Below are 72089 nucleotides of genomic sequence, written 5' to 3' on the forward strand. Positions count from 1 at the left end.
CTTCGGAAACAGACAAATTATGAGTCAAAGCAAGAAAATGAGACATGCGCTGCAAGAAGAGTAAGATGCATTAGGCCTCCTACGTAAAATACTTCCGTCATGCACGCCAACAAGATGATTGTTTACTGTCCCTTTGATAGTGGTAGTTTTAACACACCAAGAAGAAATAGCAAAAGTTCTGTCTCAAATAATACATAAAAATCTTATCCTTCAGAACGAAGAAACAGAATTATTAACTATGATTTTGTCTCTATTATCGTCCTTACAAATGCTTTGTGACAGTATGTCAGCAGAAACATCTGTTGCAGCGTCGGACGTATGGCCATCATATGAACAAATTTCAAAAAATTTTCAAGTCGAAGAATCTCAACAGATAGACGATATATCAGAACAAGATGAAGCAAGTACGCAGGAAACATTTTTCACTGTATGACTCTTTGACTGAAGAGGGATATAGTGAACAGATCTTAGAAGCAGCACTCAAAGAACATGAAAGAAACATGAAAATGGAAATTTTATCTCCTCTGAAATCGCGATTCGAGAAGGATGAAAGAAGCAGAATGCTTTTGAAAATTTGTGCTTTCGTAGATCTCAGGTTTAAAGAAGATAATTTGGGTAAAAATATTGAGATAACAAAAGGTAGAGTACAGTATAAGTTGAGACTTATTCCAGCAGGAAATCCTAAAAAGATCGAGGGAATGTTGGTACTAAAAGATTAGGCAGTTGCCTAAAACGAAGGACATTTGGTGACAGGATAAAGAAGGCAGTCAAATAGAATAATTGAACCTGTACCTAAGCCCTAGCGATGCAGATTTGGAGGAAGAGCCACTACTTTGGGAAATTAACAAAATTTGGAAGATTAACAAAATTAGCGAGAAAATATACTGAGCATGCTGGACATTTAATATTTCTGTCTATGAATAAAGCTATTGAAAAAAAACACTTTAAAACACTATTGAATATAAGCTAAATTTTCTCATTGTTTCACATCGCTGGCTTAGTATAACAGGGTATTCATAAATCAACACTAAGTACACAGTCCGGCATAATTATTCTAACATAAACATGTTTACTAGGTTTATCATTTCTATAGGTACGCAAAGAAAGTAGACAAAAATACAACTGCTACAAAATAAAGTTGAGTCTTCTACGAAATATATAAACTCATGAAAAGCATCGGATACTTATTTCCTCTACCAGAAAGGATGAAAATAGTTTGTTTACATCTGGATATCAACATTCAACAGAGAACAGCTAGTAATTAGTTATGTTCCCCTTTCTATGGATTACTACGATAATTTTTTTGAAGATGACTGTACTTTTTTGTGGTGACTGCAGAGTTCATATTTCTCCACTCTGAAGAAGTTCTTTCAGATGGTCCTTACTTCTAATGTGATGTTTCCGAACACGATCCTTCAGCTCGTTCCACATGTTCTCTATAGGATTTAAATCTGGTGATTGGGTCGATATCTTCAAAGTGTGAGGAGTGTTATACACCATCCAAAGCCTCATAATTTCCGCAGTATACTTTGGATCATTGTCCTGATGGAAGTAATAATCATTTCCCAATTCTAGCTTCTGTGCACCCCTCTTAAGATTGTTTTCAAGAATCCTCTTGTATTCAAACTTGTCCATGATTCCATCTATGAGCACCAGTTCCCAACGCCTGATGAAGCCATACAGCCCCATACCATCATACTGTTGCCTCCATGTTTCACTGTAGCTATCATGTTTTTAGCTGTATTTGATAGCCTCCACACTATAACACATCCATCACCCTTGTATAAGCAGAATTTGTTTTTATCCGACCAGAGAATATGATCACAGAATTCTGTTGGCTTCCCCTATACAAGTTAACAAATTGAAGACCGTTTTTCTGATTCACACAATTGACATATGGTTCCCTCCTAGGAATACTGGCATTGTAACCAGCAATGTGTAAAACCCGTCCAACTGTTCTTGTGTGCATCACAATGCCAGAATATTGTTCAAGGTTTCCTCTAATCTCAGATGCTGCTTGTTTGACTCCTGTCTCTAGTAGTAAGTTTAGAAGGAGCGGCATATCTCGGCTTATTCACAAGACTATTGGTCTGTTTGAAGCGCTGAATGATGGAGAACACAGTGATTTTGCTTCTGTTGAATGCACTATCAATTTCGGAGAGGAGTTTGTGTTGTTTGTACAAATTAATTACATTTCTCTCTTCGACTGTTTTCTCCTTACCTTTACACCCTATGTCACTTGTGAATGCTTAACTCTACACCACAATTGCGATCTGCCGTTGCGAGGCACAGTATGAATACAACGACTGTGTGGTGGGGGCATAAAACATGCATCCAGTCATGTATCTACTCGTTTGGAGACGTTATGTCGTCCTATAAGTGAGACCGCAGGATAAATACAGTAGACTCTACAGATTGTGCTCATGGGCTTTCTCGGGGTTCTCCCGTTTCCTCCCACTTTCTTCATTCCACCATTTTCACTCATCTCTCATCATCACCGTCTCCTTTAGCCTAACCAGCATAACCATGGGACGTAAAACTTAAAGATTTCATTTTCATTTTTCTATAGATTGTGTGCTAAATACATTGATTATGATATTTTAAATATAGTTTCGGAGACACAGAATGGTAACGTTTATATGTTTACAAATTCAACACTACTAAGTAAATATGATTTGTGTTGTTTATAATACATACAATGTAAATAAAGTATTAATTATATTATTCCAATACTGCTGACGGTCTCTGTATCTGCTTTTTCTTATTTTCAAAGGTATGGTAAATTTAAGCTATTGAGAAGGGTATAGTTATCAGTGTCATTATCAGTGCATAGATAGATCTGTATATTATTCATAACATTTCCTTAGATTTCATAATGTTAATGCATTATTTTAATATAATATTTCAATTAATATATTTCTTGTTTCATAATATTTCGTACTTTAATTTTTGTTTGTACAGTATAACATTTCCTTAGTTTTCTAGTGTTACGTATTAAACAGGCGTAATATATATTGTTACTATGTTATTTGTATAACATTTCCTTATGTTTCATCATAAGTACTTTTCAATTTGTAGTTAATGTACATTTCCATTCTGCCTTTTTATATATCATAGTAAAACTAACCAGACTGAAAACGCTATGAAAGGATAAAAGAATTTTCAAAAGTTAAATTTTGTAGTAGAAATAATTTACACATACAATCAGGTTTGATGGCATCCATCAAATATATAGGATATTATTTCTAATTTTTAAAACATTTATTCTTTTGAAAATTGTCGCGAACGTAACTATCCACTCACGAGTCGGGATCGAAGAACTGATTTTATACATCAGAGTCCAACGATATAAAGGTTGTTCACCGATATCGATATATCACCGAGTACCGTGTTAAGAAAAGTATTAAAATGTTGTACAATGATAATATTGGATTTGAGGTAATGTGTATATTTTTTAGTTTTGTAAATTAATTATAATAATGTATATTCTAATCTATGAAAATTTATGCGAAATTTATATTGCATTAACCAACATCTTTAAACACAATAAGGTATTTTTTGTTTGTTTATTTTATTGATCTTATCAACAGGTAGCCTAAGTTATAAGAGTAAGAATCCGCTATTATATAAAGCTCTGATAGAAAAAAAATACGGTAGAAACTAAAATTATAGGTTTCCTTTAAATTAAAGAAATATGAGAGGATTAACATTCCATTGATATGGCATTTCATTATTACTTTATGTTGAAATCTAGATTGATTGTATATTTTTCCACTGTTTTTACAAATATTAAATACAGTTATTATAAATATATTACATTGTATTTCCAATTTTCCGCAGTTCAGATCTATCATATTTTTATTTCTTCTTTATATTAACGCAAAATACATCTGACATTAAGGAAAGTTTTCATTTTGTGTATTAAAAAAGGTATCATGGTATAATTGAATTAATTTTTGAGTCATGCTATCTACAAAAATTACATAATTATGGTACAGCATTATGCAAAACCTACTTTATAAAAAACTATTTGCTGGGACCGACTACGTTATGTAAGCTCCGAACCACATGTTTTCGTTGAAAAGTTGTTTTCCTAATACAAGAAATTAAAAACTAAGAAAATTATGAGGGAGAAGAGCTAGATGCTTTGTCTTATAAAAATGGATGTATGTTTGTTCCAGCATAATTCTGGAACACCTGAAGCAATTTCAACCAAACTTGGTACACATATGACTACAACTTGGAAACAAATTGAGACTGTAAGACCCCCTAGCTCCACAAGGAGGTAGATTGAAAGAGGATGACATGTAAAAATAGTTAGAAACGAGTGATATTAATTCGGAATTCATAGTTTTTTCGGCCGCTGAGATGAACAATGACACTCTCGATTCCATTTAAGTTGAAGTTTAGCTCTCAAGACCCCCTAGCAACTATGGTTGGAGTGGGAAGAGGTGGCATGTAACAATAATTGGAACCTATCGATATTAGTGTCGAATCCTTAGTTTTCGAGATAAACCGTGAAATCAATCGTTGAAATGCGTATCTTAAGGGGAGTTGGGGCTTCAAATATTTTTGATAAACTTAATCTCTTCGTGCGCAGAACGAGCATTTCAGCTACGTGTCCAGAACCCGACTTCTAAACATTAAGGAAGGGTGATATAATAGCAGAGGAATATCGGCTGAAGTGTGCAAGTAAATATATAGGTAATGAAAACGAAGCTCGCAATCTATAGCTTCGCCCTGTTTCTAAGTTTTTCATTTTCTATATGTCATTTTGAAGCCACGCAGGGAAGAAACTGGTCGATAATCTATCCGTATTGCACTAGTGACCCAGCTAGCAACGATGTATAAACATGTTAGAGCCTGCCCTTGGGTAGAACATTAGAACAAGACAAGAACCAGTAAATGAACTCTTTACACTTTGTTCAATGAGTCCTTCTGCTCAGCACTTTTCATTCTGCAGAAAGACGGAGTATTGCCGCCACTAACAATGAGTAAAAGGGAGTAAGTTTCATCATTACATTGTCTGAGTGTTGATGTCTATCTCATAATCATGTTACTTGAAGATTTCAGATTCTGACATTTCAGCATTCCGAAATTCCGATATGCTGGATCGACGTACCGTTATTGGGAATTTCCAATTTCAAAGATTCAGAAGTGCTGAACCGAAGTCCTCATATTCTGGAATTCGGAAATTTCTAGCTGAAGTTTCGAGATTCCGGAGTTTCGGGTTTTCGAAATTCCGAAATTTTTAACTGAAGTTCCGAGATTCCGGAATTCCGAGTTTCAGACATTCCGAAATTTCTGACTGAAGTTCCGGAATTCCGAGATTCCTGAATTCCGATATTTCGAGGTGAACTTTCGGAATTCCGAAATTCCGGAATTTAGAGATTTCGAAATTACGGAATTCCGAGATTCTGAAATTACGGAATTCCGAAATTACGAAATTCCGAGATTCCGAAATTACGGAATTCCGAGATTCCGAAATTACGGAATTCCGATATTTCGGAATTCCGGAATAACTACATTTTTAATTCCGATTCCGGAATTAAGATTTTCATTCCGAAGTATTCCGGAATCCGGAACACCCCTAGAAACGGATATAACCACTAGACCAGCATATATATATATATATGGAACTTGGGACTCTGCAAAATGTTTCCAATTGGGCCCCGCACCTGTTAAGGCCGGCCCTGGACCTGGCATACAGAATATCTCGAGCACTACGTATCGAATATCGAATATCCGAACGAATACGTTTGTGATATTGATAATCCAAACTACGGTTACGGTGTAAATTTTGCGTTGAGTTGACCCATCCGATATGGAATGAGGTTTTCTGTGCATATCTACTAGACATTTGTTGGTAACGTCATGTCAACATGTCACTTGAAACAAAGTAGAAACAATTCGAAAGCGTCCCGCGTACAGATGCAGTGATCGTCTGGTAAGGAAATTGACCTTATTTTGGTAATTACTCTGTTATATAGATTTCTTGAAACATGAGCGTCCTTCTTCTTCGGGAACTGATGCAGCTTCATGTATACTATATCCCAAGAAATTATGAATAATTGTATAAAATGGCACAATTTGTACTGTGACATTTCTCAGTGTACGATTTTTAGAGTTTTTAATACCGATAAAGAACGTGGGGGCCATTTCATAAAATGCTTTTACATCCCTTTTCTTGATTCAGATAACACCATATTACATTCTAGACTACATGTTTTGGCATTACTGCTGTATCGCCGGACCATACGAAAATCGAAAAGAAAATTAATTTTATTTAGTTCCCTAAAATACTAGGTTGTGACCATGGCACACTTGGTAGTGATTATTGATCAAAAAACAGTGTGAATGTATAACATAACAAGTGTACAGAACACGAACCAACTTGCTCTAGGTGGCAACTGAAAAGCACGAATGCTATCTAACAGAGTCAGGGCAGTGGGGACCGAGCGGAAGCAAGGGGGTGCGTGTTGAAACCAGGCGCGCCTGCGGCGATGGGTATGCCCATAAACGAGGATAGTGGAAAAACGCTTTATATGTCAAAATACATGGCTTATGTGTTGCAGTTTTTCGGGTTAGAGTACACTTGATGCCGAACATGTGATTTTGTTATAATGTTAACATGACGCAGGTAGGAAAATGTACGGTTGGGTTGCGTTAGCTTACGGTTAGGGAAATTTGGACCGATTTTAAAATTAATAGAGTGTGTAATTGCTCGTATTGCTATTTATTGTCTCGGTTCCTATGAATGATCTGCACAAAGTGCGAACTAGCGCGGGGAAAGTATTAAAGGATATCCAAAAATGTACCAAAGTGTACTAAATTAGGTTTGGTTAGATATTCTTCGCTTCGGTAGTTTCAATTCGTTTGTAAACTTACAACAGACTGTTCCCCTGTTTAGAAGACTATTTCTATCACAGTTTCAACAACTGAGACTCTGTTTTTGTGTAACTCGATAAAACTCACACTATATGTAACAATCTTGTTATTTACGCACCATTTCCACACTGCCTTTCCCATAAATCATAACAAGTGTATCTCTCCGCCGAGCCTCTTCCACCTCTACATATAGTGCCGCTTACAACATCAAAAAACGAACAAGTATTTTCTTAATTTCAACTATTACCTTCTCCTGACTTTCACTCACTCTATCTCAAACCAAAGTAAACTCTCCATTTTGATCTGGTAAATTTTCTAAAATTGGTCCGGCGATACAACAGTTATCCCAGTGTTTTGGATGAACTATACAATAGGCACTCCAGCTGGTATCTTTACCCAGACACGAGAAATTGCACTCGATTAATTTTAACAAATTGGGCCCAATCTTCCCTAATCCTACCCTACTCTACTTTACCCTTTTATTGCGGTCCCACTTATCAATGCGCAGCTAAAGCGTGTAGCATAAAATTTGCCCGGGATTCTGAATCTTTTTCATCGGAGTACCACCGTAAGTTAGTCGTAACTCGTAAGCAGTGGCTCGCATACTACATTTGAGAAGCCACTTTCTAGAATGTTATCATCTTGGCGAATGTCCAGATAATTGCGTCCATACTAGGTAATACGCCGACAGACTGGTATGATACAAAAACTATTATTATGGAATAATAAGACACACCAATCTGTTTTTGGTGGTTACTTCGGCATTTATTCAGTTAACCCCCACGACCTTTTTATCATGACCACAATGACATAAATAGTTAGGTTAGGTTTCGTTCACTTACTTAGTACATAGGTTTGGCGCAGCAGAGCTTGTGAGAACTTACCTTTTTACTAGAAGCAAGATTTCCATGTATTTCTCTTCAGGCCTAGGTAAGACTCAGAGGAAGTGTCCATTAGCAGCAGGCGCGTTAGCGAGGATAAGTATGCGCGTAAACGGTGCTATTCTACTGTAGCAATGCATAGATTTATAAAACTTGCAGAATAAAAGTTTAATTTCACAATACCAATGTATAAATAAAGAAAATATACAAGGATCTTACCATTAAGACGTATAATAAGGTAGAAACACGTGATGCAAATTCTGTGACATTCTCTGTCCCACGTAGTAGTCCGTATCGAAGCCATAATGAACTTAAAGCATTGAGCAAAGTGATGATCACATAAAAGTGTCGCGAAATTGTGACAGACGCAACGCAAATCTTTATTTTATTTATTTATTTGGTAATAGTTTAGAGATAGATGGGGGACCAAAACTAGCCTAACCTAACCTAATTTAATTCCCGGCGGGAGCTCATGTGGTTCGGATTCCACGTTAATCAGTAGGTCCACGTCTCATATAGCCTCGCTGCTGAAAGGGACGCTAAACTAAAATCAACTCAACTCAACTAACCTAATTTAACGTATGGAACCATGAAAAGACCGAATCTGACTAGAATATCGCAATAAAGAAGGTGAGAAAGCTGTCCCTCCCGTCGCTAGTCAAAGGTCATTTATTTATTTATTTTGCGATATCTATCTATCTATATATATAAAAGAGAACGTACAAAATCCTTTGTCCGCTCATCACGCTAATACGGCTGAACCAATTTCTTTCATTTTTGGGGGGTTATTAGGATTTGGACCCTAGATGGTTTTTATCATATCACTTTAATTTTTAATTACCAGTGTCTTGAGATAATTGACCATTCAAGTGTCCATAACGTACAAATCCTTTGTTATTAGTTCATCATAGGTAAAAATAAACGTATTTATATGCAACCCGCATGACCGTGTCACTCGGCGGGTTAACATAAATGACAGGCGATATACAGCGGAAAATAGCTTGAATCTTCTGTTTAAAATTTTTTAATTGATTTGCTTATTTTTACAGACACTTTTACAATATGCCAGCACCGGGATGACCGCAGCGAAGCGGGGCGGGTTAACATAAATGACAGGCGATATAATGTTAAGATTTACTGCAATCTTCTATGGTTTTTATCATATCACTTGAAAGCGAAAAAGTAAAAATTATCTAAGTAACAAAGTTTATTGCGTTCCGGGGTGACCGCAGCGAAGCGGGGTGAACGCTGCTAGTATATATATATATATATATATATATATATAATTTTTTTTTTTGCACTATCCTTGTTTATGCGATACGCATCATTATTGATACACCTGCTTCCTACAGATACGCGCCCGCGTGATCCCTCAGCTGCTCTCCTGCTCTGACTCAGTTAGTTAGCATTTATGTTTTTGGGGCCACCATGCACATTTGTTTTCGTGTTTTTCACACTGTCGTTTTTACTGCATTTCGTCATGAAGATCACGAAAGGGCGTGACTCAAAATTATATGTTTGAAGTAAACATAGAGTAAACACATCGTCATAGCTTATTCTTATTAATGTGAGAGTTATTTAAAAAAAATAAAGATACATAACAACAAACGGACATATTTAAGGAAGCAAACAGTCGTAAATAAAGTAACGCCTATCTGTGAAATTGAAAACTGTATCTCATAAGGGTGAAAATTCATACCTTTCACTTCTAAATACAATAAAACCCCTGCGTAATATAAAATGTATTGTCCTTTTTTAAATTGTCATCAAACAGAGTTCAAAATTTACGTAGCGATAACAGGACAAAGACCAAATTATGTTCTGGATGCTGGCGCGTTTCAAGTGATGCCTCTTTTAATTACGTATTGCGCGAAAGAACTGTTTTAAGACTATCGCCCTTCTTTTATTGCTATTGACTTAGTATCTTTCCTTCATTGAAGTATTGAGATCTAGATATCGTAATATAGTCTAACAACGGATCGCATAACGTAGATCATTTATCAGAACTACGTTGTAGGTAAAAGGAGGTATAATTTTACTATCGGTTTGTCAGTGAAAATGTGCTAAGACATGGTATTTTGTACGTGTGATACCCACAGGTGTGAGACAATTTCTTCGTGACAAATTTCTGAATCAGCTTACGAAGATTTGTTTAACTCATGGACTGCTTCAGACGACCTTTCATTGTCTCAGAACAAAACAATGCATTGTAGTGATGATGTGACTTGTTTCACCAGTGACGAGCAGAAAGAAATATCACGAACATTCTATGATTTCTGAAATCAGCAACATTACAGAGAATAATACATTGCTGGGCACATTACTTCTAATCCGACCAGCAAAAAGTGAAACAACACGGGCGATGAGAAAGCAACCGCTTAATGCTTTTCCTCAATAGCAAGAAAGTGCAAGTATGTAAAATTTTCTTCCTCCATTCACTGTAAATGAGCGAAAAAATAATGATGTCAGCCATTGAAAAGATAGCATTGTAACCGCTTTCCGGATCTGCCCCCCTACTGTCCCACCAATGGGTATTTTCAGGAGACTGAACTTACCTAGTTAAGACACCAAAGAACATTTCCAAAAAGGGGTTACAGAACTTTTCCCGGATCGCCCTTCGGTCTCAATAGTGAGTGAGCATTAAGCTCCGAGAGGTTCGGATGTCCCGTCTGGAAATCCTCACGGACGTTCAGACGGTCGCTCAGACCTCTGCACGCACAAATACTATTCATACATGTAACAAAAACACATTAAATAAAATGCCACTTGTAACGTTATTTATGATTTTTTTTTGTTACATGTATTGCCTACAATTCGAATCACTAGATAAGTCAACACGATTCAGTACCTTAATTTTTACACTTAATTGCAAAAACTAACAATTGCATACCTTGGAAATTAAGCTCGTCAAATATATAGAACAACTAACTTTTATTCTCAAAACTCCATGAATAATAATCTTTTTGTTGTCATAGCAACACGAAACAAACAATTATCTCTAGTTATAGCCACTGCCATTACATGAATATCAATCTATCTCAACTTATATTCTACATTTTTCTTCTTCTTCATAACATATTGTGCACTTTTAAGCACCGTTGCCCAAAATAGCTACAATTAGAAATGAAAGTAATACACAGATGTCAGATATACAATATCGTTGTATATATGGCCCCGATGAGGACTTCTTAAATTGATTACAATTGAAGAAAGAATCCTGGACCGTTACATATCTTACATACATGGTTACCTTACTTTCCGAATAGCCCTCACATATATAAAATATAATACATACATATATTAATTTCATTTTGTGTCAACAATAATCTTACAGTCATTTAATAATCAATTCCATTTTAATTGTATTAAATTTTCGACGAAGAGCACTTATTCAAAATACTATCCTTTTGCTGATTGTTTAGGTCCTAAAATAGATTCTTTAATTCAATATCATCGGAGCTCATAGACAAATTAAATTAAAGGATATTGAAATGTTACATAACGTATTTCTTCCATTTGGGCATAATTAAGATAATTATAAAAGATTTTGAAAACACAATATTCATAAATGAAGCGAATTACAAAGAAATCATAACAATACTCAAAATGAAACAAAACAAGACTTGATTAATATAACGGAATAATGCAAATAAAGAAATTATTATATTAAGAACTAGCAAAGTTTATGTGGGTTAGAATACAATATAACATGTTTTATTTATTAAGGCATAGTTAGCATAACTTTGATAGGCAATATTCGTATTCATTTATATTAAGAACATTATTTATATTATCAGTATAGAATTCAAACAAAGTACGAATGCCAAATGAAATCATTACGATATTTAAAGTGAAAGAAAACAAAAATCAGTTGAATATGTTTTCTCGGACGCCACAACATTAACTTAAGTTACATTACCAAATAATTCGGTTAAGTTACATTGAGTATTGAAATCTTGAGTATCGTTCTGTATATTATGGATTCCTCCAGATATTTGGTTTCTATTTTGAGAATTTCTGCCACCTATGAAATTGTTACGAAATCGAGAATTTCGAGAAAAATTGGATGTACTGTTTAACTGATTTCTAAATGTTGTACGATTACTATTTCTATTTCTCCTGAAATTGGGTTCTGTTCTATTACCGGTATAATTGAATCTATCATTACTTCTTACATTAGGACTACATTCTTCATGCACATTTATATTTCGGATTGGAATATGATTGGCTTGGCTTCGGTTGTTATTAGTTTGGTTTCGATTAGTGTTACTTTGCACCATTGATTGATTTTCAAAATTTTGTACTATCATAATTAGATGATTGAAATTAATGCATTGTAGAGACACGATTTTGTGGTAAATAAAAATTCGCAATTTCGTTATAAAAAATACGCGTAAAGTGAGATAAAATCGTGAATAAAAATTCAATGTAAGAACACTATTTTCCTTGGCAATTACAATTAGTTACCTTTTATTTCACCTTAATTTCCACTCATCAATCACCATGGTATGAGCTTATGCATGATCAAACAATATTTAAGTTTTTAAAAAATAACACTAAGCATCCTTACGAAATAAAAGTATCATTTAAAGAAAAAAACACACAAAGAGAACATTAATAGAAAAAAATAACTTTAGTGTTCACAGTTTACTTATGCAAATAACACTTAAGCTTTGTTTCAATTTTTTCTGGTGTTAAATTTGTTCTTTTGTCGGTAAGTATGTCATTGTAAAAAGAGAGAGCCCTCTCCACATCAACATTCCAAACTGATATGTGCACTTATGTCCAAAATGGTTGTCGCATATCTATAACTGTCTTCTTGTAAGACATAATTTGATAATACTTTTGTAGGATACTTTTAATACTGATACTATGTGTAAAATCATGCTCAAAATTGGAAAGCAGTGCGTTCTTAAAATCTAAATAATTGCGTAAACTCCCCCTAATCGCTTTGAGAATGAGAGCACGGTGGTAGCAGAACGTGTGGTAAAATCTTAAGAAATTTGGATCTGTCTACCTGAATTAAATCTCATTCTTCTTCGAACTTTTCCAAAAATACTCTTACAGGCATGTCTTCTGACCTTCCACTAAATTTCGTTAAAGATCTTATTTCACTAAATCTGAAATGATGATGATTATGAGACTGTTTCAAATGTCTAGACTTTACGTATCTGGTTTTCCGGCAATGTGATGAATACGGTCTTTTTTCTTCTTTCCCGGTGCTAGAAGCACTATCATCCCTCTCAGTACAGCTTTCCGGTATATCACTTTCTTCCAAAGCTAATCTTGGTTCATTCGGCCTATCGTCGCTATTGGTGACCTCATCAGGATTATCATTTATGGTAATGATCCTTTCCTTGATAATGTTTACTTCTTCCTGTATTACTTTAATTTGGTTGCTATGCTCATTAACTTGGGTTTCAACCACTTCCACCTAACTTTGTACAATTGTAAATCTGTTCAAAATTTGTTCCATCCTACAGTCTGTTCGTTCTAGTTTAGTGTTCATTTGCTGCGTATCATTCTAGTTTAGTGTTCATTTGCTGCGTAATTTGTTCAAATTTGCTATCCATTTTTTGATACCCATCTGTTGTGTTTACTGTGTCAGTTGTTCAAATTTAGTATTCATTTGCTGGGTAATTTGTTCAAATTCGCTATCCATTTGATGAAACCTAGTATCCATCTGTTGTGTTTGCTGTGTCAGTTGCTCGCATTTAGTATTTATTTGCTGTGACAAGGATTGACCTAGCTTTTTTTTTTTTTATAAGGTCAGCCACATTCGTTGATGTATCCGATCCTGGTGTTTCAACATCATCAACTTAATCATTATTACTTTCGACTCTGGGTAAATCCATTTTAATATTCCTATAAATTTTCCTTTTACTTCTTAATAAAGTGTACTCCGTGTTGACGGTTATTTATGAGATTGCTTACTTTACTTCACACAAATCTCAAGGTTCCCGGGCGGAAAAACACCATCTAAAAATATGTAACGTTATTTATGATTTTTTTTTTTTTTTGTTACATATATTGCCCACAATTCGAATCACTAGATAAGTTAACACGATTCAGTACCTTAATTTTTACACTTAATTCCAAAAACTAACAATTGCATACCTTGGAAATTAGGCTCGTCAAATATATAGAACAACTAACTTTTATTCTCAAAACTCCATGAATAATAATCTTTTTGTTGTCATAGCAACACGAAACAAACAATTATCTCTAGTTATAGCCACTGCCATTACATGAATATCAATCTATCTCAACTTATATTCTACATTTTTCTTCTTCTTCATAACATATTGTGCACTTTTAAGCACCGTTGCCCAAAATAGCTACAATTAGAAATGAAAGTAATTCACAGATATCAGATGTACAATATCGTTATACACTATGCTTATTTATTAAAACACTAACCGGGCATTTATCTAATAAGACTTAGGGAAACCCTGAAAAACATCAGTCAGGACAGTTGGCCGCGAGGCATGAACCGACGGCGACCTCCTGAATGCCAATCTAACGCGCTCTCAAGTGCGCCACACACGTTACTGTTCGAGAGTCAAATCAATTAGTTACGTTTTACAGTAACAAAAAGAAATATGTAGGAGAAAAGATAATCAGAACATTTATCACTGAACATATAACTATTTTCACTAATAAAATTACACTTCACTTTTTCATTATATTATAGCCCTTTGTATCATGTATATACAAATATGAAAGATTATGATTGAGGCTTCATTATAAATACTTTTCTCACACCACGAATGCACAAGGGGTATTAGCACTGTGGGGTAACACTGGAGTAATCCCACGAAGTAGTTGTGTAGCTGCTGTACAAATCCACAGAAGTTAACTCTGGTTTCCAATAAATAAATGCAGACAGACACTAAATAAGATTCAAGTATTGGAGGGCCCGATTACAACTGATACGCACTGGGTTTGCGAACCCGGGACTTCACTAATGAGCGGCTAGCCGTCGTATGAGTCCTTCACCGGCTAATAGCGTATGCCCCTTAACATAATGTTATGCCCAATCCAACGAACGTGGTGGTTGATTGAAGGTAAAACTCCTTGAGTTGAAACGCTCGAGGTTCGAGCCGGATTGACCGACTGGTCAATGTTGGCAGTTCATTCTGCCGACTCACTCACGAAGGACTCGTGATAAAAATACGTTGACTGATCTTTACATATTTGTTAATATAATCGTCAAGAGTCATTAGAACATAAGGACGAAAAGATAAACAATTGCACAAATGGAACCATTATACAGAATTACATATGGACAATTTCAAAGTACTACAGAGTACAGAAGAACTAATTTTGTCCAAGTCAGTTCACTACAACTTTTATTAGTCCAAGTTAACGAAATACAACGATTTAATTTACATATCAGTAAGAAAAGTGAATAAAGGTACGAATTATTTGAGTTCACTTTGGCTCTGACCCATTTATACATAAATAGATACCAAAGATACTTCTGATTTCAATAAATGCCTCTCTGGGGTTTGTATGAGCCCCCATCCCCATAAAAGTACGGCATTTCGAGGTATTTTATCAATAGTAAACATTGTTAAAACGAAACAATATTTAGAATTTTTATTGCAATTACATAACAATAACAAACTATAAAAAAATCACAAAAAAATTCATTAACTTATATAAAAAAGTTGCTTTTGGAGTGTAATCTCTTTTGAGTACTGAATGGGAAATTTAGGTATGAATATAATACGAATAATATACGGGAGTAAAACGTGATAACCCATAAATGTGTGCTCATCAAGATTTTACAAACACTTACACTTTTACAAACAGTTTTCGTTTTTTGGTTTAAACCAGTTGTTTTTTTGAAAAAACCAGCCAACCCTGACTACAGTACAATATAACGGGCTGTTCCCTTGAGATTACCCTAAAGACATTCAAGGACTATGTTTAAGAATACCAGTACTCTATCAAAATCATTTCCATATTGCAACAGCTTTTGGTCCAATGGTATAAATAGCATTACAATATTTCTTAGTAGCTAATAAATAATACAATGAAAATGTCTTAATAATTTTCTTTTTGTTTTGTCAATAGAATTTAAGGCGTAAAGGTAACTGAAGAATAAATTAAGTAATAATGTCATCGAGTGAGGAGGAAGACGATGTTTTGGAAGACTTGAAGGAAATTGAAAAGATACGCGATACGCAAACACCTCCGCTGGGATCTGTAAGTGCATGGGATGATGATACTGAAGGAATAGAAGAAGAGAAGAATCCACATGGTATGTTATTGGCAAGTTTTCTTATAAAACCTTCTTAAGTTTCTCTGTTTCTTACGAGGGAAGTTCGGGAGAAAGCACTCGTCTGCAAAGAAACTAAGCATGCCATTAGAAAGACCAATCCATGCTAATTACAAGCTAATAAAATTCCTGTATGGTTGAGAACTTTTCGAGATATTCAACGTTAAATGCACGCTTGCGCTTCCTCGCGACCTACTGTCATTATGCAGCCTGATGGTTTGAAAGACAAATTATCCATTGCAAGTTGGATGACGGATGGCAAAAATGTAATGATTGAGAATATATCAAAGAACTGCTCACGGTTTGTAGAACAGTTTGATGTGTTTGGATTCCGACCAATCAAAGATTATGGCAGATTTGTACATTGTATGAAACTTCTTCATCCGGACATTATGATGTACCAACGAAACAATCAAATAAAGTTTGTGTCCATGCTAATGGATCAATTCCGATCACCGCGATACATTGGATTGTTTCAGTTTGCGTTCCACAAGGCAGGTTACCGAACAAATTATATACCGTTTGAATCACCTGTCAAATGGCTTTTCGCTTTGGTTATGCGAACTGTTCCCTTGACGGATGCAACGCAATTGCACATATAAGTATTTTGCCTGTGTCATTTCTTCATAGAACAGAAGAACAACAGTGATCAATTTTCATCTCTAATCTATCATTATTGTGAACGGTATAATAACTAATTTTAACTAACAAATTCTTTAGTTATTGCAAAACAGTTTTTTCTGTTACCTCCGATCGATTTCAATTCGTATGTCAATATTCATACTAACAGTAATAACGTTGTACTTAACGCGTTTAAATGCGCATATACTCATTTTTTCATATAAACTTCCAAGTAGAATCTCTCGAAAAGTACTCAACTGTACAGGAATTTTATTAGCTTGTTCTAATGAGCATGAAGTGGTCTTTCAAATGGCATGCTTAGTTTCTCTACAGGCAAGTGCTTTCTCCCGAACTTCCCTTGTTAACTCAACAAAGATGTCATAATTCAAAAGTCAACTCCAGTTGTTTGTACGACAATAATTATTTAAGAATATGAGTTGAGCCATGTTTATAGTATTTTTTAAGCATACTATTCAACTTAGTGCGTCTAATGTTCAATGCACTATTAAGTGTACTGTTTCGGTGTTTCCTGACATCTTCCTCAGCTGACTTTGGCAACAGCAGCTTCACAAAAATCTTCTGTAAAAATTTTTCACAGCAATAAGACTTTCACAATAAGAGGGTTTCAGTGCAATGAATTTTCTTTAAATAGTGCAGAGCATACTTCTAAAAGTGAGATGAGTTACACTTGAGTTTCTCATATCGGCTGAGCAAGGTGTCAGGGAGCACCGAGACAGTTCGGTTAATAAAACATTATATCTAGGGCTGAGAAGTAATCTAGTATAAGTAGAGATGCAAGGCCTTGGAAAAAAAAAAAAACGGCTTTTTTTGTAAAAAAAAAAAAAAAAACGGTTTTTTCTGCTTTGCTTTTTTGCTTGGGAAATTTTGGTCTTTTTTCAAAATTCTGCTTTAAATTGATAAAGCTGACTTTGTTTCGCTTCTCTATAACACAAAAAGTCATTTAATTAGTGGTTGATGCCGATAATAATATAAAACCTCGAAAATAAACCATGAATTTCGAAAAGATATTTCAAACAATTTTACTTCAACATTTTTACATTATGAATTCCAAAGGATTAACCAATGTATATAATAAAATTTTTTTTAACCTCCTATATACAAAAGTAAGCAGAGTTGGCAAGAACCATGGTTGTTTCTGAAAGAACCAAAAACCCGTTTTTGGCGGGGAGTTTGAACCAGGTTTTTTGGGGTTTAAACCAGGTTTTTTGATTTAGATATTTTACTTTATGTATTTATATTACATATTGACAGAAATAAGTTTGTTTCGCCTTGGTGTTATTATGCAAAAACGGGGTTATGCTAGAAGAGGTCCCATAAGCTTAAAGAAGTCCAGTCAGTAAATTTCTTAAATTGAGAAACTCCCGCCTTAGCCATCGGGAAAATCCCGTCATTATTTTAAATGTAAAATAATAACGGGAAAATCCTGTTATTGCTTTCCATGTAAAATTAAAAGGTCAACGTATCATAATCAGTACGCTAAAACTGAGGTATTAAATTACAAATTTAGTATGTAAATATCATTGAAAGTCCAATCGAAGCTAGTGTTGGAAGCTACGTAGGCAATCGATAAATTTTGCCAATTCCTATCAATATATTTAAGCAACCTTGGCTTCTTTATAAAACAACAGGTATTCAGGCATGCAGAAATATATAATTTGGTTTCGTTTCGTATGTTTAGGCTTAACATCCTTACGTAATACCGAGGTTATCAAGGAGAAGACTTTCGCCTAAAATGACATCCGAACCGCTACTTGGTTTACACATGAAAGAAGGGTTGTGGTTCGACCGAGAATTGAACATGGGACACCTTGATTAAAAGGTGAAAAGGAAATAAGACTAATGCAGATGGTTTGACATGTGGAAACGTCACCATGAAGTTCACACGATTCGCATTTTTGTTCTTTTTATTTTTTTGATTTAAACCAGTTATTAAAAAAAAAAAAAAAAAAAAAAAACAGCTGGTGTAAACGAGCCAACCCTAAAAGTAAAAACTTCTTTTAAAAAAATATACAAATAACTAGCAAAATTGTATGTAGTATTTTTACTTCAAAATATTCCATACACTCTTTTTGAAACAAAATAAAATTAAAATAAAACATAAGAGAAATACTTAGATTTATATGATACACTTAAAGGCTGCACATCTAGAGCTTTTGGTTCTGTATATTCTTGAAATTCTACAGTTAAGTTTTATATAACCACCAGTCCTCAAGTTTACCCAATCCTCAAGTTTTCTGAATTTTTAACAAGAGGAATTCAACATATCATTACGGAACTCTCCCCCCCCCCCTACCAAAAAAAAAAAAAAAAAAAAAAAGAGAGACTACGAAATATATTTAAACTAAATACAACTGCATAACAAACATGACTGAGTGGTTAGCTTTTGCGCTTCTATCGGGAAGTCCGGGATTCAACCCAGCATTCGACCATTCTGACAAAGCTTTTCTTCATTCCATCTGTGAATGTAGAAATAGTGCGTGTACTGGCCGACTAGGAGTGTAGGAGTTGGCCGATTTCCTTTCTTATTGTTTTTAAATCGTTATTATTACTAATTACCAGCAGTGACGGTTTTGCGAAAGTTAGGGAGGTCGGTCTTTCGGACTGAAGTCTGTTCCCCAAAGTTGCGGAATGTCTAAAACGAACGAAATATCTATTAGTTATGTCTTTACTCATAAACTTTAAGCTCCCGTCAAATAAAAATTACGAATGTTTAGAAAAACTAAACAGTAAGAAAAACCCCTCCCAAAATACTTTTCTAAATTCGCCACTGATTCTCAGTATAAAATGATCTTCAAGGTTGTATCCGGAAGATTATTGCTAAACATATAAACGAAACGAAATATTAGTTATGCCTGTACTCATAAACTTCAAGCACCTCCCAAATAAAATTAGGACTTTTTTTTAGAAAACGAAACAATCAGAGAAGCCCCTTCCAAAGTACTTTTCTAAATCCGCTACTGATTATTTGTATAAATTGGTATTCAAGGTTGTATCCGGAAAATCATTGCTAAATCATTGCATAACTACAGTATAACAGAAATGTGGAAATACGGTTTGACGGACATTTTGAAAAACGTATGCTTTGACGGATATATAGAGAAACGTAAGTTTAACTTTTGTGCTAGAAGCTAGAGTACCAAGCTCTTAGAAATGAAACACGGATGACAAACTAAAATTATCTAGAGAAGAAAAAAAATGTCGATAACTCAAAAGTTAAAATAAATTTAAATAGCCTTTAAAATTGCCCTCAAATACTACATTCTTCATGTTAGCTTTAATTCGTAAAACATGTGCTCCATCCATCTTGATGGTGAATTACAGAGCTAAATATGGCATTTAGGTCATGGAATTCTTATCTAACTATAGAATATACTATAAGAAAGCTATTTAGATAGAAAAATCATGAAAATAAAAAAAAAAACCAAAATTTCCAAAATTCTCGTTTTTTCCCCAAAAAAGCCGGCTTTTTTATGTGAAAAAAACCATCGATTCAAAAAAGCCGGCTTTTTTGCATCTCTAAGTATAAGTCATAAAATATTAACTTCACAGGAGAAGCGAAAAAGTGTTTGCAAGACAATATTTTGTTGAATTTCGTCAATTGTCGATAAGATTATTCACTTCCTGCGTTCCAGTTATCCACATCTCAAAATGTTCCTCTGTGTGTTTGTGTTTGTTCATATTTATTTGTGTAGAGGTGTGTGTGTGTGTGTGTTTGTGTTTGTTTTTTGCTGGTAAAACGTTTAAAATTATACACCCCTGCTTTATTTTGGAAGAAAATAGTTCGTATAAGATCGAGCAGAGATATATTTCCTTTGAGCAGAGATATTTCTCAAATGATTCAATACGACATAGGTATTTGTTATTATTTCTTTTCGGAGTGACCTGTAAGAAGAGAAGTTGCTTTCAACAAGAAGTTAATTAACAGTAATTTAGGAACATAACATTTTTATCTATAATTGAGGATACGAATACAAATATGTAGTTCTACCAGCAACATTTTTATACTAAAATATAGGCATGAATAAGATGATAAATGTTCATAACAAGTGTAAAGATAGGCTGTCCGAACTAACGATTTCCTGAAGAAAATGCCCAGTTATAATTGACTTATTTCTATAAACTTGTGTTTTATAACCATCACTGAAGATTTAAATGTTGCATTGTACAGAGAGTTCGGAAACTTCGTCAAGAAGCTTTGGAAGATGAATCCTCATACGAGTGCAGTGGGTCCAGAATTATGTTTCTGGGGGAAAACCGTTGAAATTAGAACGCATTACGATGATTTGGATTCCACCTTAAACTTAGGTCAGCGCCTCGGTGCTGAAAAGGGACACTAACTTTCAATAAACAACAACAATCCTCACATGAAAAACGAAGAACGAACGTGGGTTCACAAGTGCATCATTGAGAGATTCAGTCCGCCGACAATTGGTTGGTACGATATAATAAAGAGTCATAACTTGAGGACGAAATTCGGATCAAGGACGGACATAAAACGTAGTGCTTATTTCAAGCATATATTCCATTAGTACTAATGGATGTAGAGGACGGGCGGTGATAGAGTTAACTTCGACGCATAGAATTTTAATTTGCTTATACTTCCACATAGGATTCGAATCAAGTTTTCTAGAATAAAGGAAACTTTTCCAGATATATATCAAAACCTTTCTTTACACAGTTGACCATCCGGGAAAGTTACTTGGCGCAAGGGGAAAATCTTTAAGATTACCGTTGCCTATGCCAAGAGCTCCTGAAAGAGTCTTCCAACTTTGTTCCCCGTTTTGTTTTCGTCTGCGTCCTCTACATCTCGGAAATCTCTCATAACGTAGACATGTAATGTTTCCACCCAAACAGATCCCGTTGTAGAGATGCGTCCTGAAGCGATCATCTAGTCTTCGCGTCATCAAGTGATTTTCCAAAAACCCAATGAATTTCAGCTAGTAAGAGTCTTCGCTGCTCGCCTTATATCGCTGGCCTAAAACTTAGCCAACATATTCGACGATTGTATGAACTTTTCCTCTCTCCGAGGAAATCGAAATCTTTCTGTTCGTAAATCACCTGCAGTTTTAATGACATCTGATATGTTGGAAGACAAACTCGTGAAGCATTTGTGGACGATAGTTCGCAGCGCGGTAAGGTTCGTCTTAAAGGTTAATTTTATATCACTTCTTCAATGGAACCTAAACGGCGTCAATAGTATTTTTGAGGAATTGAGACAACTGGTATTGGACACACATCAGTACTTGTCTGTTTGCAGTAAACTCATTTAAAGTCTACGCAGTCATCTCTGTTTTCTGGTTATACGGTCTACAGATGTAATAACTACAGTGACGGTCGCGCTGCTGGCGTCGTTGCGACAGGTGTCTCCGATTTCTTTCATTTTCTGCATATTCACATCGTTTTCTGGTTCCAAGTAGTTGCAGTGCGAGTTTCTTCCCTTGCCTGCTTACCATTTGTTCCGTATTCCTCACTCAGAAGCCTTTTCGGTAACGGACTTCTTAGACGAAAGTGGGCTGCTCGTCCTCAACGATGGCAATCTTACTCACTTCTCCACTGCCCACTGTACCTATTCCTGTTTAGATCTCTCCATGTGCAGTGCTGCCCTCTCAGCCTCATTGACATGGAGAACGCGTCATAATCTTTGTGGCAGTGATCACTTTCCGATGTTCATCGAAAGTCTCCCTGTTGCTCCTCAGCTTCCTCGCCCGTGCTTCAACTCGAAGCGTATTGATTAGGATAGATTCCGAGAATTCAGTGCGTTTCATTGCCCTGATGTTGCTGTTGCATACATTTCCTCGTGGTTTCATTCCAGAATGTCGTAGCACCACTCCCTGTTGATAATTTCCATGGTGGAGTTCGCAATTCCGTGAGACTATCTTGACTCGTCGGCGAGCCCTGGCTGCTTTAAAGTTATCCAACTTATTTGCATCTGGAGCAGTTTCGTATTTTCCGAGCTCGTACTAGGCGTTTGCTTAACCTTTCGAAGCTGGAAGAATTATGTTTTACCCCTCAATAGTCACACACCTTTGACTGTGTGTGTCGTCGGGTTTGCTCCATTACTGGCTATACTTCTGCTCTCGGTGTGCCTGCTTTATCTGCTGGTAGTGTCTTATAAGTAGATCTGACCACTTCACCGGTGCGTTAGCAAAATGAAACAACTATTGGAATAAATATAATATATTGACGTAAATCTTGACGCAACTGCTGATGAGCACTAAAAGTATGGGAAAAGCAAATGCAGTCGTGACTGCGGAAAAGCGATGTATAGTGTGATCCAATAGTTTCAGCACCTATTTTCTCCGAAACGAATGTGAAAACAGGAGTTCTAACGTCAGCTGTGTAAACTGAGTTACTGTCCACTGTGTAGCCTGTGTGTGTGTCACTTCCGGATCATGACCACCATCATAAAATTCGCCATATTGGATCAAGGTCAACTTTTTTTGTATATCGAAAGGGGTCATATGAGGTATCAAATAAGGACGGGGTTTTCCGAGCAATGTAATACACTAATTAGTTATTCATGTCAGGAACGGCTTACAACTTACAGTACTTCGAAATTTGACAAATTTGCTGTTTGTAACATATATCAGATGACTACACTGACAATGAATATAACTCCATAGATGTCATTCTTACCGGGCAAAATTACGATAAATGCAAGAATTGAAAGTCATCAGCATTCAGAAAATGGCCAAAATAGAATTTTCTAGTGCACTATGAGTATCTAACATAGAATAAAGCGTCAGAAATGTCACAAAACTAAATACCAGACATGTTAATGAGGCACCTCTGCGGTCAATCGGATCATCAATGTTACATGATTTACAAAATATATTCAAAGCATTCTTATGGAGCGAAGAGACTGATCCTGATTGTACAGAAACAAATGCAAAGTGACAATGATATGTCATGCAGTTTTGATGGAAATTATCGTCCTGCATTGCGTAATCATATATTTGGTGTGGTCATCAAAATAATACATCCAAAGTTGAATTATGCCTGTAGCTCTTTTATATATATATATATATATATATATATATATATATAGACATAAGTCGGAACTGCTGTGTGTTGCACATCTAAGTTATTATATCATGTCCAGATGTCCACCACAAGTAAATTCCTGCTACTTTCATTTGGCCAATAGCCATTCACATACCATTCTCTTAGTTCAGGTAATCCTATTTTACCGCATGTTAATACTGTCACACATAGATTTCCAAGTAGCTACACTAATTTATTAAATCCAGTCTGCAATATTACGGCTATTATTCCGTTCTTTTTGTGGAGAACGATGAGCAGTCTCGCTTTAAATTAGTTAGAGCCTAATTATGTAGGATTGCGTCATAACATTTATGTTCATTGCAATAGCCTCAATTTTCTTTTTTCCATTTCATAACCAGAGTTCTTGGGCGATACATTTCAAATTGGAAGCCACTTAGTCAGCATTTCAGACATATTTGAAACCAAAATTAGCTAACACCAATTCGATGTTGTAAACATGGTCTTTAGCAGTTTGCACTACTTGCGGCTGGCACTCATAACAAAGTGTTTTAAAAGTTGTCATTTTCCTTAGTCTGATATTGTAAATATCGTTTAAAGTTAACTAGCCGGGCCTTTTAGACTTTAAACTTTTTTACCAATATCACGAGCAATATGACATGTCATTCGTTGCAGATTACTATCAGATACCACTTGCAAAAGTACTTCACATGTATGTATAAACTGACTGTATAATGCTATTCGTGAAATCCTGGCTTCGCGTGATAGTCCTTGATTCTTTTTTTTCAACAACACGTTAATTGGTTCATTCATTAATATGAAACCGATTACATATCGTCTTTTTCCCGTGGTTTGTATATTTTGTCGTATAGTCAATAATTTGATTCGTTTTGTCAACCGAGAGTAAAGTGCCTATCTTACGTTTTGCTGGTGATATAACTGATGCGTCTAACGTACACTCTTGGGCTGTTCGTCTTTTGTTAGGATTACTGAAATCTGTTTTGTGCTTTCCCCTTCGCTTCTACTCGCTTCATTGTTAATTATTTCATGATGCGCCTCCTCTGGAACATTCAGTGTGTTCTATATCGAATGCCAGTTTTTATCTGCTAGAAAACCAATTATGTCGTCTACGATTTTTTCCTGTCGTGCCATATTCGTTGGAGTTTGCTTGAACCGTAACGTCTGCAGCTATTGCAAGATGTACGTACATTACAATGTTTGCCGTATTTGACTCCATTTCGCGTTTTTTTTTTTTTTTTTGTGTATATGTATATATATATTCGTTGCCTGCGCATACGTACGCACAGTATAGAAGTACAAACACACTAAGCACAATATATATTTCTCACGAATGATATTGAAAGACTTTCAGCTTTTGTGTTTAAGATTTTGTCTCTCTGAAACTGTACACGCTTCGCGTCAGGTTCCAAACTGGCACCATCACTGATACGACCAGAAATACTATTAGCAGCCAGCATTTCTGTTATCATATCACATCATGGTGCCTCCTACTACCTACGTTCGAGTTTCAGTGTGTAAAAGCATCAGTGAAGTAGCGAGATCACGACCATTTTATGAACGCTGATGACTAGTACTTCCCTCATTGCCCAAATTTTGTTCCGTAAAAACGCTATCTATGGAGCTATGTTTATTGTCAGTGTCGTCTGTTACCTGCTACAAACAGCGAATTTGTCAACTTTCCAAGCACTGTAAGTTCTAAACCGTTCTAGTCATGAACAAATTAATTAATGTATTACATTGCTCGGAAAATTCTGTTGCTGCTTGGTACCCCACATAATCCCCTTTCCATTAAAAAACTTGACGTTGATCCGATATGGTGAATTTCAAAATGGCGGTCATGATCCGGAAGTGACATAAACACAGGGCTCCTGATCCAAATTACATTATTGATGTCAGAACATGATGGGTCATGAAGTTAGTGCATCACCCTACATCGCTTTCCCACATTCATGATTCCATTTGCTTTTCCCGTATTTTTAGTGTTAATTAGCAGCTAAAGTTTGCGTTAATATATTCTATTCATCCGTACTATAATCAGTAGTTGTTTTATTTTACTAACGCATTGGTGAAGTCGTAAGAACTACTTGTTAAAGACTAACCCTTCCTAGATAGCTAACGTTTTGGGCCACTATTTTGAGTCTGTCTCTGAGTCTGCATACTACCCCTCAGCGTTTGCTCGTCTTCCCACTCTCGTCTAGAATAGAACCCATTAAATTCCCGTAGTGCCAACAGTGAGCGTCATAATGGTCCTTTCACGCTTTTTGAGTTCGACTTTGCTCTCCATGAATCGTCCAATACTGCTCCAGGGATTGATCGTATCTCTTATTCATTCCAAACATAAAAAGAGATACGTGATGTCTTCTATCAACAAAAAGTGATAGATTAGGAACTGAAAACTGATATATATCCCATATCCACAGGCTCACTAATGGAATCTAGCTGCAAATTAGTTCCTTTGTTCTTTTAGCCGACCTTCATCCGACATTTCGCTCTCGAGTGATGACACTTTTTATGACGTTTCGATCAATTTTCTTGAGTCTATAATTCCGAAATTATGCAGTTATGCACCCACGTTGGTCTATAAGTATTTTCATGTTTCCATGTGCGAATTATGTTCCCAAAGTTTTTTAGTGTTTCCGAATACCCTGCATATTAACCCTTGTGTACTACCATGGGGTCTTTTGGGACCCCAAAGGCTATATACTATATTATTACTCTATGCCCAGAGGTGTTTATCATGATATATCTTTTAAACAAGTGAGATTACAATTCAGTCTCTTCTTGTATTCTATCTCGAGTCTATGCTAAAGATGCCTACTAAAAATTTCAGTTGTCTGTTTGATGGTTCTGCGTAAAGAACTTGATGTAGATGGGGTCCTTGAAGACCCATGGCAATTCCTGTATAACAATTTTCTTGGTAGTACACAAGGGTTAAATAATTATAAAAACGAGTTGCTTCGTGGTCAAATAATTATGGGCTTTCTTTTCTGGCGCGAAAGACTCGGACATATGTTCAGTGGAAATACAAGTGGTATGGGACCCAGGTTGAGCTTTTAATTTTTCTCTCATAATAGCTAGGTGCTAAAAAGATACTTGAAACAAACAAAATATTGCAATAACATCTATATTAAGTTTTAAATCTCATTTTCGAAATTTCAGAGGATCCAGGAAAGGAGATTTTGTGGGCAGCTGAAAATGGGGAGTTGGATATTGTTCGCAGATTGGTTAAGGAAAACCCAGCACTTTTGAAAGTAAGAGATAAAGACGGTTACACTCCATTACATCGTGCGTGCTACAATGATAACGTGGAAGTCGTTAATGTAAGTACCTGAAGGTAATAAATATTTGCTTCACGATATATAACTTTATTTGACAGCAACCAGCAGGAGTTAAGTGGATAAATGTTTATGTATATATAAAATACAGTAAAGCCGCCATTTTGCGGACTGACTGGGGCGAAAGGGTGTCTGTAATATCGCGAGTTGTATTTTGAACAAGATTTAAATAGGATACTGTATTCAAAACTTTGCTGTATAATGTAAGTGTAAATGTAAGTAGAAGGGCGAATAAAAAGTCTCAAGCTTTAATTGCTTTCCTGTTGAAGTTGTTTGTTTGTTTGTTAATGATCAAAAATCTAAACTGCCTGAAATGTTCATAGTAAGGCAATTCATTTGGAATTCATTTGCTACGTTAGTCAAATTTTGTCCTTTAAATCCGAAGTCTGCTAAATCACGGGTTTCACTAGTTGAACTAAGATGATTCCCCTGTTATCATGCTTTTTATCATCTTGAAATGCCATCCGCTGCTTAGTAAAATAAAATGCATTCTGAAATTTGAAATTGATAGCATGGATCATATTTAAGAATTCAACAGTTATATATATATATATATATATATATATATATATATATATATATATATATATATATATATATATATATATAACTGCTCAAAAGTAAAACCTTATATTTCTCTTTTCGTTGGAGGTGGTACCCAACTTCAAGGACAGCTGTACAATGCGTCAGAATTTCGCCTCTGCATGACAAGAGAACAATCCCATATTCTGAAGGTCAAGCAATAAATAGGGCCATGAAATTCGTTGCTCCAAAGTGTTTGGCACAATCTATTGGTTGATCTGGAAAATCCTGGATTATTCTGTTGACATGCAGAGTTGAAATTCTGACACTTTGTACAGCTAACCGTGAAGTGTGGTAGAGGCTGTCTTTCTCGTCTGTGCCCTCCGAAAATATGCAAAGAATACTTCAGCCCCACCCCCGCCACCCTCTGACCTAGGAAATCCTCCCTTTGCTTACGAAAAAGAAGTGAATAACCTCCGCTGTATTGCCAATTTGTCATTCAATCGTTTGGTCCTGACGAGTGTAGGTCGTATAGGCTACTTAGAATGGCTAACAAGACAGAGGATAGCGAAGTCCTTGAAATAATTCATTCTGGCAACACTCTCGCATCTAACAATTGAAAGATCTCGCTTGCATCAACTTGTCCCTCCTCTCTCGAGGGAGATACGGGAAAACACACATCGACAGCAGCGTCAGAAGGAGCACAGTTAAAACAGAAAGGCTTTACGTTTATCTGCAAAGAGAATAGAAGTATGAGGGTTTATTTTTGGTTAGTCCTATTTTTATCACCTGTAGTTGGACCCAGAGCCTTGAAAATAACCACCCACTGCCAATATTTCGAAATCATCCTGATTTCTTCATCAGATTACACATATTACGCATCCATGCAACTGGTTTCTTCACTTGCTTGGTGAATAGGACATTTAATCACTATTGGAAGAGTAATGAGTGTTATGTTAATGAAAAGACACTGTTTTTATGATCACTGTATTTTTGATCCTAGAGAAGCATTATTTACGGAACTGCAATAACTGATTATAACTGATCCTAGAGAAGCATTATTTACGGAACTGATTATAACAAACAATAGTTACTGGTACCGTTTTAAGGATATAAACAATAAACTTTATTGTAAAGCGTGAATTATATTCCATAAAGTTCTGACTTTGTCCTAAGACAACAGTAGCTCTCTCTGTCACACCGTTTGGAAATGACTGTTCCATGTGCATTTGTAAAAATAGCTTGCTAGCAAGGGTAACTCGCAGTGATTTTACGAACCACTTGTGCTTTAGTTTTACTCAAAGTTCTACAGCATTTGAAAAACCTTGATAACAAATATTATTTCATTTAATTGCTGTTTGTAAATATAGTGTGTCCAGAATAAGACTGATGGTTTTTAAAAGTGTCTAGTTTTAGTATGGTAACAGATAGGCAAAAGAGAAAACATGCATTTTTGAAGGAAAACCCAAAAGTTTTTGCAGCATATTTTCATATTTGTACAGCTATTGGTGATGGCGCTAACATTGTCTAAACGAAAAATGGCGTCAGTATTCGAAAAAGCGTAATGCGTGTGTGGTTTGCAGAGACAGAAAGTGTTGTTCAAGTGCAACGAACTTTCGCCGTGTTTATCACAAGAATTCTCCATCACTTAATAGTATTCAGACGTGGAAGGAACAATTTTTGTTGACAGGGAGTGTAGTGAGACTTCACAATGGTGCTAATTGCGTGTGAGACGAATAGGTGGAAACAATAAGAGAGTGTTTCACACGTAGGCCGAGGAAATCAATGCGCGCTGCGAGCAGGGCGCTGGGAATTCCAAGGTCAACTCTGCACATTTCAGTACACAAACGATCATCTTTGCTTGCGTCTGAATTGCAATTGATGCAAGAAATTCAGGCTAATGACAAGTCAAAAAGACTTGCATTTGCTAATGAAATTCTGCAGAAGATTGATAATGACCATAATTTTCTGTAGAACATTGTTCTCTCAGATGCAGTGATTTTCCACTTTACTGGCTTTGTTAATAGATACAACGTTACAATATGTGAATCTGAGAATCCGCATGCGTATATGGAACATTCCCCAGATAATACTAAAATGAATGTTTGGTGTGCTTTAACACATAATGAAGTTATAAGCCGCTTCTTTTTCATGGAGCAAACGATAACAAGAAATGTTTATCTAGACATGCTTCAAAACTTTCCAGTTCCCCTTTCCAGTACATCATGTACGAAATCACATGATATTCCAATTGGGTGATGCTCCGGTACGTTCCAGCTTACGAGTGAACAGAATTTCTTGGATGCTAAATACAACGTGGTGCGCCAGTTCTCTGGCCACCACTAACTTTTCTGCACTTTTTCCTGTGGGGTTATATGAAAGACGTTATGTATTCTTAGGGTTGCTAGATGTCCCGGTTTCCCGGGACAGTTCCAGTTTTCAATGAAAGAATTAACTGTCCCGAAGAAAGCTTTTGGGACGCCTGTTTGTCCCGGTTTTCGTTCTTCAGATTGAAAATAATAATAATAATAATAATAACCTGCATGAACTAGCATGTCTCACTTAACAATAGAAGATTTTCGGGAGATTTATGTAGCCAATTAGTTTTACTAAACAAACAAAGAGTTTGAAAATCACTCTTTCGTCCTGTTGGTTGTCTGGGCTTCCAGAGGGGAAGAAAATAATTTTTTAAAAAATATTCAAGAGGGGACATATGTTATGGCAAAATTTTTCTTTAATATCACTTTCAATAGAAAAGATTTTTTTTTTTTTCGGTGACGGGCTTTAAAGAGATTTACTTTTTGTTTATCATTCTGAATTTAGTATAAATGTACTTTTTCGTTGTAAATGCTAAATTTGTATTTCTTTTAGGGTAGCGTTTCTGATTAAGGTGATGATGGAACAAAGAAAAGAAGTATTTCTTCAATTATCAACATGTCATACTTGTCGCAGTATTTACTACCTGTTAAACACAACAAATCGAAATTCGGAATAAGGGACACCAGGCAGCTCTTCTTATGTTATCTTTTCACGTTCTTTATATATCCCTTGGGCAGCTTCATTTGTGTTAACTGTGTATAGAATGAACTGCAAAATTGTGAGTAGTAATCTGGAAAAGACATGTAATTAATTAATTCTGACCAAATGAGTAGGAACCATGATCTCATATATAGCCTGAGATTGGTGCCCCGGTTTTTCGTTTACAAAATTTGGCAACCCTATGTATTCTGGTTAAAAGGTTCGTAACATTGATGAACTGATAAACTGTATTCGGAATGTGATTGCTTCTATCACACCTCAAATGTTACAGAATATGTGAAGAGACATTGAATTCAAGTTGAATGTTCTCCATGTCACAAATCAAGCTCCTTTGAAGCTATACTGAGTTAAAACTGTTTGTAAATAATATAAGAAAAAAACTTTAAATTTTCCTTCAAAATGCATGTTTCCTTTTTCCTCTTATCTCTTTAAAAACCGTCAATCTCATTCCTGATACCCTGTATTAAGTCACATTGTTAGTTGTTATCGAGTTATTTACATAAGCAGAAGTGGTGGAGAGAGTAGTGAAGACCATTACATACATTAGACAATGGTATTTTTATTTTTTAATTATAGTTCCTGCTTTCGGAAGGTGCAGAGCATACTGCTCAAACAAATGATAAGTGGCAGCCGTTGCATTCAGCTTGTAAATGGAACAATCCAAAGTGTGTAGCATTGTTGTTAGAGCATGGAGCAGATATCAATGCAACAAGTGATGGAGGTAATTTTATAAATACTGTGGAAATTACTTTTAAATGTATAGAAGTTAGGAAAGAAAATAACACCAGTAAGAAACCGAAGTCGAATGCATTCTGCATTCACCTATTGGAATGTATTCCGCATTCATTTCTCTTATAAAAGTGCACAGCATGGTCTGATTCCAGTGGTGACGAAAGAAAATATTGTTTGGTATGTTACTTGATATTTGGTCAGCCACATTTGCAGCACTAAAAGTTATATCTAGCTTAAATCACATGAAATGGGGAGAGAATAAATGAAATAACATTTCTTTTATTTCTTAAATACGTATAATTTATCCTTTGTCTTTACACATTTTCCTTTGTACTACCATAAAGTAGCTTTCGTCGTTCTTCTGTAGAATGGCTTAGTTGTTGTTTTGTACAATAATTGAGGAAGATCCATTGGAAGACTCAAATGAACTGAATTACAAATACTGTTGCTGATTGTTACTAGGCATATAAACTTATTATGGAAGGCTTTTCCGTGTATGTTGAACCAAACGCGATTCCTTTTCCCCGCGCGCAGAATAAACTAAAACTATCTTCATCAGGTACATACCATGTGTACTAGAAGAGTAATTTGTGTTTGTGTTGATGAAGCTACCGATATGGTCTTGAAACCATTACTCTGGATTATTTTAAAGTTAAATGTATGTATCTTGTTAGAATACATACTGTACTCAAGCTCATATACTGTTGTTGTGCACTTAACGTCAAATTTCTAACATTTTAAGTTCTTGAAATTAAATTTTAAAATAGCCGCATTCAGAGCGGAAGTTAGAGTAAATATGGTTTTAAAAAAAAGAAAGAAAGAAAAAAAAAGTTAAATATTGGAAAATAAATGAGTTAAAATGCATGCCTTCTTCCAAGAAAAGCCTCTGGTTTTAGAAAGATGGACGATTTTACATAGTATTGAATTGTATTGTATTTTTTTACGTTCAGTTTAACAAATACATGTGCAAATGGCACCTTGGGATAAAACATGTCAGAAAACATTAACCGGGTTATTCCATATTACTGTATGTTTACAAATAGTTAATTGATTGCGATATATATATATATATATAAACTATTTACATGAGTGGCATTAAGTTAAAGCAAGATAATATATTTTTATAGCTATTGTTTGTGTTTCTTCTAAATTAAGAAACTCATCGAAAGAGTGAAATGCATCTTTTCATAGAATTTTTCGTACTACTAGCTTGGTTCAGCTTTAATGGTGGAGAACTTAATTGGATATTATTATTATTATTATTATTATTATTATTATTATTATTATTATTATTATTATTATTATTATTATTATTATTATTATTATTATTATTATTATTATTATTATTATTATTATTATTATTATTATTATTATTATTATTATTATTATTATTATTATTATTATTATTATTATTATTATTATTATTATTATTATTCAGCCTTTTGGAAGGTCCTGGGACTAATGAGGTTTTTCAGTTTTAAGTGTGGGCCTGGAAATGTTTCTTCCACATTTCTCGATCTCTTTTAACTCCCACGATCAGTTTTGTTCTTTCTATTCCTCATTTTCCTTCCATTTTTTCTTCTATGGCGATATGAAGAGACAATTTCTTCGCAAGATATACCCAATCTAGTTAGCCTTTCTACGTAGGATGCTTGCTAGAAGCGTCCTTTTCTCTCCTATCCAATTAAAACATCTTCGTTTGTTATTCTCTCTGCCTATTTTATCTTCCTATCTTCCTCCAACACCACATTTCGAAGCTCTCTAAATATTTCTTCTCTAACTTCCTTAATGTGCAAGTCTCTGAACCATACAGTTCAATGCTCTCTATATATATAGCACTTGATCAACTTCTTCCTTAGTCAATTATTAAGCCTGGTAATTAAGAGTGATCTTTTCTTGTTGAGTGTTTCTTTGGTTATGGGAATTCTTGAACTGATCTCTTTGGTACAGTAAGCGTCTCTCGTCTAAATACTTCCCAGATTCTTGAAAGAAAAAAAAAAATCTTACACGTTTCTAGTCTATATGAAGGAACATGTATATTTTCTTTGGCCTGTGCATTATAATTATGTATATTTACGTTTTTGTGTATTTCTTGGTTTTGATTTACGTACATTACACACAGTAATTTGTAAAGCGATTATATATAGTTAGCATATTTAATTTTCTGAATAACGGTTTGTAATGAGTTCTTTAATGTCGAACTAAAGAATAGAAGTAGAAAAATATTTACTATCGATTTTTTTCCATTTAGTGTGATTTTAAAATCACATATATAGTGTTTAATTTTATTTATTTATTTATTCATACACTGGATCCAACAATAGATTTTTCTTAAAACTTGTGTAAACTTGGCAAAATAGGTAAAAGTATCCGAAAATGTCGAAATAAGCGTTGTTAAGCAAAAATACAACTGATAGCTCTAGTCATGAATGGAACATGAAAATGCAAACGTATTTTGTGTTATCATTTAAAGGAAAAGGTTTTAATTTTTGTGGTTTGGTTATTGCTTTACATTAACACTTTCCGCGCCAGTGTAATTTCGGTTATATATATATATTTTCTGATAAATCAGGAATCTAGTTTACAAAGCTATAGTTTTGTAACCGTTAAAAATAAGATTTTTTTTACAATTGTATTCATTTTAAAATTAATTCAGTTAGAAGTAAACTAGTTAGTCATTTACGAATGACTTGTGCCACCATTACTACTATTACAATTTTACGTCTTATGAAAAAACTTGTGTGTGTGTGAAATGGATTCCAGATAATTGCCAAACAGAATGGTAGTTCGCACCAGCAGTTTTAGTTAACACTGCTTTCATCTGTGTACATTTTCCAGAAATTAAGTCAGCAGTGATTAAGTGAGCAGGACTTGATCATAAATACATTTATTTAAACAGAATCTTTTTGTTAAAGTAATACAAATAAAACCCAGAACGTGTTGAGTATATGCGAGTCAGTATGGTATGGTGCGTCTTTGAACAAATAAAGTTTGTAAGAGCAAGTATGCTACACAAGACATCCTATACTAATAAAAGGTGATAAGCTATCAATTTGATTCACACGGCAGTGAAAGTGTTAATACATGCACTAATCTTCTCTGTTTCGAAATAAACTAAACTTGAAATGGTCCTAAAATTTTAAAAGAAATACGTCTTTTTGCTTTCAGGCCAGACACCACTACACTTGGCTGCAGCAAATAGCTACGCCAAATCAACTATGCAGCTAATGCTTATGAATCCTTATCTGAAGCCTGAGTTGAAAAACGGGAGTAACGAGACAGCTTTTGATATAGCACGAAGAAGTGGACAATATTATGGATTGTTTGAAATTGTGGAACCTTGTTTTAATCAAATATAATGTAGTATTTTCTATTATGAAAAAGAAAACAAAAAAATACTTGCATGAGAGTGTTCAAGAATAAGACAAAACAGTCCCTCTCTGGTAGGGTTGCCAACTGGCCGGTTTTTCACCGGCCTGGCCGGAAATATTGCTCTTATTTTGATTAAAGCCGGTGACCGGTACAAACTTCTTACCAGTCCCTTTATGACCATTTTTTTTTTTTTTTTTCAAATTTGTATCTAGTTCGAAGCAGTTTCATCTAGTTCGAAGTATATATTTAAAAAGTAACTTTCATCCTATAAATCCAAAACTGTCACCTTTCACTATCTATCAACGATTAATATATTTTGTTCATCTGTTTAGATAATTTTAAAGAGATGACAGGGACTGTATCAGGGAAAATTTGAAATTTACTTGTAAGGAATTTTATACATTTATTGAGAGTGAAAAAGGACTTCTTAAAGCAAGTTCCTGTAGTTGAAGTATAAGTGTGAGGATTAAATTTCATTTTCCAAATCTAACATTGTCACGTAAAGATTAATATACTTTTGTTCATTTCTTTCGATAATTTTAAAGAAGTGGCAGTTACTTGTAAATACAATGAAATGATTAATACCAATTTCAGTTTCTCATTTATAGCAAAATGTATCTATTAAGCTTATTAGTGAATGTACTAAGGATATACACAATACAGGTGCTAATGCACTTTTGTTCACGATAATACATTTCCTTTCCATGGATAGGTCCGAATAGAAATACTTCACACTTAAACCTATATCATAGGGAATTTGGGGAGGGGTGACGGTTTTTTTATTTTCCAGATTTGGCAACCCTACCCTCTGGTGGCTATATGCTAGCATACGCACCTTCGGTGCTGGAGTCCCGGGTTTGATTTTCGTTGGGATCCCACGTTAAGCTGTAGGTCCACGTCTGTGATGACGGACGATAAACTCCAAATCAAGCAACCAACCACCATTAAGACAAAATAATCCTGCTTTATCTATAATTGTGATTAAAAAGGAAAAAATTGAGGAATTACGTAACCTATTGTACGAACATTATGGGTCAGCAACGTGAAGATAAAAGTGTTTTGTCGTGATGTGTTGTTAAAAAGAACATCACAGTACTTCTACTAAAGGAGCTAAACTAACGCACGATTATAATTATTAACTTAAACTTCGGAACAATGCATCTAATTAATTATTAATGTCGAAATTTTTAGTGGGAATTCCCACTTTCAACAACGATTTTTCCCCTCATAACCACAGATTGCTGTTTTAGTCACATCTCATGGCTTTCATTATATAATGATAAAACATTGCCGGTATAGTTAAGCTTTACCAATGAGTCTGAAAACAAAATACATATACCGTACCATGATGGATATTTTGTAGAAAAAATATAGCAACTTCAAATACACGAAGTATTTGTATTGATTGGAATCTTTCTTCCAATCACTTATTGTGGGTTCAACTGTATTGTATTAAAGAAAAAAAAAATTAAAGTTACTCCAATACGACATCATATCATTGTAAATTCCCGATTCAAGCGTGCTGCCTGCTCTGAGCATGTACGAGCCTAACAACTTTCATTACACTATTTCTCATCGTACTCTGCTTTTCATATCCTGTACTTCATCCTGCCACATGCGTCGTCGCCTTCCTCGTTGCAGTTTTTCTATCACAAAGCCGTTTTCCTTGTGTTCTTTCCACGTGCTAGTACTAGTGTAGCCTAGATTACTCTACATTTTCTTTTACTCTCTTACTCAATTTTGTTTCTGAGTATTGTAATTCTTATTCGATTGTTTTTTCCGAGAATACTTTTGTAGGAAACTCATATCCATTTGCTTGGATTCACTATTTTCTCTTTGTGTTTCTATACTGTAGAGTCTTATGGGCACGCAGTATGTGCTGTATAGTAACATGTTAGCTTTTCTAGAAATGTTCTTAATTCTGTATCAGATGCTCAATGCTTTGGTAAATTTTTCTTCCAATGATTTCTTCTTTCCATTGGCGTTTACCAAAGCATCAGTTGTGAACCCAAGTAATTGAACATTTCTACTGTCTTCAGTGCTTTCCCTCGTAACTTTATTTGTCTGATTTGTTGGTTTTCACGAACTAGTCAAAACATCGATTTTTCCTTGGCTTATGCGAAGACCATATTCTTATATGCATTTATTTCAAATAGCCAGCTGTCTTACTATTCTCAGTTGGTTTCTTTCCGACTTCTTTCCAATAAAGTGAAAAAGTACTCAAGTTGCTTTTCAATATATCATAGTATATTGTTCAGAAAATCATCTTAAACGTCGAATATTTACAATCAGCTGTCAGCATTATCAAGACATAGGTTTCAAAAACATAGGTATCAAGACATACGTTAATGAGGATAGGACTGTATGGGAATTGGTTAAATATGATATAATCATTTTAAAATATTATCACTGATAAATAAAAACTTGTTGCTGTTCCACAAAATACATATCTTGGTAACTGAATAAACATCAAGGTTAGTCAGAAGAGAGGGGGAAAAAGCATTATAATTTTTTTTTTCTGTTCTTTTACTCTTCTATAATGACATTGAATAGTGTAGGATGTAGCGGAAAGAACACTGTCTTATTTCAAGTCACATTTCAATTCAACCAAATCACGCTTTATGTATGGTTCGTCCGCATTCCGTACTGGTAGACTTCATAGTGTTTTTTATCTACTATATTTCCTCCTCCATTCCAACTAGAGCCTGTCTATTTCAGCTGTGCCCTCGGAAAATATGTGAAACATGCTTTGACCCCACCCCCGCCGCCTTCTTGCGGAGGAAATCTTCCCTTTGCTTTGGGTGAAGAAGTGAATGACCTATACTGTGTTGCCAATTTGTCATTCAGTCGTTTGGTCTTGACGAGTGAATATCGTATGCTACTTCAAATGGCTAACAAGACAGTGCACAGCGAAGCCCGGAAAGAATTCGGAATGGCAACTCTGTCCACATCAAACTATTGAAGGATCTCGCCCATAGCAACTTATCCCTCCTCTTTTGAGGAAAATACGGAAAAACACACGTCGATAGCAGTGCCAGCAAGGACACACTTGAAATATAAAGACTCTAGTTGAGTGGAAATAGGGAGAACTTCATAATGTTTTGTCTAAAGTATTTTATCATATTCTTTCTCCAAATGTGTGAATGCTATGACCCACCTTTTCCATCCTAGCTCTTTTTCAGTTAGCTGTCGTAATGAAAGAATGAGATCTGTTCTTGATCCTTCTTTCCTAAAGTCATTGTTTTTCATACATGCTCTGTTCGATTTTATCTTAGATTCTTTGCTTAATTAAAATTAAGAAATTTATTTACTTTTTAATATCCTTTCTTGAAGATTGAGACGAAGTTTCCTGTTATGTATAATATCATTCTTTGACTCCAGAAACTTCTCATCACTCTGTAGAGCCATTATACCTGCCGCTCGTAACATTTAATTCATCATTGTCGTCTTCAGCTGTGGAGCGTAATGATGGGACGTTGAAGTTAAAACTTTCATTTCATTTCACATGATTAGTGAAAGATATCAAAGCTAAAATTAAAATTAGTGCATTACAACCATCATAGATATGCTTCACTGGAAGGCATAGATTTAGTACATTTTAAGAGTCACTAGATGTTGCATAAAAAGTACAGAGCAAATCTCTAATTGAAGTATATTTTGTCATGTTCATGGGTGTTCAAATCATTCTGAGGAGGCCTTCAATTTTGCATGAATTTTACGTATTCTGCGCTACAAAGTGGTAGGGGCGTGCTGCAAGGTAGAACTCCAGTGATGCGTAGCCAACTCGAACTACATTAAGTAAAATGTTGTTATTTTTAATAAGATGTCCAAATATAGGCCGTTTTTATATTTTCGTATAAAAAATACACCTATGTAGTTCAGGAGGAAGAATCGTACAACACCAAATGAATGTAAGACTGATATTTCAAGTTGAAGTTAATAATTTGTTTGTTGATAAATTATATTACCTCAGTCTAAACATTGTGTGTGTGTGTTTGTGTTTTATGTTTTTTTAGAGTTCTTTTTTATTCAAGCATTAATGTATGGAATTGATTAAACTTGAAGTTACCTCTTTAGGCAATGAATAAAGATCAAGTAAAATCTACAAACAATATACAATATAGAGTGATTATAAATGATTCATTGGGTTTGAAGGAACTGTATTTAAAAATGCGTAACACACACAAAAACGAATGATAAATGAAAATATATAGAAACTGTCCAAGTTTCAGACACTGTTACAAATGTGCGATGTGGTATAATGCATGCAATTAAGGATAGAACATGAGTTTAAAACATTTAAGGAATTATTAATTTTAGAAACAATGATACTGTGTCTGGTTTCCTGGTGGATCTATTTAATTTCAAACTCCCTCGTTCATAGATTAAAATTACATCGCAGGGCTAAATTTAAATGAATTAATACGTTTAAAATAAACTACATATTCGCTGTAAATTTTCATAATTACATAAATAAATTTTCTTTAGGAAAATATAAATATTTGTATGATAATAAAGTATAAATTGAACGTAAATTGTACGGAAGTTGGCTGAGTAACAAATACCAGATTATTAACATGACTCAATATTCACGTGGAGCTAGCAAATATTTTATTGTTTTTGAAAATTAAGTTCATAGTCTCTCTCTCTCTCTCTCTCTTTTTTTTTTTTTTTTTTTTTTTTTTTTTTTTTTTTTAACATTATCAGAATTTAATAAATGTGAGCTACATTGGAAAGTCGTCCTAACTCGCACCACTGTTTCTTCAGAAACACTTAAACGTCGTGTGCTTTAACCGTATACTGGCAGCCAGTGTCCGCAAACTGTGAATACCATCTCAGAATGCTTTGGTGACCTGGCAGTTCATCTGCCGACCTGTCTACGGAATGCATGCTGTAAAGTAACAACGGATTCTAGTATTCTTTCTGCTGCATAGACACCATTTTGGAAACTACGCTTGCGCTGCCATCTATCTCAAGATTACGAATATGAGAAACTTTGAAATGTATTCTTTCGTTTCATCATTAGCACAAACGTGTTTTTTTAAATAGTTTTCGACACATTTCATGTTAAAACCCGATGAACCATTTATAATCAGCCTGTAGTTTATATGTACATGACTTAAAAACACTTCTGATGTGCTGGCAAAATACGAAATTTAGTCATTCTTAACAATACTAAGACAAAATGTGAAATAATTTCATTTAGTGATGTTAGTTTACAAAGACACTTTGTACTGAAAACTCCCGTATTATTATTATCTATTGAAATTCTATATTTCAGCTGGAGTTAACAGATTTGTTCACGAAAAAAACGTAGTTAAAAAGCTGGATGGGATAGGAAACAAAAGGAAGTGTATACACAGATTATTTTCTTAACGAACTTCCAGCTAATGCTATAAATGTATTTAGGCAGCTTCACAGATGAATTGTTTTCAGTACTGCTATGCTGTGTTTTCTTGTTATGTGTATGTAATAATTATTTAGAATACTGTCTCCGCAGAAAGAGATTAAGTACACTGGTTGTGATGTTGCTTGGCTTAGTTCCACAACCAGTCTTCTAACGATATTCAGTGAAATATCACCACACGTCAGTAGAGAAGGAAGATTTATCGAAAGTGCTAAAGTTAACCATATTGTTGAAAAAAGAAGAATAATACGGGAAGATCTTTAAGTCTATTCGAGAAATGTAAATATAAATAGTATACTGTTTTGTAAATAAAGTATTTGAAAGTAGCTGCGTATTGTGTAGTTATTATAATTCACGTAAAGTAAGATGTTGGTAATATGATAACACGTAAGATGTTTGAGGTGGTAATACTGAGGATACGTGTGTAGCGCCTGGCTGTTAGCGGTGTGTTAGGTGATCTCCTGTAGTATGTTAGGTGGGGTAGAATGGAAGCGTGTGTTGAAGTGGGCAGACGGTGATTATGTGTGCGGTTAGTTGGCACAAGTGTATTTAAGATGGCCAGTGCGTTAGGAGGATTGCAAGGAACAGTGTCCAAGGTACTGACGACCGTGAGAACACATAGCAGAACAAAATTGTCAGAGGGGAATAGTGGACAGAATAGAAGCCTCAGTAACAGAAATTACCGAGCATTGCATAGGATTGTTATCAAGAACCGTAGAACAAATGTGGTAAAAGTTACTGCGGAAATTAATCAGCATCAGGAACAAGCTATTGTGACACAGAAACCGACGGAGTTGCATAATTATGAACGCTTACGATCGGGTTGCATTTTTAAGTTGCTGATCACCGTCAATAACGCCTTAGCGCGAAGAAAATATTGGCTGGAACATGCAGAGTGGGCCACCATGATATGAAACAGCTTGTTCACCTTATCCTCTTTCACCTTGTTTTCAACAACAGGCTGTTATATATATATATATATATTCTTTGGGGGTGGCGGTGGCTCAATGGTAGAGCATTCACCTCTGTCGATCCCAGCTCACGCCAAGTGAGCTTTGTGGTGGACAAACACCGTGTGCGGTGGGTTTTCTCTGGGTTCTTCCGTTTCCTCCCACTTTCTTCATTCCACCATTTCATTCATTTCTTATCATCACCGTCTTCTTTAGTCTAGCCGGGATAACCGTGGGAGATAAAACAATGATTTCATTTCGTTTCAACTTATGTTTCATACTTTCTCCTCCTTGATAGCGGAGATGCATTGTGATGTTGTGAGCTGCAATTTCCTGGTATTCCGTGAGTCATTTGATTACGCCCACCACGGGCATGGGATGGTCCAGATTTCTTTCTGCCAATAACGCAGTTTTCCAGTATGACAATACGCTATTAACAATGCGAGAACTGTTGAGAAATGGTTTCATGAACATAGGGATGAACTTCACCACCTCCCTTGGTCCGTCCTATGGCCAGGCGTAAGAGAAATTGAACTCTTCAGGTCAGTTCTGGATCTCAGACTCCGAAGCAGATATCCTCGCTGACGGAACTGAGTGCTACACTGTATAAGGAATGATACAGTATTTCTCTGGAAACCGTTCATGACGCAGATGCCTGAATTCTGTAACGAATCGGAGCTACTCTACAGGCTAACGTTGGTCCCACACCATATTAATGAAGTAAGCAGCGTTTTCCCATTATTTCCATTATTTTGATAACAATCTTTATATAATTGGAATGGAGGAATTCCGGAGTGAAAGTGAAAATAAAGTACTTGTCAGAGAATAAAGGTAACATAATCTCATATATAGTGTAAAAGAGCACCATCAAAAGGGAACCGGAAGAAGCAGGAAGAAAAGATCGAAGAATTAAATAGCAGCAAGTAGGAGTGAAGCGTTCAGACGGAAGCCATCATGGAATTCGAGGTAACGTGATAGTGTACCCAGGCTGTTTAGTGGCAGAAGATAAAATTATTGAGATAGATAAGTTCATAAGTGTAGGAAAGCAAAGGGATAATAAATGAAGGATAAATATGAATTAATGAAGAAATTAACAAAAAGACATATGAAGAATACATAAAATGATTGAATAAAGGAATACGATTTATTGTTGACGTCAACAGCGAGGCTATTTGTCCCGTCGTGATATAGCAATAAAAATAGTGAGAAATTACGTGGAATGGAGAGGAAATAGAAAAATAATTAGCAAAGATAAACGTATAGAAAACGGAGCGAGTGTAGTTAGGTAGGATACTATTCTAAATGAAGGGGGAAGAGGTTTTTTCTACGCGAAAAGTGTGGTCAAATGTAGTGTTCTGTGCCCCCGAACAGGTAGGTGGGAAAAGTAGCATCGCAGGAGTATCGATGATTGTTGATGCGGATCAAACGGAGATTTGAGTTTTGTCAGTATAGGAGGGCGGACAGTGAATGCATTTGAAGATATAAGTAAGACTGGAGAAATCGTAACTATCGTCCACGTAAACGCTTCACAATTAATTTTCTGCTACTTAATTTTCCTTTCTTCATTTTTCTTCCTCTCCATGTCTGATGAAGCATGTAGCGAAAGTGTATATATTGAAAACATTATTACACAACTAAAATAAATACATTATAAAGCCCTTTCAGAAATTGAGAGGAAAAGAAAGAAAAAATAAGGAACATAAGATAATTATAAAGCGTTCAGTCGGGTGCCATCTTGCAGTGGTAATACAGTATGGTAAGGGTGGAAGGAGATAAAATTATACGATGCTTTGATTGGTAAGAGTACTAGAAAGAGAGAGAGAAACTAAAATTTCAGAACAAAGAAATACACGCGTATGATTGTGAAAAGAAAAGTCAATAGAAAAAAATACGTATTGATGACGAGGAAAAAATATGAATAAAATTGAGAATACAGAATACGAGAATGATAGTAAAAATAATTAAAAAAAAAAAAAAACTTCAAAGGTAAAAGTGTATGGGAAGTGGGTATAGAAAGGTGGATATTATACCTGTAGACGATTACAAGTAGGAGGCGGTTCGCTAACAAAACGGTAACACTTTTTCTAATCTCTCTCCGAGATGCATAGGAGAGTAGGTGAAGGTATATTTACACAGACGATGCAAGTTCGTATTGTTATCATTGGTTAACCGGAGCCAGAGACATGATCCTGTAATTCAGCTTTCTTCCAGGAGGCAAGATAGTCTAGTGGGGAACGGCCTATACTGTGACGGTTAATCTTGCATAATGGTCTTTGCCAGGGGCGTCATTTAGGGGGGGAAGGAGGGTATTTTCCCCTTTCCCCCAAGAGTTTGAGGAATACATATACTTTAATCGATTGTCTACTAATATACTAGTACAAAACGTGAAAGTCTTATGTCGATGGTGCTCTTGCCCTCTTCAAGCGAAGTCTGAAATGACGCCCCTGGTCTGTGCATACGCCAACTTCACCGGATTCAAGCCCCAGTTACTGTTCAGAGTCCACATTAATAATGTAGATTCCGTCCTTCATAGCCTCGTTATTGCATAATGATTCAACACTGAACTATAGTGTTGCCAATTTAGGGATTTTGTCGCTAAATCTAGTGATTTGATATATTTTAAGAGAGAAGATTTATTTCGTTTACCATTATTAAACTAGGGATTTAGCGACATTTGAAATGTTGTACAGCGAATAAATTAGCATTATTTCCATTACAATTATTATAATTTCTTGCGACTTTACGCATTACGTTTAGTGACATTATTGTTAACGTTGGCAACACTGCTAAACTGTCCTGGGACTGGTATATTGGGTGCTTCAAGAGTATTGGTGAATGTTGATACAGACTGAAAGAGAGGTCAGAGTTTCGTCAACGTTAAGGACTGGACTGGATGCATTTAATACTATAAATGAGGCGAGAGAATCTCAGCTACCAGACTAGTGGACATTATTTTTATGATATGATGTTAAAAGGTCAAACTGGTATCGAAAACTAGAGCTCGAACAATTTCTACAGTTCTTAACGCCATCAAGTCAAATCAAAATAATACTTTATCAGTCACATAGTCACCTCTCTTGATATGGATGCCAAGATTTAAGAATGAAAGTCTCGGAACTGATGCACACATCAAACCCACCTACAATATGCAGTATCTCCCTTTAAAACTCCCCATCCTCACTGCATCAAATATTTCCCACTCTATATCTGGGTCATTCGGGAAACCTGTATTAGTGCCATTTCCCGAATGGAGAACACCTACCCCAACTTTACTCCCAAGTCATTAATTAATAAATAAATAATCCGAACTAACTAATCTCAGTCACCAGTTCACCTGAATTCCTGTAACGCTATCGAAGAATTACCAAAAACTAAACTTACTCTTCCCCGCTGATAGTGGATAGGGAGCGTGCTATTGGTGCACAAGGAAGGGTTCAATTCCCTGTAGGAGAGCATTGACGTTTGAACACATTAGGGTAGTTCGGTTTCTCCCACGTTTAATACCTCATAAACAGCAGTTTGAGTTTAGGAAGAGTAAGGGTCTAAGAAATCCTTTTAAGACTAAACTCAAACCAATATAAACCTAAACCTGTCCTACATTCGTTACAGTTTGACCTTCTAACATCTGTCAAAAAATAACACACTTTTCACCATTCTGTTAGTCTAAACTCTCCTATCCTTCTGTACAATGAAATAAAATATGTATGTCATCAGCTTCTCGCATATGAAGGAATCACGTAGAACCACCAAATTTTGTACACAGATAATATCTTCACAAAATCTAATCGCGTACGAAACACTATTTTTCGATTTTCGGATCCAGGGGGATTGGGGAAGAAGTCAAAATCTATGCACTTTGTGCTTGCTTCTAAGATTGCCTTGCATATATGCAACCGACAATACATATTTGTTATGTGGGCATACGTAACGAGAGGGTAAAGATGTTGCTGTTTGTTATTTATTTCACCCATATTGAGAGGGGCAACCCTCTTCAATATTTATTTAATTCACTCATTTGTTTACTTTGATATATTTTGCATTAACCTTATTCTCCCCGTGTGAAGAACGGGGAGTTCAGCTAATATATCTTTTACTGTTCATACATCTACTGTCCAGCCTTTTATGTTTGGCAATACCATAAGTTCTCTTTCTATCCGCATTAACAATCGCCGACAATCTTGCAGGCCTGCATTCTTTATACCTGCAATACTACAGTACATTCGTCCACCTTCCGCGTAAATTTCTTCAAAATTCTTCTCTTAGATTCCTCTCATAAAGAGATGGATAGAAACATTACTATCCTATTACGAACTCCATCCTAAGCTTTAGCCGTCCATAACATTCAGAACTTTAACCCATCTCATTACATTTAGAAGTTTTCCCACACATGTATTTCTATCCTATTTTATTTCAATTTTATTTTTGCTGCTACTTTCTGTAAATGCCTTTCGTTTTGTATTATTTCTTACTATTTCATTTTTCATTGAAAAATACAGGGTGAGACATAAGTCTCCATACAAGATGACTAATGTTTATTTTTCATATTCCAGGTAGTAAGTTTCCTGGAATATTATTATATAACTGTAGTGTAGTATTATCATCATTTGTATGGAGATTTATGACTCACCCTGTATACAGAAATTTTCCTTTGTCATTAATGTATTTTGTATATATTTCTCTTCTCTTCATTTGTCTTTCTTCCTCTCCAGTATCTTCGAGATATCAAATAGCTTATGTTGTGATTCAGAAAAAAGATATTGGAACAGCTTAAGAGTCTTCATCCCGGCGAAATTAAAATACCGCTAATTTTACAGTAATTATGTGATATCTTCAAATAGATAAAAGATAATTGAAATATGGAACAAGAGCGCCCTAGACAATATTATTTTGTGTGAGGTACCGTTATCACAAGTCACCTAGCGGCTTTCCGTTTTCAGCTGTTTAGAAACGCGAAAATAAATGCCGATTTTCAAACTTGCTCGAAATCGAAAGCAGATAAGTGAGTCGTGATAACGGTTTCTCAAGTAAAATAATATTGTCTAGGGTGCTCTTGTTCCACATTTCGATTATCTTTTATCTATTTGAAGATATCACATACTTCCTGTAAAATTAGCGGTATTTTAATTTCGCCGGGATGAAGACTCTTAAGGAATGCGAAGACCCTTTCCAGGTAAGGGTAAAAGTGAAGGGGAACGCGAGCGGATGTCGTTCCCGAACTTCCAAAAATATCTGACGTCCTTCCACTTCCTAAAATAATTACAATGGACAAAGATAGGCACGGGGGACGGCGTGACGTTATGCGCCCCCCTATCTTTTCAGATCCACTTTTACCCCTGTCTCCAGGCTTGCAATTTTCTGTGATCACAATCTTGTGCTGGCCGAAGTGGACATCTAACTAAAAAACGTATTCTAAAGAAAAGGTAGAGAATAACTTATAGTGTAAAATGAAGTAAGAAATCGCTTCATACTAAAATGTATTGAAACGTGGAAGGGATAGATGTAGATAATAACAAAGGGTGGGGCCATATTAAACTTTGCATGAATAAGGCTGCTACGAACAGCATGCCTTATGGAACATCTGCTACAGGAGATGATGGGAAAGGAAGGTTTGGAAACAATAATGCAAAGGATGGTGAGAGATCTTCACAAAGATAATTAACGAATTATGGAGCGAAACAGACCGAGGAGTAAAATTTTCCGTTTGCGCCCTTCCTTCCTATCTAATATCCTGAAAGTCAGAAACCCTACCAGGTCCATCTTATATTTCTGGAACCCACTCACTATCACACTAATTATACAAATTAGTGAACTATATATAACTACACAGGTGACAGCAGTGTTGCCAAATCGGTGGGATATAAACCGTTCAATTTTCCGATGCCTCCAAACTTACCTGTCGTCCCTTCTTATTCTGCAGTTAGGGATTCTACGTTTATATCAGGGTGTGAAATTCCGGGAGCCGGGGAAATTCCCCCCCCACCAAAAATTTTATGCTTAAATTTCCTCCTCACCAAAATCTGTAGGGGGGAGATGGAAAGCAAATGCCTACGAATATCCGCCAAGGCTAAAGAAGACGGTCATGATGAGATGGATGATGATAGTGGATTTAAAAAAAAGTTAAACGAAACGAGAGGATCACGATAAAACCTCAACACACAGTGTTTGTATACCATTGGCGCGAGCTGGATCCAGCCAGGGATTCCAGCCACCTGAAATGAGCGCTCTACCACTGACGCAACGCGGCTTTTCGTTGTACTTTCAAGTATTTGCATTGAAATTATATCTGTTCTGATAACAACATATTCTTGCTAATAATACAATATAGATAGATAGTTGTCTGAGCGACCAAACTGAAACACTAAAAACTTAGCGAAGAAACGGGAATTTCTTAAAGACTCTACAGTTCGTGGGGATCAATGGCTGGCCAGGTGGAGCGCTTCAGCTTCGCAGGTTTAATGATTGGTTAACACATCGGTTCTCAGGCGCTATTATTTCTGACTTCTAGATCTCATTCCGCTATTTTCGTGAATGCAGTCTTCAATATGATGGTAAACACAACGGGACTATAAGCACCGAAGTGTATATTAAAGGCAGTAGATAAGTGTAACAATTTAGGTTAAATGAATAAATAACATTATTAAAGTATTTTAAATTACAATGACTAATAGTTTGGACTTTTATTATTATTATTATTATTATTATTATTATTATTATTATTATTACTATAACTACTACTAGTACGGTGCTAATAATAATAATAATAATAATAATAATAATAATAATAATAATAATAATAATAATAATAATAATAATAATAATAATCCATGAGTATTTCAACTTTTTGGAGCAGCCACTTCATGTGTGAAGCACAGTCAGGCATTAATGTGTATCGCTAACTTCTTCCCCCCAACCATTTTCAAATGATTTCGCACCCTGGTTTATATCTCACTATTACAGTGATAGCACTTCTCTGTAAGCGCTGCGTATACGATTTTCAGTCGGCTACGAGTGTTTTACAAAGAAAGATATTAATTAATGAGCTCTCTTATCTTCTGTTGAGAATCTCCCTATAATTTTAGTTGTACACTTTAATTTTTCAACATTTTTTTCAACTACAACCTGCATTTTAAAATACTCTTTAAGTAGTAAAACTCGTTTTTTATCTTTAAAGAAATGCAACACTGTTTCGGGCTTTCTAGATCTTCTTTAAATGGAACGAACACTTCTACTCGTAATATACTATCTGATTTATTTAAGGCACTTTTCAAATGTTAAGTTAAAAACATTGAGAGGTAGCTTTTGATATCTTAGCTGTGAGATAATATCACTATCCGAGCTACCAAAGCTGAAGCAACATTTATTTACATCTGTTCATCTCTTCGGATCGAATTCCTTGAGCAACAACATTGTACGTTCGTGATGTCTTCTTGCGTCGTTTGATGACTTTGTATAGATGTTATCGTGCAATGAAAATGACATGAATAAAGACAGTTTGTCTGTCTGCTGATCTCGGAGGTTTCCACTCGTTCCAGTCACGATATAAAGGTCTTGATTATTCACTATCTGTCAAGACAGGTCAGTGAACCAACTGATGTCATCCATAGAATGCATGAAAAACATTCAATACATTTGTTGAGATATATAAGATTAAATACTAGCATACGTGGTTTGTCGTTTCATGAATGAATGAATGAATGAATGTTCATACAGATGTTCCTACTCAGCATAAAAATCTGATTACTGATTACACAAGATCTTCTTCTTACTGGTTGGCAGATTTCTATTCATTCGAGAGGCGTAGTCTTGATTACTAACTCCCTACCTGTCAATTACATATTAAAAGATAGAAGCTGTAGTTTATACAAGTACTGACCAAGTTTTGATTAAAATATCCCCCGTTCTCAAGATCACATTTTTTTTTTCGAGATGGCGCCCACACGATAGAAGATATTTTGTGCTATGTAATACGGAAAAACACGTCCGTTATCACAGTTTAACGAAACTTTCGACGACAATTTGGGAGCAGTCCACCTGACAAGAACCCCATTAAGTTTTGGCATTCACAACTCATAAAGACAGGTTGCCTATGCAAAGCACCGACCGTTCTTCACATTTAGAGGAGACAGTGAATAGAGTTCGGCAATCCTTCAAACGCAGCCCCATGAAGTCAGTTCAGAAAGCAAACCGTGAGTTAGCGTTACTCCACTCAACAGTCTGAGATGTTCTTGGTAAGCGTTCGAAATTCAAGGCTTATAAGTAGAGCCCGGATTTCCATGCACAAACCAACCCCGAGATATGCATACAAATATGCAGGAAAAACACCAAAAATATGCATAAAAATTTAACATATACTGAAATATACGCTAAGAAAATAAAATTTTAATTTTTTACAAATATATATGACCTTAATGACCTCTGTTGCAATCGAAAGTGAATTTAACTAGGATTGTGGGCAACAAACTCAACGCTTTAAAAAAATAAATAAATAAATTTTATTTTACATCTGTGTACATACAATAATTAAGTTCACTTTAAATGTAACCTACCTTTTTGTGATATATATGCTAGCATGCAGCAATAAAATTTGGAAATATGCAGTATCCTGCAAAATTTACGAAATATGCATGCACATCGAAATTCACTCAAAATATGCACTTTTATGCGCTATCATATGCGTCTCAAACGAATCCTTATAAGTCCGTTGAAAAGAAAAAATGCGTCCATACGTCTGCATGTTATATAAACATGCATTTTGCATATAAATCAGGGCTGTACTTGTAAGCTGGTGCAACTTGTGCAGGCATTTACTGAAGATGCCAAAAAAGAAAAAAAAATCGCACTGTCTTCAGTGTAGACATGTTGGGATTCCTAGAAAATTATTATTTTAGGGACAGAGTAGTCTTCAGTGATGAGCCCACCTTCCATGTCAATGACAAAGTCAACAGACATAGTGTTTGAATCTGGAGTTCAGAACACCCTCAGGGAATCATTGAGCACGTCAGAGATTCTCCAAAGTTGAAATTTCTGGTACCATGTACAGAACGAAGCATTATGGACCATTTTTCTTTGCAGAAAGAACTGTAACGGGACATTCGTATCTTGACATACTCCAGATGTGGTTGATACCATAACTTGAAGAGGACTCCCAATATTCCATTCTCCAACAGGATGGAACTCAATCCCAATTCCATAATGATGTGAGAGGGTATCTGAATGAACATCTCCCACATCGTTTGATAGGTCGCACTGGTGCTGATGATGAAGTGTTTAGATAGCCCCCAGGGTCTCCAGACATAACACCATGCAATTTCTTTTTATGAGGCTTTGCTAAAGACCGCGTCTTTGATTGTCTCACCATTGCCTCTAGATCTGACAGAGCTGCAAGAACATCACAAAAGCCTTTGCTGCCGTTACAAGAGATATGTTGATTTGAGTATGGGAGGAAATGGACTATCGACTAGATATCTGCCGTGTCACGAAGGACGCCTATACTGAATCTTTGTAACGTAGGTAAAAAAATGATATATTACCTTGCTTCTGATGTAGGGCTATAATGGATTTCTATATCACATTACGGAGCCCGAGAAGTTTTTAAAAAAGGTATTCTTTTTTGGACACCCTGTATATTCCGCGAAAACACTTTTGAATACGATTATTCTCCGAATTTTGCAATGTGACAGCACCACTGTTATTTATCTTATTTACAACTTAAAAGTCAAACGGTTCGTTACACTGAAGAAAAAAGATAAGATGAAATGGAATTATAAAGTAATATCAGCTATATTTTTCTTGAATAGATAATTTTCCTGGTACTGTAAGGACAAGTATTGTGTGAACTACTGGTTTATATTATTAAGATTTTTCGGAATGATATATTGTTAGCTGAAATATTTACTTGGAAAGGTGTGACATGATACGCCCAGATATATCTTATCATCAAATATATACATTCCATATTTGCCTCCGGTACATGTGCAGAATCAGATGCAAATTTAAATCGTTTGTTGCAATGAACTCAGAGATGAGAATAAAGAAACAATAAATAGGGTAACAACTTGTGACTTTTTAAAAAGATACCGTCAAGTATCATACAATTCTCTCTGATCTTACTATTCTGTTGCATAGATGATGAAGACATGATTTTGTTGTCAGAATGTAATTTTAGATCAACAGCTTGTCATTAGGGATGGTCCTATGCACGGAGAAAAAATACAGTAAAAACTCATTAATCTGCACGCTCGGTACTCCGAAGGCCGCGCTACTCCGAACGACCTTCAGTCGTCGTCTGTACATACGTCCTGTATTTTTAGATTCAGGTGAATCTTTAGAAACTGCCTAAAACGTTTGGCAGCTAAAGATGCAGTGATAAATCTGGTGAAAGCTTGGGATGAGACTTCTCAAGGGAACATTGTAAGCTCTTGGACTAAACTTTGACTTCTTCCCCCAAAGACCGCCAAACGAAAATTCATCAGATGCTTTCTTTGTGCCTGTCATTGTTCATGTTCTCCACGCTGTTCATAAGCAGACAGATGACCTTATCTCGAAAGATGTTACTGAGTGGCTAAATTAAGAAAAAGCAGGGTTAGGCAATGAACATTTATATGATGCTGAAATTATCCAACGTGTACGAGAAGAAGCAGGGAACGGTAATGAAGAGAACAAGAAGAACCAACTCAAAGTGTCAAACATGCAGAGGCGATGCAAGCTTTCAACACCTATTTGGCGTGGGCAGAGCAAACGATATTCCAGTGCACAAGGGCGCCTATCAAGGGGGAGCAAGGTGGGGCGCTCGCCCCCTAGAGGAAACTGTACTTCAGAATATCGAAAATCCAATAGAATTTTTACATTAGTTACAGTAAAATTTGAAACTATTTTTGAAACGTCGCTTATACTTTGCCCCCTTGGAAACCACAACATGGGCGCTCTTGCCAGCGCACTAATTATTTGTCAACTGCGTAATGACTCGTTTCGTAAGTCCTTCAAAAGAGCAAGTCAGAAAACGATTAAAGACTTTTCAAATGACTTTTTAAAAAATAAAGTTACTGTACTGGTATTTAAAGAACAGTAACATACAAAGGTTCATTTTGTAGTAGGTCTTTATTGTGTAATTTTTCAGTTTATTTTACGTGCGTACATACTATCAGTAAATTTATGTACACTCATGTCCAAAATGATTGTCGCATATCTATAACTATCTTCTTGTAAGAGTATAACTTGACAATGATTTTGCAGGGTACTTTTAATACTGATACTATGTGTATAATCGGGAAATGTATATTTATGGTAATTTCATAGGAGAAGAATTATAAATACGAAAATTAGAATGAGTAAAACAAAATGTTGCTAAATGGACAAGGAAGTTTTATTTTCGTTTTATTGTTCTTATTTACCGCTCTTTTGACATGAAAGTTGCTACATAGCCTACATGTCTTTTCCGATTATACACATACTAACATTACAAGAAATACCGAGCAAATTCGTTATCAAATTATATTCCTACAACAACATATTTATAGACATACAACAACAATTTTGGACATGAGTGTACATATTTTAAGCTTGTTTCGGGCGTTTTTTTTTTTAAAGCATTCCTTAGTAATCCGAACTTTTTGATAATCCGAGAGCTCGAGCAAATAAATATTCGGATTAACGAGGTTAAACTGTACCATGCAATCTGGATATCGCTACGCTTATCTGGTAACTTACCCAAGTGAGCGACAGTATTAAACATCATACAGCGAACGTAGAGCTAGAGGGTCATCTGTTGGACAACTACGTACCCACAAATATAGGGAACAGACTGCCATCTGGAGAGTGTGGATACTGCACGGTGTATTATTGTCCGTTCACTCTAGGATGGAAAATTGTTTACAAACAACAATTGTGTTGTCCGTTTACTGTAGCTTGGCGCTGTGTTTTGACACAAAACCTGGCCAGCGAATCTTAGCAGTCCTTCCCCTACTTTCCCCTTATAGCAGTGGTAACAGTGGCACTAACTCATCAATTTTAGCACTAGTAGGGTTCGGTATTTGCAAGTTGCGTAAATTTCGATACTTTTTCTCTAATTAGGACCGTAACTTGTGTGGGGCAGGGAAGGGGCAACTGCCCCCCGTGGAGGTTCCCCGCGGTTCGAAGGGGCCCATTTGGAGACAAAATTTTCTTAATCCATATACAATACGAACTTGAAATTATAAATGAAGCATCAAACAGTTTCACTACATTACATAAAGCAGCGCACAAAAGGTAAATAAAACAAAAGTGAGCCGTGGCCCCACTTCAGTAAGAAAGGTCTATTATTAGGTGCCTCTATTATTAGGTAAATTAGAAATAACATTTATTCGCATGGCTTTGAGATTTGTCAATATTGTCCCTTTAATTAATTTGTCATGTATGGAACGGGCCCAGGGGCGTAAGTAACGGCCCCGCAGACCTTGCCGTGAGGTAGGGTCCACAGGCTCCGGGAGGCATAAATAGTAAGAGAAAGATAGAAAGAGGGGGCCAAGAATGAGGAAAACAACTTTTTTCTAGGAGGCCCAAATACACGTATTAATGCTTGCTCCCCAGGAAAAATCTAAGTTACGACGCTGTCTCTAATGTGAATTTATTGGCACAGTTCTGCTAATAGTTAACCATATCAGGTTGGTGTCTTTAAACCTTGGGCCGTGGAGAGAAACAATCTTACAGGAGGATAGTATTCAAATTTTAAGAAGGTGGGGAAAGGAGACCGAGGATGAGAAAGATGAGAAGAAAGAAAGAAAGGGAATGAAAGAAACACTTCTACATTTACTTCATAATGAATTTAAGCACATATAAACGAAAAAGGGATATCGGAACCCACCACCATAATATTTGTGGAAGTGTTGGCAACATAATATTCTGAAGGAATATATTTCCCGACAATTCTGGGGCCTCAGTGTTTGGTCTACGTTAAACAGTCGGTCTACGTCTTGGTGATGAAAATGAATGCTCGAATGAATTACTCATTTGGTTTAGAAGTGATCGAAATTGAATGCATACTTGTTTCAATGTATTACAAAAATATTATCGTGTCTCTATTTTAGAAGTAAATAAATATTTTTTATACGTTAATGAAGCTAGTTAACTTTTCACTATTACTTAAGGGTTTTTGAAAGTTATATCGGGATTGGGCAAAATGGCCTCTTAAAATTGTACAGGGGACCAAAATATCCCGTATTGAATTGAGCAGGGTAATAATATATTACCCTGTGAATAGTATGAAGTCAGTGCTCCCTGTGATCGAGCGCGTGTTCTTGTTTTGTCATCTATTGGCATATTAGAGACCTAGTCTCGAAATTTTTTGATAGCCCCTCTATTGCACTTCGTATTTTCTTTTTCATTCAGTTTATTTTAGTATTATTTTCGTTTTTATAGTTTTCCGTCCATTGTTATATACTTGTACAACTAAATGTTTCATTAACATTTTCAATGAATATGGAAACTAGCATTTTCTTATCGAAAAAGAACATAATTTTGGTTAATATGTATATGTTTCAAGCATGGAGCCTAGGGGTTTTTGGGTAAAACAGTTATTCACAATAGGTCCATTTATTTGCATATACAACTTGTTTGGTAAAACTTTCACGCCTTCCACCTATTTACATATGTAGAAGAAAGAATATTGTCCTGCAAAATAATCGACTTTCCATTCATAGCAACGTTGCTATTTCAATTTTAACATTAAGGTGTCCATTATGCTCCTACCTCCCCTACACTCACAGGTGTGTATGTTAATGGGTATTTAACCAACTGTTTTTTTTTTTTTTTTCAGAATCGACCAAGATGGGACGTGGTGGCTCAATGATATAGGGCTCACGTCTGATTTGAAGGGTGTCCGGTTTGATCCCCGTCCACACGGATTCTCGTTTCCTCAAGCATTTTCATTTAACCAATTGTTTCACAATTCATTTTCAGTAATTCATCCGTCTCGTTTAGCTTAAAGTGTACTACTACTATGGGATGTACAACTAGAAATTTAATTTCCTTTACAGAATCGATTGAGAAAATTCAAATGAAGAAATAAACTGAGTAATGTTGGAAACATAAATTGTTGAGTAACTTGAATTCTTTGTTGAATAAAGTATGTAAAATTGAGTTACATAATTATATATGTAAGATGTATGCATTGAATATATGATGATGCAATAGCATTTTTTGCTGTAATATTTGTACTTTATATTACAATTTAAAGGATGCCTTCAAAGTAAAACATCATTGGAAGCCCCAAAGCCAGGGGATGATTTTGCGACGGAAGGGGTGGTGCTGCAAAGTCAGTTTCACTGCTATTCCCGATGTGACTTTCCTGTTGTAGAACTGTAGAGCCGTCACTGTACATAATGGAGGATCACATGCGATTCCACAGACTTCCATGAGGGGAGTGTCATCTCTTCATTAACCTACTGAGCACCCCCCCCCTGGCCGTCTACACACAGTTCGGGGAGATTCATTTACTAGAAAAATAATGTGATTGCTGTTTGTAAATTGGTTCCTAAATTTCAAATTTCAATCTATTTCTCTGTTGGAGACAGTTCTATGTATCTGAATGCTATAATTTATGGATCTGAAACTTTACTGATGAAAATTTTCATTGAATGTTTAGAAATAATTTTGGTACCGTTATTTTTTCAGAAATCTAAAAAAAAAAAAAAAAAAAAAAAAAAAAAAAAATGTATCCCATTCCCATATAGCCTACCGTATACACAAAAGCAAAAGCTTGGTAAAAAAAATTGGATATGTGGAAGCAAATGTTCCATCAAGATATGCATACATTATTAATAGTAATTCGTGCAAAATATTACGAAAATTGTAATGTATTTCGAAAGTAAACTGCGAAAATTCTAGGTAAATTATACTAGCTAATTGCATTATAGTGTTCCCTTCTAAAATATATACTCCTTTTGAAGTTTGCCACTGATTAACTACTGGTTGTTGTGTAGTAAAACTTTCTTCCATAGATCATTGAAAGATGTACGACCTTGTTCATTAACAATACATTTTGACTTGTAGAAAAATTAATTTACTGCAATCTGTACGACATTGGTGCTGTGTGTTACGAAGTAACATAAACAAAGCGCCAAAATGTCAAACATGACTCCACCTCAAAGAACAGAAGTTTTCACTTCTTTAAAAACAACTTTTAATTTTAATAGGCGGGGAAGAGATTGATTAGCGAATGAGCGAATTAAGCTTTGTAGGCGTGTTGGAAATCAAGTTTTGCTATTTGAGAATGCAAGAGGAATACATAAGTACCAAACAAGTAGGAAGTCAATTTGCTTTCAATATTTTGACAACTCATGGATCAGTGGACCAAATATGGCGCCTTAATCGATAATTTAAAGCTACTCTTGAACTGTTTAAAATACATTTGGCTTTGTTCTTGGTGCTTATTTAAACGAAGCTAACAATAATGAAAATATTTTCATATTCTCTGTTCTCTTCTGTAACAAAGAATAACATTCATCACTAATTAATTAAATCATCTATAATGAATTAATTAACAATGGCGATAAGATTGAAGTTTAATCAACTGATTTTAAATACATACGTATTATAGATATTTTTTTACGTCTTTCAATTAGTGCTTTGCCTGTTATGTTCTTAAGGAAGAGGCTTACACTATAAAACCATTTATACAAACGGGTGCACCTCGTTTGCGCACAGTTTTCTCCCAAAGATCTACGATAATCTGTAGTTGATTGACAGCTGATCGAAAAGTATAAAATCGTGGTTTTGCGCACAGTTTTTAAATGCGACGTTGCCAAACCTCAATATGATCATGCTTAAGCAAATCATGCAGTTGCGCACAGTTTCAATACTTTAGAGAATAAGGGTAAATACGAAAGATACGAAAGAAATATTCAATTCTGCTGTTCAATGTTTATTATATTCAAATCTGCTGTATGGTCCATTTTTTACAACTTTAGTCCTTGAAATTTGTGTCTTACAACTTTAAGATATTTCATTCTCGAAACTTCGTTGTGTGTGGAGTTTTGAAAGTACCTGTATAATTTCATGATTTGTTCCCTCCTTTGAATTTCTTCTTTCCTTTGTGGTTTCGAATCACCTTTCCGTACCGAAGCGATCTTCAAACGTGTTTCATGCTGTATTTCAAGTAACACTGACACTACCTTCTGGACATCAGGTGCACTAGAATAGAACTGGCTGTTGTAGTGACGGTGGAAAGATTCTGGTCCATTTGTTGTCCTAGGTGCTGGAGATGGTTCACAAGCCCACATCACTGGAGGGTACCTGAAAAGAAAAGGCAATCATGAATACCATATTCTATCACCGTTTAATTTTTATTTTGAAATAATTTCCAGAACTGCTATAAAGTAGAAACTAATTTTCGGATCTCATTTCATATAATACTTTACTATTTCTGTGCGCTATTTCTATATTCATGCCTTTAATTTCTCAAATGAGAGTTCTTCTAGCCTATATACTAGACAGTTTTTAATTACTTTGGCTGGAGACCCTCTACCTCTTTAATTTTGATATTTGTCATTCTTTAATAGTTAAAACTAAGTTAAGTGTTTTTTTCCCAGATCAAGACGGGTGTAAGCCACAGAGTTGTTATTGCCCCAAAAATTCATTATATCTTTTACATCTGCAATTATCCTCGATGTAGTTGTTCAGCACATAATCTCAAAATCTAAATCCTTTGGTGTCAGATGCCACCGAAATCAGATCAGCAAAGGCATCTGGTACTTGCTCTGGAGAAAAATACGGGAGTCCAAAAAATGTCTTTAACCAAGAACCTAAAAAGCATAGAAATTAAATTGAGTTCAACATTGTTGACTTTTTTATGGATAGTTCACAACTTAAATTTCCTAGGGTAGTCTTGCCTAGAGTAGTAGCCACAAATTCATATTTTCAAGACATAATCTAATGTCATGATAGTAGAGTTATTTCACAAGTCCACTGCTTAAAGAAGTAACTATAAAACCGAAAAGAAAAGTAACTAAGGCACAAATCATAATGGTACATACCTAACTGTGACTTTGAATCTAAATAGGCACTACGGAGATCGCTATCACTTTGTATATTTCGCCACCATACTTGACTTAGGTGGAACCTGCAATAATAATACCGAATAAGAATAAAGAACACATAGAAGCGAAACATTTTCTTCACTAGGCCTATATAGAAACAACTATATAAAAACAACATCAAAATCATCAAACAACAACATCAAAATCAACAACAACTAAAAAGGAACACATACCTGATGTTTTCATTGTATGTAAGAAGGACTATTTGCGCTGCTTCATTGACGTACAGAAACCTTTCTCCAGCCATAGTTATATCGTTCGATCTTCTTTCAATTGTTGAATAGCTTCGGTGATATATTTTGGTTTACTGGGCATTTTCTTCCTCAGAGATCGATACATTGCTTCTCTGCATGTTTTCATAACCTTATGATCAAGCTTATTCAAGCTTGTCATTTTTGAAATCTCCTTTCTTATGACTTTATTTGGCCGTTCGTCAAGGCATTCTACAGCACGACGTTTACAGTTTTCCCTCAACAAATGCCTGTTAACATTTTCAATACTCCCTTGATGATTATGCTCCACTCCCTTCTGTAATACCCTGCTTTCAATACCATCAGCTTGTAGCCGAGCATGTTTTCAAGGTACACCTACAAAATTAATGGTTTGGTGTAAGTAATCAATCATTAGTAGATGGAGCAATAGTGAGCAGGTGCCTCACCAAAAGGTCTATAGATTACTTTTGTATGAAAATGTATTCAAAACCGAAAATGTTCGAAATCTTAGAGTATTAAGTTAGTTTACATCCACTGCTTCATTACCTTACTTTAGCCAGTGGAGAGGAACAGTAAGCTACGTTTAAACTCAAGGATTATAAACGTCAACATAGTCTGTAGAAATTAAAATTGTTCACAAAGCAATCTGAGAAGAACAAAAGTTTCTGCTCTCACCAATTTAGTAAGTCTATTTTAACTTACCTCCATATTGATCCTTCTCTTCCTTCACGGAAACGACGATATTTATAACCTCCCATTATTATGCATGGTGCGCCTTTCTTCGTAGTTGATATCTCGAAGTCCATACTGTCGTCTCAGTTTCAACAGATTACAATTATTCTCAGTATCCTCCAGTATATATATTCATATCTTGTAGTTAAAAAGTTCCAGAGACACAGCAAGTGATTCCTGTTTGGTTATCACCAGCCAATCCCGTGACAGCTACCCAAAGAGAACTACAAAAACGAACTTTTAATTAACGAGCTATTGCCAAGTGAAAGTCGTTAATTAAAAGTTAATTTTTGTAGTTCTCTTTTGGAAGCTGTCACGGGATTGGCTGCCGCCAGCTGGCGGTAACCAATCATGAACCACTTGCTGTCTCGCTATGTATTCTGTTAGATAAGTGAGTTAGTGTGTTTGAAGAAGCCAAGAAAGTAAGGTAGTTGGAGTTATTTAGGTAATTTAATAAATTAGTTTATTTTATTTAATCAAATGAGTCCTGTCTTGTTTTGCAAAAAAAAAAAAAAACTACAAAATATATTGTATATTAAGACTAGCAGCGTTCACCCCGCTTCGCTGGGGTCACCCCGGAACGCAATAAACTTTGTTACTTAGATAATTTTTACTTTTTCGCTTTCAAGTGATATGATAAAAACCATAGAAGATTGCAGTAAATGTTAACATTATATCGCCTGTCATTTATGTTAACCCGCCGAGTGACACGGTCATGTGGGTTGCATATAAATACGGTTAGATTTACCTATGATGAGCTAACAAAGGATTTCTACGTTATGGACACTTGAATGGTCAATTATCTCAAGACACTGGTAATTGAAAATTAAAGTGATATGATAAAAACCATCTAGGGTCCAAATCTTAATAACCCCCCAAAAATGAAAGAAATTGGTTCAGCCGTATTAGCGTGATGAGCTAACAAAGGATTTGTACGTTCTCTTTTATATATATAGATCAAAGAATGAATTGGCAACGTTGCATACCATTTTGTGCGCAAAAGCATTAAAATGATTATTTGTTTTGCTTCTTATCTGCATGGAATGATAAGCTGGAAGAAAGTGTGCGCAAAAGCATTGCACCCATACAAACTTTTGCATGTCTTCAGAGATTAGTTGATCTGCAACACCTGTCAGAACAACTTCCTTTTCCTTAACGACCAAGCTGTTCACTTAATCTTCTTACTTTTGAAGCGCCATCTACGTCTTGTTGTTTAGCAAGTCATTCATCACTATAATAAAGAGTTCTACAATAAATAAATGTTGTTTATGACTGACTAGCTTGTGCTTCAATCACTGTAACAGGCGGCGTTAATTAGCACTTAAAATTCCTGTGAAAACTTTTAGCTTCGGTTAACTGCTTCCATGGACTGTTTTTCATATTCAGGTCTCATTTTTACGTATCTTTTTTTTTTTTTTTTTTTTTTTTTTTTTTTAATTCTAAGCAAATACTGATTCATTACTATAAATAAAATGATGTCTTATAAGTGAATTAAGAGCATGTTTAGGTCTGAATAATTTTTTTAAAGGTTAGTTTTGTATTGATTAATATAATATATGTTATTATAACTAGTACCTAATCAACCAAAGTGTATTCATACGTAAAGTACCTTCCATCACCTTATTGCGTGTGACCCTTATTTGGCGCCCAGTTCTTGAAGCCACATTCTCAAACTTAAGAGCACAATAATGAGAAGATAAAATTTAATTAATCTTTATATACAGTATATTAGCGTTTTTTTTTTTTTAAAGCGGTATCTGATCGAGTTTCCTACAGAAAATCACAGCATTGCGGTTCAAACAAAAAATTGAATCGCAACATGCGATGCATTTTTGATTATAATTTATTGTCGAAGTAAGTTATTGTTGCGGCATAATAGCATAACAATCTTTTCCTCGTGGGAGAAGAGTTCCCTTTTGTTACATTCCCGGCGGGAGCTCATGTGGTTCGGATTCCACGTTAATCAGTAGGTCCACGTCTCATATAGCCTCGCTGCTGAACGGGACGCTAAACTAAAATCAACTCAACCCTTTTGTTACACATAATTGTCATAATGCTTCGCTCGAAAATCTGTCGTTTTTCTTTAGGTTCCTCTTTGGTTCTCAATGCGAATCCACCATACATTGCGAATCCACTATGGATCAGTGTTTCTTCCAGACCTGTTTCTGGGGGAGAAGAGGGGCAATGCCCCCCGGAGCAGAACAAAATAATACGTTTGTAATATAATAATAAATAGATTAGCATCAGCAGTGCTTCCCCAGAATACTAAGTGTGCCCCCCCTGGAACATTATTTCTGAAAGAACCACTGCTATGAATTAAAGGTTATTTTACTTGAGACTGGCTGTAGAATTGACGGAAAATAAACAATATGTATTTCGACGTTTTATACCATACGAAAATAAATAGTAACTATGGTCTTTCGAAATACAAGACTTCAGCTTACTTTTTGGAAATAAGACGATTATGAAAGCATAACTTTAGCAGTACTCTCCTTTTCTGTCATTCTGTTCTTTTGAAACTGTCAAGTAATTCATACCACATATACATAATTATTTCAAAGTATCGGTCCTCCAGAAAAATTCTTTTGTTTCACATTCTTGTTTTTCAATGAAATGGAGAAAGAAAAGCAGTATTCGGTTTACAACTTTTAAAAACTGGATGCGGGTAGCATTTGGCTACAATATGAGTTAGCAAATTAACACTTGTTTGAAATTAAGTTATTAAAGTGTGCTTTTACAATAAAAAATGAAGGCTCACTTCGTGAGCTATGTAGATCCAATTTTCAGTATCTTTACGACATTACGGATTCAGCACTTAAAAAGCAATCTGTAGAATGACAAAGGTAATATTTAGATCAGTGGTGTATTTAGGGGGGTGGCTTCAGGGCTTAAGCCCCCCCGAAATCTTACTTAGTATAGTAAAGTAAATGAAATATCTTGCAGAATTTTCACATTTCCAGGCAAAGCCCCCCCCGAAAGTTAGCAAATCCCCTCCCGAAACAAAATCGTAAATACACCACTGATGTAGATCCTCTATAAGTGGTTGTCATTACATTCCATATTTTCACGTACGTTTCGTACGTACAAGATTTTTTTTTTTTTTTTTTTTTTTTTTTACATGTTCACGCGAAACTGTATAATACGTAAATAATGATTTCTTTCTGGGAATTTGATATAGAAATTATAAATTGAGATGTAATTTTAAAAATGGTTCATAACATATGGTAAGTCATTTTCTCCAATCTTTTCAATAAACTCGCGGAGCGCATTTGATCTGATATAGTTGTAACTAACTAACATGACTAGCTTTAAAACCACTGACACATCCAAGCATTTTCCACACAAAGAGTGTTGATGAATGATGCAATGCACGATTAATGGTTTTGATTCGCCGTTAACTTCTATGGCCTTTGATACGAGAGCAACATCTTTATTTTTCCACACGTGTTTTTGGTGCCATCAGTATTGATAGATACACTTTAATTTTTTCCATCGAAGATCGTTTTTTTGAACAGCATTTTCAACTCCTTTAAAAATATCTTCTCCAGTGGTCATGCCGTGAATGCTATAAGTGTCAAGAGGCTCTTCATACACTTCATAATCTTTATCTATCCCCCGAATAAAAACTAACATCTGAATAGTATCTGAATCATCTGTTGACTCATCCAGAGCCAAAGAGAAAAACTCAAAGTGTCGATTTTTGTCTTTATTCTTGGAGCCACTGTTTTTGCTGGCAAACTGAGTTTTTAAATAAGTTAGTTTTTCCTGGACACATTCCCTCTGCTGCTGCAATCAATGGCGCAAATTCCAGGGGGAAGAGGGAGACATGTCCCCTCCAATCTTGGAACTGGGGGGACTGTCACCCTTAATAATCCGATTTGAATTGCTTTTTGGGGAGCAATGTGATGATTTATGTCCGATTGCCACAAAGGAAAGTGAGATGAAATTGATGTCCCCCTAGAATAAACCTCAAACGTGCCCGCCTCCCAACGTTGAAGACATAGACAACTCTGCTCCCCTAATCCTCCACAGCATTGTTTTTCAATTTCATAAATATTTTGAATATCGCTTAAAAAAAAAAAAAAAAAGATTATGGGAACGGTCTTACCCGTCCCCCCAATCTTGAAGACAGATTTGCGCCACTGGCTGCAATCATGCAATCCTTGATTAATTTGTTGTCAGTAAATAGTTTCCCATGTTTCGTTATTGGAATAAACTTGCATGAGTTGCTGCTTCTTGTTCATCATTTACTTTCTTAAACAGCAATTGTTGAGATTTCAACTTGCTTTTCAAAGATCATATATTTTTTTAAATCGTATGCATCCTGTAAATCTCGAGTAATTTTGAGAATTTTTAGTCTCATAATGACGTTTTATGTTGTATCATTTGAGGACTAATATTGTTGCATTGCAAATTACACACACTACCTTATTCTTACTATTTGACTCAATCACGAAATATTTATATTCTCATAGTTTTTTTAAAATGTTCTGCACTCAATATCTATTTTTAGTTTCTTTTCCATATTTATGCAAATCCACATTTAAAAGGTATGTAAATTTAAATCAAAATAATGTTAATTAAATCCATATGAGACAAGGTTCTGAATAAATAGAATGCACTGTCTTTTTTAATTATAAAAACTAATTACGATTAAATACATTGTATTTTCACTAAAAGCTATAGTCACAAAACACACTAGTCGCACTATATTTCGCTTTTCAGGTTTTACTTGTGGCTCCGAACTGAAAATTTGAAACTGTCCAACTCTTGGTTGTCTCCCGTATTTATACCACGCATTTTCAGTGTGTAGAATATATTCGAAAACACTCGAAAGTAGTCGAATTTTCCAGACAAGCGATCACGCGGTAGAAGTTTTACAGAACAGATCTAGTTCTGTTACACGCTACAAGCTGGACTGTATACTTTGACTAACTAAGCATAATTGACATTTTGTCTAATTCCGTCCCTCTCCAGAAGATGGCGCTGCCGCTGTAGTATGATGGTATTATGACGATCCTTTCGGGGAAATAATACTCCCGGAAGTATTTTTTTTTTCGCGTGCTACCTGGCCAACTGTCGAATGTAACGGATTATCATGGGGGTCATCGTGGAATAAAACGAGTCCTGCGGGCTTCTAATCCCCTTCGCTCGCTGCTGCTCGCTCAGCTAATGTTTCGTAATACAAGTAAATTATTTTAACTTACTTTAATGAAAAACGAGATGAAAATTTAAAAAAAAAATTCTTGGGCTAGGTTTGAACCCACACTAAAAGCGACTTCGCTTACTAGCCGCTCACTCGCACGCTCGGATGCAAAGGCGATAACATTGGGAGTTTGCTTTCTGCTATATGTACGCTATGTGGCGAGAAACGGATAACGCCAACCAATCAGAACCGTGCATTTAGTTCCTATTTCCGGAAGTATTACTTCTCCGAAGGAGTCATGTATTTTGAGCTAGCTAGGTCTTGGCCCTGGGAACTTAGTGGAAAAGTCAATGTGGCCAGTAGACTAAAAAAAACTTGGAGCATTCTACACTAGAGTTAAAAGACAAAATCATTCCGTTTTACACAACTAAGAGTTTGGCATATCGTAAAGCCGACCATGCATATCAATGCATGAGATATAATCTATTATGTCTATTTTTGTATTCCTGAGTTTCTTTGTGTCTCCTCCTAGTTAAAAACATAGATACATAATCGTTAAATGGCATTTGAGTATAGCTAAATTTCACTACATCACACTTTAAATATAAGATTTAATGCCTAATTGAGTCTTAACAGAATGTTAACGTTCACAACGTAACAATTTGCTATGAGAAACAAAAAATGCAAACAAGACGGACGAGATTGAGAATTATAATTATTAGAGAAAATTACGTTGATGAAGTGTTAGTTGGTAGTTAACCTTCGGCAGGAACTGGTAGGTTTGCAATTAAGAGGCTCTTTATAAGTACGATGCGGTTTCCGCATTCAACTGAGTATAAATATTAAAATTATATTCATGTAGATAACTTTGTTACGTAAGTGTTCCTATATTTAAGTACTGAACATAACATAAAAGGAAAGAAAAAAAAGTAATTTGCATAGAACTGCCTAACAAAGTCAGCATCTCTCAATCAATAAACAAAATAAGTCAAAATCTAATTTGTTGGCCTGTTTGAAATGTATCCAGCCATAGTCCCGAAAAAATACAGTATACTCACAATATAAGGTCAGTAGGAAAGTTTTACAAAATGACCTTATTTCTTGTACTTTTTCAAAGTACTTTCCACCACACATTACACATTTTTCCGTTCTTCAAAACCAGTCGTCGAAGAAACTCTGCCATCTTTCGTCAGAGATCTGGGCACCCTCATCGTCTCAAGCCCTTATGAGGGAGTCGTCGCTTGTAAAACGCCTTCCTTTCAGTTTGTTCTTCACATGGGGTAACAGCGCGAAGACACAGCGAGTGAGATCTGGACTGTACAGAGTCAGATCTAAGAGACTTCTAAGAGTTTTAGTCCAGTGCTGGCCAAATACTCTGAGCAAACTTTTGAACGGTGCGCTGGAGCGTTATCGTAATGAAGAAACCATGTGTCCATCCTTGAGTTTGAGCGCAACTGTTTGAGAGCTGTAAGAATTTTAGGCAGACATTCCTCGGTATACCACTTCTCTGTCTTCTGTGTTACTAAGACACCTCACTCCACAATTCCTCGCACACTACAAAATACCGCCACCATTATCTTCTTCACTGATGTGAACTTTCGAACACCACGGGGATCTCTTCATCTTCGAACACCTACACTTTGTTTTGAACCCTGGTCGGGACGTCATAGTAATAGTGCCAATCTTCGTCACCTGTCACAATACTGTTCACAGAGGAAGAGTTTTCATTTTAAAATTTTTTCAACATTTCACGGCACCATGAGACATGTTGTGCCATTTGCTCGTCGGTCAAGTCATCTGGTACCCAAAGGGTACAAAGCTCTCTAACTCGAAGATGATCGCGGAGAATAGCACGAACTGCTGACGCATTAATGCCCAAGTATACCTCTATTAGATGGTATGTAACCCGTCTATTTGTCTCTAGCATGTGGTAGCCTCATCCTCATTTACACGCACGGTTCTTAGTTTCTATTTCTTCACGTGCGTGGGTGTACGCTATGTCGTACGTCTCCTCCACTCACCGTCGTCATAAGGTATTTATCCTTTTACCAGGTGGCACGTTACAGATGTTAACTGACGTTGTTCTTTAACGAGTACCCTTATTCCTGTAAATCATACCACACGGTACAAACCCCTACGACCTCCAATGAACGAAGATCAATACGACAGCTACAGCGAGGAATTGCTTGTTACGCATCGGTAACGCAATGTCCGGGTTCTTGAATGAACAGGGATCATAAGGAAGGCGTTAATTGTGACATCGTACGGAGTTTTGCCAGATACCGTGACGAACTTAGTAATAACTAAGAGAATAAAGAGATTGTGAAAACCATGTAATCATTTGATCATCAGATTTATAATACTGTCCAATCTTACATTCTTGAGGTTTGATTAAGTACAGTATCTATTACATATACAAAATCAAATAACATTTACAACTTCTACTGAAGTAACTGAAGATAGAAAACATAATTGTATTACGACGTTAACCATCTCTTCATGTGTATGGATACTTCAACCACAAGGTAAATATCTAAGAACTTGGACATTATATAAAATGGATGATAGGTTAGTTTCTTGGCCTTCTACCAGATATTTGTCGAACTACGTGGACATACGGATTTTTCTTCAGGGTATCAGATAAGTATCTATGTTTGACTAAATTTCTCTTCTTTCATTCATTATTTCTTTTGTAGCTTAAATACTTATATTCATAATTCGTAAGCAAGGTTTATTATTTTCAAATTAAGACTCTTTTCGTCCTTTCATACACATATTACATATTCTTTCTGTATATATTTAAAAATATTCGTATTATGTACTCCGCCGTGACTGATCCCTACTTTCTATTATTCTTTCTAAATAATTGATCCATCGTAGATTCAACATCGAGGGTAGCTACATCTATTAGATACTTTAAATGTAAAGTATGGGTTGAACTTCATAGTCTTGTTAACACATAAGAAGAGAGTTAGCTGTATTGAAAAACGACTATGCCAGACTACGTTGGTTAACATCTCAGTTTTGATACTTCAGGGTTTAAATTTTCTACAGAGAATTTTGATGAACATCCTAGTACATGTTAGATAAAGTAATTCATGTTTGCGTGGCAATACGGGTTCGGAGCAGAATAGTCCCCGAAACGGTAACTTCTCAGCAGTTAAACATACTTAATTCTGGTACCTCGACAAACAACATTATTCTTCCTTAATTTTATCTTATAAGATAATTTTACCTTTTAGATCGAATTGTTTCTTCCTTTATAGATATTATAACACTTCAAGCTAATTCACTGCGAATATAAGTGATTTTTGTCTTAAGCTAAAATTGTTGCTTTTAAACTTTTCGTTGATAAAATTATTGTGTATATTCTTAATTTTTTTAGTTTTCTTTCTTTTCTTATTATTCAGGTGCCAGAATTAGACCTTTTCGCCAGCGCTTTGTTATGCTCCATGTAATGAAATAAGTTCCTGTGCTCAAATTTACAATACGAGTGCGATTATACACATAAATTATAGCATGAAATACGAAAATAAAATTACATAATGTGTAGAGAATAATGCAATTAAAATATAATACATGAATTGATGTCTGTAGTGTGGAGTGTAAACCTGGAGCACTACAGCTCTCCCCGTCGTCACAAAAGAAATTTTATGTTGATAAAATTTCTTTGGAGTTCACGAACTGTTTAATTTGTGTTTGAATTTTATCAGTCATTATTTGTATTTACTTGACCATATTCGTTATCTTGAAACTTGAAACGTTCTCCATTTCTGGGTGCTTGTTACCCAGCATTATTAGTATTGCACAATTTCTCAAGAGTTGAGTAACAACATATGGTCTTATGTAAAAAGAAAGAAAATTTTAGTTATGCACAAAATCATAAATGCACATTAAACACAAACTTATCAACAATAAACACAAACGTAGTAACAATAATGTTCAATTTTTCAGTAAGTTTCGAACAATGAACGTAATAACGATTATCAAACTTTAAACCATCTTTCATCTTCAACATTGAACACGCTGAGTTACTTTCTTGTTCTGTTCATTTTCTCGTTTCCTTCGCCACATCCACTTTCGGTGCATTATTTTCTTAATTCCTAGAATCATTTCATCTACTTTTCTAATTATCATATAGTCTTGTATAGAATTTCTGATTTCTCGCCGTATCAGCTTGTTACATTTTCTTCGTTTCATTTTTCGATGCGCCCTCCAAACGATGCCTTCCGTCCTTGGTGTTAATTCAATTTCATCCTGAATTTCGAATCTATCTTTGTGTTTTCTCTTTCGAATCCTTCCATCAAATTTTCGGTACGTTGGACATCTGATCAATCCGTCTTTCACGGATGCACAAATGATTTGCGGGCACAGCAAAGCATATTCAAATTTTCCAAATACATTCCGCCTTGGAATGGTTCGTGTAACACACTCATTTTCTCTTAAAGTGATTTTTCTTCTGTGTCTTCGCCACAAGCATATATGCCGCCCTCTTCCTTTTCTTCTACAACAACCACAATTACACAGTTTGACAGTTTTCATTGATTGACATCAATATCCTTAATTATTTGTTCGTCCTTTTGATTTTCTTTCTGCGACAACAAATTAGCATTAGTGTTAATTCCTTCAAACTGCTGTACATTCGATTTATCTTCGTTATTTTGACTGTTCTCAAGTATCACTGACTCTTTCGGCATTTCGTCAGTGTCTGTCTCTAGTGGTTTAATTGTTGTGTCTTTTGTCATTTCGTCAGTGTCTGTTTCTACTGGTTCGGATGGTTTCAACTCTGAATTGGTTCTGCCATCAGACATTACTGACTCTTCCTTCTTGTTAGGAGATGATTTAAACCATTGCATCTCTCGCATTGTCTGTTCTAAGTTGCTTATATTGTCTGACAACCTTGTTATACCTTGATTAAAGCTTTCCTCTAGTTGATTCAATTGTCTCGATAAAATTAACAACAGGTCATTAGAAGTAGGTTCCATTATATTTCACTTCCCTGTAATACAGATTCGGGGACTGCCTTTTCTACACCGATTGCCACTAAGTATTAAAACATAAAAGTAAATATGCACATTTTACAACTTTCAACTTTAAATTTAACTTTATTTAGACTTCAAATAATCTTTCATGATTACTTCTATAAATGCCTTCCCCATAATTCTCCGAAATTCACTCAACCATTTATCTTAGTAATGCTCCTACTTTCTCCAACAACATAATCGTTGTTTATTCTACTTTGCATCATCATTTTCGAAGCATCATCCTTATCATCATTATTTTGAACTGGGTCGCCATTTTTCTGTTGTGGTAGCCTCATCCTCATTTACACGCACGGTTCTTAGTTTCTATTTCTTCACGTGCGTGGGTGTACGCTATGTCGTACGTCTCCTCCACTCACCGTCGTCATAAGGTATTTATCCTTTTACCAGGTGGCACGTTACAGATGTTAACTGACGTTGTTCTTTAACGAGTACCCTTATTCCTGTAAATCATACCACACGGTACAAACCCCTACGACCTCCAATGAACGAAGATCAATACGACAGCTACAGCGAGGAATTGCTTGTTACGCATCGGTAACGCAATGTCCGGGTTCTTGAATGAACAGGGATCATAAGGAAGGCGTTAATTGTGACATCGTACGGAGTTTTGCCAGATACCGTGACGAACTTAGTAATAACTAAGAGAATAAAGAGATTGTGAAAACCATGTAATCATTTGATCATCAGATTTATAATACTGTCCAATCTTACATTCTTGAGGTTTGATTAAGTACAGTATCTATTACATATACAAAATCAAATAACATTTACAACTTCTACTGAAGTAACTGAAGATAGAAAACATAATTGTATTACGACGTTAACCATCTCTTCATGTGTATGGATACTTCAACCACAAGGTAAATATCTAAGAACTTGGACATTATATAAAATGGATGATAGGTTAGTTTCTTGGCCTTCTACCAGATATTTGTCGAACTACGTGGACATACGGATTTTTCTTCAGGGTATCAGATAAGTATCTATGTTTGACTAAATTTCTCTTCTTTCATTCATTATTTCTTTTGTAGCTTAAATACTTATATTCATAATTCGTAAGCAAGGTTTATTATTTTCAAATTAAGACTCTTTTCGTCCTTTCATACACATATTACATATTCTTTCTGTATATATTTAAAAATATTCGTATTATGTACTCCGCCGTGACTGATCCCTACTTTCTATTATTCTTTCTAAATAATTGATCCATCGTAGATTCAACATCGAGGGTAGCTACATCTATTAGATACTTTAAATGTAAAGTATGGGTTGAACTTCATAGTCTTGTTAACACATAAGAAGAGAGTTAGCTGTATTGAAAAACGACTATGCCAGACTACGTTGGTTAACATCTCAGTTTTGATACTTCAGGGTTTAAATTTTCTACAGAGAATTTTGATGAACATCCTAGTACATGTTAGATAAAGTAATTCATGTTTGCGTGGCAATACGGGTTCGGAGCAGAATAGTCCCCGAAACGGTAACTTCTCAGCAGTTAAACATACTTAATTCTGGTACCTCGACAAACAACATTATTCTTCCTTAATTTTATCTTATAAGATAATTTTACCTTTTAGATCGAATTGTTTCTTCCTTTATAGATATTATAACACTTCAAGCTAATTCACTGCGAATATAAGTGATTTTTGTCTTAAGCTAAAATTGTTGCTTTTAAACTTTTCGTTGATAAAATTATTGTGTATATTCTTAATTTTTTTAGTTTTCTTTCTTTTCTTATTATTCAGGTGCCAGAATTAGACCTTTTCGCCAGCGCTTTGTTATGCTCCATGTAATGAAATAAGTTCCTGTGCTCAAATTTACAATACGAGTGCGATTATACACATAAATTATAGCATGAAATACGAAAATAAAATTACATAATGTGTAGAGAATAATGCAATTAAAATATAATACATGAATTGATGTCTGTAGTGTGGAGTGTAAACCTGGAGCACTACAAGCATTTTCCTTATTGCAGTAATGTTTTGTTCAGTCATAGATGAAGATGGCCGACCTGACCTTGGAGCGTCCTCAAGGCTGAAATTTCCTTTTTGGAACTCTCGGTACCACTTAAATATCGTTGTATGAAGAGGACAATCCTCTTCAAGCACAGGAATCATTTCCTCTAAACACTGCTCAACACTTAAACCACGTGCAAAACTGTAGAGCAAAATTGCCAGGTATTCAGCTTTTGACCACAACGACTTCTCCACCTCTTTTCACTAACACACCTGAAAATCAACTGACACTGAGACAATGACTAGAGCTTCTACAGTACGGGTTTGGACATGTCTAAACACGCGCTAAGTTGCAAACTGCTGTGATGATCCGTTCTGTTCTATTGCAAAATTTTTCCCAGTGCCCTTTGTATATTGTTCATCCTAATTCTTTTCAAAGTAATTCTTGCTGTTTCTATACAGCGAGTCCAGTGGTCCTTCTTCTGCTCAAAATAGGTCTGGATTCCTGTCTCGGGACGTGATAGCTTAATGATCTCTCGGGTTTAACCCTTTAATGCGCAGTGTTGCTCTCCAGCAACATCACATTCTATTGCATTATCCGCACGAATTATAACTTCAGTGATCATTTAATTTACATTATTACTTTCATATAATATTCATATACATGATTTGCGGGTCGCTTCTTTAGATACTTCTAATCTTCGTCGACAGGGGACAGTCAAATTTAGTATTGTACAAGCTTTATCTCCTACGTTCCGCGAAAGTTTTTTTTTATTTGTGGTTTCCTGCTTTGTCTTATTCTGGTTCCTGCTTTGTCTTATCCTGCTTTGTCCCAATATTATTTACCCT

At 35.5% G+C, this 72089-nt stretch overlaps 1 protein-coding gene across 1 annotated transcript; it reads left to right on the forward strand.

The window, feature by feature from the left end:
* Window positions 1–5793: 5793 nt before the first annotated feature.
* LOC145673011 (ankyrin repeat domain-containing protein 49-like) lies at window positions 5794–40454 on the forward strand. Its single transcript, XM_081742314.1, has 5 exons — window positions 5794–5947; window positions 15852–16038; window positions 26881–27041; window positions 31194–31338; window positions 34518–40454. Exons 2-5 carry the CDS (start codon window positions 15894–15896, stop codon window positions 34706–34708), a joined length of 642 nt encoding a protein of 213 aa, XP_081598440.1. The 5' UTR covers window positions 5794–5947; window positions 15852–15893; the 3' UTR covers window positions 34709–40454.
* The last annotated feature ends 31635 nt before the right edge of the window (window positions 40455–72089 follow it).

This window comes from Thermobia domestica, chromosome 16, assembly GCF_964235325.1.
Source record: "Thermobia domestica chromosome 16, izTheDome1.hap1.1, whole genome shotgun sequence".
NCBI classification, from domain to species: Eukaryota; Metazoa; Arthropoda; class Insecta; order Zygentoma; family Lepismatidae; genus Thermobia; species Thermobia domestica.

Excerpts from the sequence above, each read along its gene's own strand:
- LOC145673011 (XM_081742314.1), top strand. The coding sequence starts at position 15,894 with ATGTCATCGAGTGAGGAGGAAGACGATGTTTTGGAAGACTTGAAGGAA. Across the intron at positions 27,042-31,193 it reads ATAACGTGGAAGTCGTTAAT|TTCCTGCTTTCGGAAGGTGC; the intron begins GTAAGTACCTGA and ends TTTTAATTATAG. Across the intron at positions 31,339-34,517 it reads CAATGCAACAAGTGATGGAG|GCCAGACACCACTACACTTG; the intron begins GTAATTTTATAA and ends TTTTGCTTTCAG.